General features: G+C 38.0%; 1 pseudogene; it reads right to left on the reverse strand.

Annotated features, from left to right (window-relative positions):
• Window positions 1–13,119: 13,119 nt before the first annotated feature.
• LOC119522284 lies at window positions 13,120–40,371 on the reverse strand (annotated as a pseudogene).
• Window positions 40,372–72,089: the final 31,718 nt, after the last annotated feature.

Consider the following 72,089-nt stretch of genomic DNA (forward strand, 5'->3'; position numbering starts at 1 on the left):
ATATCTGTGGTCTGGGAAATAGAATGTACTGTGGCAGGAGTGGGGGCCATGGGCATTTGGGTCACTTCCTCACGTAACTTACTTGTGCCATCAGGACCTGCTTGTGCTCTCTCATATATACCATTTCCATTTTATGATGGAGTGCTGCTGCACATGCCTAAATTTATGGCTTGGTGGGCCAGACCACACCAATGTCACGATAATGATTCAGATCTCATGGTACCTTGGTGGCACATGGTTAAGCATTCTGTCCCTACTAAGGCCCAGTGGCAGGCCAAGAGCTGTTTCTCAAATGGAGAGTAGTTATCTGCAGAGGATGGTAAAGCTTTACTCCAAAATCCGAAGGCCCTGCATTGTGATTCTCCTATAGGAGCCTGTCAAAGTCTCCAAACAGCATCTCTATTTGCCACTGACACTTGCAGCACCATTGGGTCAGCTGGATCATATGGTCCAAGTGGCAGAGCACCTTGCACAGCAACCTGTACCTGTCACAGAGCCTCATCTTGATCCAGTTCCCACTCAAAACTAGAAGCTTTTCTGGTGACTTGGTAAATGGTCCAGAGTAGCACACCCAAATGAGGAATATATTGTCTCCAAAATACAAAGAGGCCAACTAAGCATTGTGCCTCTTCTTTGGTAATAGGAGGGGCCAGATGAATCAGCTTATCCTTCATCTTAGAATGGATATCTCAACATGTCCCATACCACTGGACACCTAGAAATTTTACTAGGGTGGAAGGCCCCTGTATTTTTGTTGGATTTATTTCCCATCCTCTGCCATGCAAATACCTTACCAAAAAATATAGAGTAGTTGTTACTTCTTGCTCGCTAGGTCCAATCAATATGATGCCATCAATTAAAAGGGCCAGTGTGATGTCCTGTGGAAGGAAGAAATTTTCAAGTTCCCTGCAGAAAATGTTATGACATAGGGCAGGAGAGTTGATATACCCCTGATGTAGCACAGTGAAAGTAAACTGCTGGCCTTGCCAGCTGAATGCAAACTGTTTCTGGTGGTCCTTACTGACAGCAATTGAGAAAAAAGCATTTGCCAGATCAATAGCTGCATACCAGGTACCAGGGGATGTGTTGATTTGCTCAAGCAATGATACCACATATGGAACAGCAGCTGCAATTGGGGTCATCACCTGATTAAGGTTATGATAATCCACTGTCATCCTCCAAGATCCATCTGTTTTCTCCACAGGCCAAATAGGATAGTTGAATGAGGATGTGGTTGGAATCAACACCCCTGCATCATTCAAGTCCTTAAGAGTGGCATGAATCTCTGCAATCCCTTCAGGAATCCAGTATTGCTTCTGGTTTACTATTTTGGTAAGCAGGGGTGGTTCTAATGGCTTCCACTTGGCCTTTCCCACCATAATAGCCCTCACTCCACAAGGCAGGGAACCAATGTGAGGATTCTGCCAGTTGCTGAGTATGTCTATTCCAATTATGCATTCCTGAACTGGGGAAATAACCACAGAATGGGTCCAGGGACCCACTGGACCCACTGTGAGATGGGCCTGAGATAAAACTCCATCAATCACCAGACCTCCAGAAGCCCCAACTCTGACTGTTGGACCAGAGTGATGTTTTGGGTCTCCTAGAATTAATGTCACTTCTGAACCAGTGTCTAATAATCCCCCAAATGTCTGATCATTTCCTTTCCCCAGTGAAGAGTTACCCTGTTAAAAGTCCCTAGGTTCCCCTTGGGAAGGCTGTCATGAAGAATACAGTATACATTTTTGGCTGTGTAACAGAGTCCTTCCCCAAGGGTATCTGGCCTTCCCCTCAAAGTGCTCTGGATCTGTAAGCTGTCTCAAGTCTGGGGATTGATTAAGGAGTCGTGACTCTGCTTTTGTAACTCAAGGTAGAATTTTGTTCACTTGACCTAGAATTCTCCTGTTTTTCAGCTCAAACAAGAATTTAGTAGACAGCCCCTCAATTTTACTGCTAGGTACTCCATGATCTACTAGCCAATGCCGTAAGTCTCTGTGTGTCAGATTTTTATTGCTGTCTTGAGCCTGTTTTCCATTATGGTAGCCAACTTGGGATCTGATTATCTCCATTGCATTTAAGGATTCCAGCTCAGTGACAGCAGTTCTGATGGTAATATCTGACCTACAGTGAAGGGTGACTGCAGAGCTCTTCAGGGATAATGGAGCTAGTCTCACAAATTTATTCCTTACAATCCTGGTAAAAAGTTTGTCCTCTGAACATTCCATGGGTGTGTGGGCAGGTCTTCCATGATAAATCCACTCTAACATTCCAATCTTTCTAAGCCTTTGAATCCCCTCCTCCACATTATACCAGGGCAGTTCTGGCATCTCGACCTCAAGTAATGCCAGCCACTTTTTTATCCATGTTTCAGCTAACCACCTCAACAAACTGTTAACACCTTTCTTACCCCTCAAGCTACAACATTGAATGCAGAATCTCTGCTTAGTGGACCCATGTCTGTAAATTCAGCCTAATCCAATTTTATATTTCTTCCACCATTATCCCACTCCCTTAATATCCATTCCCAACTATATTCTCCTGATTTCTGTCTGTATAAATTGGAAATCTCATACAGTTCCATTGGATTATAGCATGCTTCCTCATGGGTCATGCTTTGTACCTCATCCTTCATGGCCTGTTGAGACTTTAGTCTAGTTATAAGTCTTGAAGCATATACTGATGGTGGGGGTTGTCATTAAAATAATCAGAAGTATCATTCAAGCCATTTACCTCAGGACATTCTGTTGCAGTTTCATCTCATGAAACAGGATTAATCTCTCCAGACAGGAGTGAGGGCTGCTTCCTCAGGGGAGGTGATTACAGGTTTAACAGACACTGAAGTGTTAGTCTTTTGAGGTGGAGGTTGGTGTCAGGCTCCTTAGGGCAGACTGGTGGTGGGGAAGCTGTTTCCTCAGGGCAGACTGGAGTTGGGGGTATTTTTCCTCAGGACAGACCACTACAGGTATATCTAATGAAGATTCAGCAGGATCTGGTCTCCTGTAACAGTTTTTAATTTAAACTCTATTTCCTGTAATGATAGTATAGCTATCCCAACCCTCTTTTGTTTACTGTTTGCATGGGCTATTTTCTCCAACCTTTCACTTTCTACCTATTTGCGTCTTTGGGTCTAAGGTGAGTTTCTTGAAAAAATGTATACATAGATCATGCCTTTTAATTTTATATTTTTATTTTTACTTTTTTCTTTGTTAAGGGAAGTTGAGGGTTTATAGGACAAAAACGCATAAATAACAGGATCCGCATATACCATCCTATTACTAACAACTTACATCAGTGTGGAGTATTTGTTACAATTGATGGTGACACATTTCTATAATTGTATAAACTTTAGTCCATGGTTTAAGTTGAGGTTCAATGTTTTTGTGGGGTAGTTCCATGGATTTATGTTTATGTTTTTATTCTATCACTTTTACAATCTAACATTTCCCTCTTTTAATCACATTCAGATATATATGTCCATCATATTAATTATGTTCAGAATGTTGTGCTACCACCACCACCATTCACTATCAGAATATTTCCATCATTCCAAATAGGAAACTTGTACACTTTAAGCCTTAAGCCCTATTCCCACACCATACCTGTGTAACATATTTTCTGTATTCTGACTCACTGATTTTGCTCATTCTAGTTATTTCAAAAAAGGTTAGATCATACAATATTTGTCCTTTTGCATCTGGCCTATTTCACTCAATATAATGTCTTCAAGTTTTCTCCATGTTGTCACATGTATCAGGATTTCATTACTTTTATGGCTGAATAATATTTGATCATATGTATACCCAGATTTTATAATCCATTCATCAGTTGATGGACATTTGGGGCACTTCCATCTTTTGACAAATGTGAATAATGCTGCTTCAATTGTTAGTGTGCAAATATCTGTTCAAGTCCCTGCTTTCTCTTCTGCCAAGTAGTGAGACTGTGGAGTCATATGGGAGTTCTACATTTAGCATTCTGAGGAACCACCAAACTGTCTTCCACAGTAGCTGCACCATTTTACATGGTGACCAGTAAAGAATGAGTGTTCCTACTTCTATACATGTTCTCTAACACTTGTTATTTTCTGTTCTTTTTTCTTTAATAGCATGCTTTCTAATGTGTGTAAAACAGAGTTTTTATTTGCATTTCCCTGATGGGAAATGATGTTGAATGTCTTCTCATGAGCTCTCTGGCCATTTGCATACCTTCCTTAGAATGATGTCTATTCAAGTTTTTGGCCTATTTTTAAAATTGGGTTTTGTCTTTTTGTTGTTAAGTTGAAGAATTTCTTCATATATTATGGATATGTAACCTTTAACAGATTTGTGGTTTCCAAATATTTTCTCCTATTGTGTCAGTCATTTTATTTTCAAGGTAAAATCCATTAAGGCAGAAAAGTTTTTAATTTTGATGAGGTCTTATTTATCTATTTTTCATTTATTGCTTTTGCTTGGGTTTAAGTCTAATATAACATTGCCTAACACAATGTCCTGAAGATGCTTCCCTATTTTTCTTAAAGTGTTTTTTTTTTTTTTTGCAAATGGAGAGCTAGTTTAGCCTGCACAATTTGTTCATGAGATTATTCTTTCCCAGTTGATTGGCCTTTACCCCCTTGTCAAAAATCAGTTGGCCACAAATGTGACCGTTGATTTCTGAGATCAGAATTCAATTCCATTTGTCTATATGTCTGTCCTTGTGCCTGCACCATGCTACTATGAACATTCTGGTTTTGTGTAAGTTTTAAAATCAGGGAGTGTGACTCTTCTAACTTCATTCTTCTTTTTCAAGATGGCTTTAGGTATGCAGACCATCTTATCCATCCATATACATTTGATGATAGGCTTTTTCATTTCTGCAAAGAAGATTGTTGGAAATTTTATTGGGACTGTTTTGAATCTATAAATTTTGCTTTGGATAAGATTGACATCTTAATGATATTTAGTCTTCCAATTCATGAACACATAATGTCCTTGAATTTATTTAGTTCCTCTTTGATTCCTTTTAGCAATATTTTATAGTTTTGTGTGTATAAATCCTTTATATCCTTGATGGGATTTGGTATTAAACTATCCTACTATAATTTAGAATCATAAATTTCTCTATTCAAATCTGACAGTATTTGCTTCATATATTTTTGAGCTTTGCTGTTAGGTGCATATATATTTAAAATTGTTTCATGTTTATTTTTAATTGTTGCCTTTTCCTGTGGCATTGTCCCCATTGCAAGTATTTAATGATAATCTTTGATGCACATAATTTTTTAATTAAATTCTATTTTATATTATATTAATACAGCCACCCCTGCTCTCATTGTTACTACTTGCATGGTATATTTGTTCACACCCTTTCACCCTCAACCTACTTGTATCTTTGAATTTAAGGTGAGTCCATTGAAGACAGTACATAGTTGAATCATGCTTTTTATCCATTTTGTCAATCTGTGCCCTTATTTTTAATTAAGGTTTATTGAGATATATTCACATACCCTACAATCATGCACAGGGTACAATGAGTTGTTCATAATATCATCATACGGTTGTGCATTCATCACCAAAATGAATTTTTGAACATTTTCATTGCTCCAAAAAAAGAAAATAAAAATAAGAATGAAAATACAAGTAAAGAACAACCAAAAGATCCCACCCTTCATCCAACCTATCACTCATTCAATTTTTGTTCCCATTTTTCTACTCATCTGCCCACACCTTGGATAGAGGGAATGTGAGCCACAAGGTTTTTGCAATCATACAGTCACACCATGTAAGATATATAGTTATAAATCATCTTCAAGAATCAAGGCTGCTGGCTTGCAATTCAACACTTTCAGGTATTTCCTGCTAGCTATTCCAATATGATAAAAACTAAAGTAGACTATCTATATAACACATGAGGATAACCACCAGAATTAACTCTCAACTCTATTTGAAATCTCTCAGCCACTGAAACTTTATTTTCTTTCATTTTTCTTGCCCCATTTGGTCAAGAAGACTTTCTCAATCCCATGATGCTGGGTCCAGGCTCATCACCAGGAGGCATGCCCCACACTGCCAGGGAGATTTACACCCCTGGCAGTCATGTCCCATGTGGGGGCAAGGGAAGTGATTCCACCTGCTGAGTTGGCTTAGAGAGAGAGGCCATTTCTGAGCAAAAAAGGAGGTTCTATGGGGGTGACTCAGGCACAATTATAAGTAGGCTTATCCTCTCCATTGCAGTAACAAGCTTCATAAGGGCAATCCCAAGATCAAGGGCTCAGCCTTCTAAATTGGTATTCCCCAATGCTTGTCAGCATATCAGTAATTCCCCAGGTGAGGAAGTTTAATATTTCCACATGTTTCCCAAGTCCTCCAGGGGGACTTTGAAAATAGATTTTTATTCTTTGCCCAAATTACTTTGGGATGTGTGGGGGTTTCATAGTAACCTGTACAAATCAACCAGATATCTCTTCCTATTCAAAGTTCCATGTAATTATGGTTTTTTAGTAAACTGACCATACAAGTTAAATTATTTAGTGTGCTAGAGAAAATATAGATTTTGCACCAACTAAACATCTCTTCCTTCCATCTTACACAGAAGTTGAAGCTTTAAAACACAGTCAATATTGTCCTTTTCACTTTAGTCTGATTTGCCTTAGTCCTAAACAGATCTACTACATTCATATATCTAATTGAAGCCTGAACAGTTTTTCAGACTTTTTAACAGTTGCTGCATGGGGTAATACTGACATTCATAGCTGATAACTCTAGCTCTGAGTCTAAGGTGTCACACAGATACTCAAAGTACCAGGAATCAACCAGGTTATACATAAAGAGCTAAGCATCTCAGAATTGAGAGATAACCATTACAACTCAGGAATAGGTGTGACTGCTGTAAGATCTTACAATCTAGGGACCTTTAAAATAAGCCTACCCCTAATAACCTGTGCTCTAAGTTTCAATTCTCAGTGTATGCACATTACAGTTAGTCTGTATTAGTAAGGTGTTATAATCTTTGTCTTTTAATTTCTGGATAATTTCCCACAAAATGCTGTCTTCAAGACCCATTCACTTAATTGCATCCCTCACATCATTCCTTCTTGCAGCCAGTCAATATTCTATTGTATGCCTACACCACAATTCACCATTCTGTACATCAGTTGATGTACCATTAGGCCATCTCCATCTCTTGTAAATTGCGAATACTGCCACCATAAACACCAGTGTGCAAATGTCCATTCATATCCCAACTCTCTGTTCTTCCAAGTGTATAGCCAATAATGAGGTTGCAGGAACTTATGGAAATCACATACTTAGCTTCTTGTGGAACCACTATATGGCAGTCCAGATGGGATTCACCATTCTACTCCCCCACCAGCAGTGAATAGGTGCATCCTTCTCTCCTCATTTTCTCCACCACTTGTATACCTCTGTTAAGTTTTCCCCTGCAATTTTATAGACATATTTACATGCCATACAATCATCCATAGTGTACAATCAATTCTTCAGAGTATCATCATATCATCAAAATCAGCCTGTGAACACATTAATTAGTTCAAAAAATTTAGAATAAGAATAAAAGAGATAAAATAAGAAATAAAAACAAAAAAATAAAATAGAATAAAATAAAATTCAAAGTACAGGCATCAACACCACAACCTAGAATCCAATATCCCTCCCTTATATCCCCCATTTATAGATATTTAGCTTTGGTATATTGACTTTGTTACAATCAATGAAAGCATATTACAATGATACTCTTAACTATGTACCCTAGTTTGCATTGATTATATTTTTCCCCAACACTATCTGATTTTCAACACCTTGAAGTTTGACATTCCTTGTTTCCCACTTGTAAAAATATTTTTACATTGACAACTCCAGATTTTGCTAAGTTAAACATTCTCAGTCTTTATCTTCTATCTTTCCTACTGGTTTCATAAATGCCCCTAGCACTCCTCTTTCAAATTTACTCAGTCATCTTTGTTCAATGTACTTACAATATTCTGCTACTATTACACAGCATTGTGTTATCCATTTCTGTATCTATACAATCAATCCTGTTGAATACTCTATACCCCTTTCAGCATCAAATGCCCATCTCTACCCTCTTTCTATTTCCTGATTAACTTTTTTTCTCAGCTTTAACTCTCAAAGTGTGCTCATTAATGAGACAATACAGTATTTGCTCTTTTATTTCTGGCCAATTTTGCTCTGCATAATGTCCTCAAGATTCATCCACATTGCTTTGTGCTCCATGACTCTATTCTATATTACAGCTAAATAATATTCCATTGTATTTACATACCACAGTTTGTTCATCCACCGAGCCTCTGTTTGGATATTTGGTCTGTTTCCATCTCTTGATAATCATGAATAATGCCGCTTGTGCCACTTTGAATGTACTGTGTCCCCCAATGCCATTATCTTTGATGTAATCTTGTGTGGGCAGACCTTATCAGTTTTGATTAGATTTCCTTGAGTGTTTCTTTGGAGATGTGCCCCACCCAGGTGTGGGTGATGATTCTGATTGGATATTTCCATGGAGGCATGGCTCCACCCATTTAGGCTGGGCCTTGATCAGTGGAGCCATATAAATGAGCTGCCAGGCAGAGGGAACTCAGTGCAGCTGTGAGTGATGTTTTGAAGAGGAGCTACAGCCAAGAGGGACACACTGAAGAAAGCACAGGATCTGCAGATGAGAGACAGTTTGAAGACAGCCATTGAAAGCAGACTCTTGCTCCGGAGAAGCTAAGAGAGGACAGATACCCCAAGTGCAACTAAGAGTGACATTCTTGAGGAACTTCAGCCTAGAGAGGAACGTCCTGGGAGAAAGCCATTTTGAAACCAGAACTTTGGAGCAGACACCAGCCACATGCCTTCCCAGCTAACAGAGGTTTTCTGAACACCATTGGCCATCCTCCAGTGAAGGTACCCAATTGTTGATTCATTACCTTGGACACTTTATGGCCTTGGGACTGTAACTGTGTAACCAAATAAACCCCCTTTTATAAAAGCCAATCCATCTCTGGTGTTTTGCATAATGGCAGCATTAGCAAACTAGAACACCACTATAAACATTGGCTTACAAAAGTCTGTTTGTGTCTTAGCTTCTAGTTACTCTGTATATATAACAAGAACTGTCACTGCTGGATCATATGGCAATTCTGTACTTAGCTTTCTTAGGAACCACCATCCAGAGTGGCTGCACCTTTCTACATTCCCACTTTCCCAACAGTGAATAAGTGTGCCTCTTTCTCCATGTCCTCTCCTGAATTTGTAGTTTTCTGGTTTTTTGATAATGGCCATTCTAGTAAGTGTGTGATGATATCTGATTGTGGTTTTGTTTTGTATTTTGCTAATAGCCAGTGAAGTTGAGAATCTTTTCATTTGTTTCTGAGCCATTTGTATTCCTTCTTCAGAAAAGAGTCTGTCCATGTCTTTTCCCAATTTTTAAATTGGGCTGTTTGTTTTTTTTTTTTTTGTTGCTGAGTTGCAGAATCTCTTATATATTCTGGATATTAAACCCTTATATGATATGTGGTTTCCAAATGTTGTCTCCCATTGCATAGGCTGACATTTTACTTTTCTGACAAAGTCCTTTGATGCATGAAAGTTTTTAGTTTTGAGGAGATACAATCCTTCTATTTCTTCTTTTATTGTTTGCACTTTGGGTGTAAGTTCTAGGAAACCACTTCTATCAAAAGATTAAGATATTTCCCTACATCTTCTTCTATAAGTTTTATGGTGTTAGCTCTAATTTTTAGGTCTTTGATCCATTCCATTTCAAGTTAATTTTTGTGTAGGGTGAGAGATAGGAGTCCTCTTTCTTTCTTTTGGATATGGATATCCAGTTCTCCAAACACCATTTGTTGAAGAAGCTTCTCTCTCCCAATAGTGTGGTCTTGATCACCATATCAAAGATCAATTAACTGTAGATTATAGGGTCTTCTTCTGAACATTCAACTCCATTCCATTCTTTGATATATCATTATGCTGTTTTGACCACTATAGCTTTGTAATATGTTTCAAAGTCAGGTAGCATGAGACCTCCCAATTCATTCCCCTTTCAGAAGATAATTTTGGCTCTTTAGGGCCCCCTGCTCTTCAAAATACATTTGTTATTTTATTGTTTTTTCTATTGCTGCAAAATAAGATGTTGGGATTTTACTTGGTATTGCATTGACTCAATCAATAAATTTTTGTAGAATTCACACCTTAACTATATTTAGTCTTCCAATCCAATAACACAATATGTTCTTCCACTTTAAAGGTCCTGTTTGATTTCTTTCATCAATTTCTTGTAGTTTACTTTGTATACATCTTTTGTGCTCTTGGTAAAGTTTATTCCTTAATACTTGCTTCTATTTTTGCTATGGTAAATGGAATTATTTTCTTGATTACCTGCCCATGTTGATCATTACTGGTGTATATGATTACTACTGATTTTGTACATGTTGATTTGTACTTGCCACTTTGCTGTATTCATTTATTAGTTCTAGTATTTTTGTTGTAGATATTTCTGGATTTTCTACATATACAATCATGTCATCTGCAAACAGTTAAAGTTTTACTTTTTCCCCTCCAATTTGGATTCCTTTTATTTTTTTCTTGCCTAATTGCTCTAGCTAGAACTTCCAGCACAATGTTGAATAACAATTGTGAGAGTGGGCGTTCTTGTCATTTTCCTGATCTTGGAGGTAAAGCTTTCTCTCTCTCCCCATTGAGTATGATGTTAGCTGTGGATTTTTCATATATCACTTTTATAATATTGTAAAGTTCCCTTCTACTGCTCATACTTTTCAAAGTTTTTATCAAGAAAGGTACAGAATTTTTTCAAATGCACTTTCTGCATTGATCAAGATGATCATGTGGTTTCCCCATTTTGCTTTATTGATGTGGTATATTACATTAATTGATTTTCTTGTGCTGAACCAACCCCACATACCTGGAATAAATCCACTCGGTCATGGCATATAATTTTTTTAATGTGCTACTGGATTAGATTTGTGAGTATTTTATTGAGGATTTTTGCATCTATATTCATTAAAGAGATCGGTCAATAATTTTCTTTCTTGTAGTGTCTTTGTCTGACTTTGGTGTTAGAGTGATATCGGCTTCATAGAATGAGTTAGGTAGCTTTCCCTCCACTTCAATTTTTTGAAGAGTTTGAGCAGGATTGGTATTAATTCTTTCTTGAATGCTTGGTAGAGTTCACACTTGAAACCATCTGGTCCTGGACTTTTCTTTTTTGGGAACTTTTTGATGACTGACTCAATCACTTCCCTTGTTAAGTTTGTCTATTTTTTCTCAAGTCAATTTTGGATGTTCATGCTTTTCTAAGAAGTCCATTTCTTCTAAGTTGTCTAGTTTATTACCATAGAGTTGCTCACTATAGCCTCTCGTTATCTCTTTTATTTCTGCTGGGTCAGTAGTTATGTCCCCTTTCCCATTTCTGATTTTATTTATGTGCATCTGCTCTCTCTCTTTTTTTCTGTTGTTTGCCTAGCTAAGGGTCCATTGATTTTATTGCTTTTCTCAAAGAACCAATATCTGGTTTTGTTGATCTCTCTATTCTTTTCATGTTCTCAAATTTATTTATTTATGCTCTAATCTTTGTTATTTCTTTCCCCCTGTTTGCTTTTTGGTTAGTTTTCTATTCTTTCTCTAGTTCCCCAGGTGAACAGCTAATTCCTTGATTTATGCTCTGTCTTCTCCTTTAATATTGACATTAAGGGCAATAAATTTCCTTTCAGCACCACCTTTGCTGTATCCCATAATATTTTTTGAGCATTCAGAACACATATGACATTTATTGATTAAGTTTTCTATCTTATATGGGTGCAGTTTGTGGTACCTCAAAACAATTACAACAGTAACATCAAATATCTCAGATTACAGATCACTAACAGATATAATAATAATGAAAAAGCTTGAAACTTTGAGAGAATTACCAATATGTGACAGAGACTTGAGCCAATCACTTGCAGCTGGAAAAAATGGTGCCAATAGACTTGCTCAACACAGGGTTGCCACAAGCCTTCAGTTTGCAAAAAATACATTATCTGTAATGTACAATAAAGCAAAGTGCAATAAAATGAAGTACACTTGTGTTTGCAATTAGTGTTAGAAGCTTCAAGAATTTGCTGTGGATGTTGGAGTTACTGATTGAGGTTTTGATGGCAACATACTACAACAGCTACATTTTTCCTTTTTTAATGTTATTTAAAACAGTGGTTTATCCCACAATAGCTGACATCTTAGAGGCAATGGAATGTGTCTTAGTTTGCTAATGCTGCAGAATGCAAAACACCAGAGATGGATAGGCTTTTATAAAACGGGGCTTTATTTCACTACACAGTTACAGTCTCAAGGCCACAAAACGTCCAAGCTAACACATCAGCAATCAGGTACCTTCACCGGAGGATGGCCAATGGCATCCGGAAAACCTCTGCTAGCTAGGAAGGCAGCTGGCATCTGCTCCAAAGCTCCGGCCTCAAAACGGCTTTCTCCCAGGACGTTCCTCTCTAGCAAGCTTGCTCCTCTTCAAAACATCACTCCCAGCTGCACTCAGTTTCCTCTCTCTGAGTCAGCTCATTTATATAGCTCCACTGATCAAGGCCCACCCCGAATGGGTGGGGCCATGCCTCCATGGGAACATCTCATCAAAATGATCATTACCCACAGCTGAGTGGGGCACATTCCAAGCAAATCTAACCAGCACCAAAAACGTCTGCCCCACACAAGACCATAAAGATAATGGCATTTGGGGGACACAATACACTCAAACCGGCACATTCCACCCCCTAGACCCCAAAATGACACTATATTTCCAAATACAAAATACATTCATTTCATCACAATATCACAAAAACTTAAATCATTTTAGTAACAAAAGTTAAGCACAAAATCCCATCAAACTCAATTATAGGCATGGCCAGTCCTAAGGCATAATTTCTCTTTAGCTGTGGATCTGTGAACTTAGAACAAGTTATATGCTCCCAATATACAAAGGAGAGACATTCATAGGATAAACATTTCCATTGCCATGAGGAGAAACAGTAAGGAAAACAGGGTTAACAGGAGCAAAACAGTTCCTAAAACCCGCAGGACAAACTCCATTAGATTTCAAAGTCCGAGAGTCATTTTTATACAAAATAGTAGGGTGTTAAAGAGTGCTTACAGAACCTTTCTACTAGAAGACAGAGAAGAGACACTAAAGCTCCATTTTTAAACAATGACAACATAACAGAATATAACATGGTGTAACAAAGTGTTTGAACAGTACTAAATAGCACAATTTAAATACCTGTCATACACTGTAATTAGTTTGCCTCTTTAAAAATTCAGTTCCTGGGCTTTTAGATACGTTTTCTTTTTAAAAATAAGCATCCTTCTCACTGCCATACATTTGGTCCACATCCACGCCATTTGGTAATAATCCTAGTAAACATCTACAGCTCTCGGTTGGGTCCCTCCACGGCCAGCCTGAGGTCTGTGAGACGTCCACGCTCCCCAGCGACGGAGGCCTCTGCCCTCCTGCTGAGTGGAAGAAGTCCACCCAGCCCGGAGCCAAGGCCTAGAGCAGGACAACCTGGGCCACCTCCTTGATGGTGGATGCAGCTTTCTCCAGTTCTTCTTCCGTTTGTTCAACTGTGACCACAACCCTAATGCTCGGAGGAGGGAGGCACTTCTCTTCTTTCTCCAAGTAGCGCGCTTGAGTTAATGCAATACTTCTGTTCATGCATTGATCTACAATTTCCTGTAATAGTTTAACATCTTTTTCTCGAGACTCAGTGCTCTCTTCTAGTTGTAGGTGAAATGCTGGAGAAAATGACTCCCCCACCACCTTTAATCCAGAAATGCCTTGTAAAGCTTTATGAATTTGTTTGCACTTTTCCTGCAACATTGCAAAAATACCTGGATTCTCTTCCATAATATTGAGGTCTTCAATTGCAGCGGCAGCTAGCAGAGGAGGTAACGAAGCCGAAAAGCAGTATCCCTGGCCAGAAAGTCGCTGATGGTCAATTACGAAAGACCTGCCACAGCAGAAGCCCCCAATAGAAGCAAGTGAATTCTCCATGTTTGCGCTGATAAGATCAATATCGTCAATACTGATTCCATAATGTTCGGTGACTCCTCTGCCGTGCTCTCCTAGAACGCCAAAAGAAAGGCTTTCTTCCAGAAAGATTCTTGCCTTGTATTTATACTTTAACTTAACCAATTCTGGAAGAGGACAAATACTTCCAGTGTTCATATACAATCCTTCCACTACTATGAAACATCACATTACATGAGCCTTGCGAGGATTCTTTTGATCAAACGTCTGCCCCACACAAGACCACAAAGATAATGGCATTTGGGGGACACAATACACTCAAACCAGCAAAGAATGCAATAATATATATTATAGCATAAGATAACTCATTCTATAGGCATGATATTTTCATGAGCTTCTTTCTCCCTTCCCCCCACTTGGATATTTTTAATGCAATTTTATTGAGATATATTCAAATGCCATATAATCATCCAAAGTGTACAATCAGTTGATCATAGTATCATCATAGAGTTGTGCATTCATCTCCAAAATCAATTTTTGAACATTTTCATTACTCCAAAAAACAAAAATATAAATAAGAATAAAAATTAAAATAGAAGTAAACAAAAGAACACACAAAACATCTCATACCCCTCAAACCCCCTATTATTCATTATTCATTTACTTTTTGTCCCTGTATTTCTACTCTTCTGTCCACACACTGGATAAAGGGAGTGTGAGCCACAGGGTTTTCAAAACAACACAGTTACACTGTGTAAGCTATATAGTAATATGATAGACTTTGAAAACCAAGGATACCGGGTTGCAGTGCAACAATTTCATGCATTTACTTCTAGCTGTTCTAATACATTAAAACTAAAAAGAGATATCTATATAATGCATAAGAATAACCTCACAATGACCTCATAAATCCATTTGAAATCTCTCAGCCACTGAAACTTTATTTTGTGTCATTTATCTTCCCCTTTTGGTTAAAAAGACTCTCTCATTCCCACAATGCTGGGAACATGCTCATCCCCAGGAGTCATGTCTCATACTGCCAAGGAGATTTACACCCCTGGGTGTCATGACCCAAGTAGTGGGGACATGCAGAGTTGGCTTAGAGAGGCAACATCTGAGCAACAAAAAGGTTCTCTGTAGGTGATTCTCATATACAGTTATAAATAGGATTACTCTCTCCTTTGCAGCAAGAAGCTTTATGAGGGCAAGCCCAAGATCAATGGGTCAGCCTACTAAACTGGTAGTTCCCAATGCTTGCCAGAATATCAGGAATTCCCCATGTGGGGAAGTTTAAAATTACCACATTTCCCCCCAATCTCTCAAGGGGGCTTTGCAAATACTTTTTATTCTGTGCACAAATTGCACTGGGATGTATCAGGGCTTCACACTAATCTGTAAAAACCAACCAGATCTCACACCCTATTCAAGGGTGCATGCAATTATAGTGTTTCAGTAAACAGGCCATACAAGTTAAATTATATAGTGTACTACATAAAATATAGACTGTGTACCAAATCTTCATTTGGTCTCACATAGAAGTCAAAGTTTTAAAACCGTCAATATCATCCTTTACCCTTTAGTCTGATTTACCTTAATCCCAACCAAGTCCATTACATTCATATCTCTAATTGCAGTCTGATCTCTTTTTCTGCTTTTTACATAAATGCTCTATGGCATAATGCAGACATTCATAGCTGCCAAATCCTGGCCCTGAGTCTCAGGTGTCACACAGATACCTGAAGTTACAGGGACTGACTATACACAAACAGGTCAGCATCTCAGAATTTAGAAATAACCAATACAACTCATGAATGGATGTGACTGCTGTAAAAGCTCATATTCTATGGACCCTTACAGTAAACCTTCCCCTGATAACCTATGCTCTCAGATTCAATTCTCAGAGTTTGCAAACTATAGTTAGTCCAGATAAGTGAGGCATTACAATTTTTGTCTTTTCAATTCTGGTTTATTAATTCAACATACTGTCCTCAAGTTCCATTCACCTGGTGGCATATCTCACAACTTCATTCCTTCTTGCTGCCACTCAACATTCCATTGTGTGTAAATACCACAGTTCACAATTCCAATTATCAGTTGTACACTTAGGTGACCACTATCCTTTGAAAATCATGAGTACTGCTGCCATAAACACTGGTGTGCAAATGTTCATTTGTGTTCCTGCTCTCAGTTCATACAACTATTTACTCAATAACATGGTTGCAGGACCATATCGCAACCCCATTCTTAGCTTCCTGTGGAAACACCACACTGCCTTCCAGATGGGCTGTGCTGTTCTTCTTCTCCTTCAACCAGGAATACTTAATTGCCCCTCCCCACATTTACTCCAGCATTTGTGTCACTCTGTTTATTTTATAACAGTTTATTCACACATCATACAATCCATCCTAAGTAGAAAGTCAATGATTCCTGGTATAAACAGATATTTATACACTTGCCACCACAATCTATATGAGGATATTTCCATTTCTTCCACAAAGAAAAAGGAAGAGGGTAAAATAAATGAAGAATAAAAAGTAAAATAGAAGGAAAATAAAAATAAAATAAAATAAAGTACAAGGAAATGGTCAGACAACAACAACACCAAGAATCCCATATGACTCCTTTCTTTATATCCCCCTTTTATACATACTTAGTTTTGGTATATTGCCTTTGTTACAATTAATGGAAGCATACTTTTACGTTACTGCTAACTATATACTCTATTTTCATTGACTGTATTTTCCCCTGTACTGACTGATTTTCAACACCTTGCAATGTTGGCATTCATTTGTTCTCCCTCATGTCAAAACATCCTTAGTTTTGTACATTTAATCACAATCATTGACCACTCTAGGTTTCACTAAGTTATACAATCCAGTCTTTATTTTTATCTTTCCTTCTGGTGTTATACATGCCCCCAGCCTTCCTCTTTCCATCACACTCATACTCATTTTTTTTATTAAATTCAGTTGTATTGAAATACATTCACACACCATACAATCATCCATGGTATACAATCCACTGTCCACAGTATGATAACACAGTTATGCATTCATCACCACAATCTATCTCTGAACATTTTCCTTACATCAGAAAGAACCAGAACAAGAATAAAAAATAAAAGTGAAAAAAGAACACCCAAATCATCCCCCCATCCCACTCCATTTGTCCTTTAATTTTTATCCCCATTCCTCCACTCATCCATACACTAGATAAAGGGGGTGTGATCCACAAGGTCTTCACAATCACACTGTCACCCCTTGTAATCTACATTATTATATAATTGTCTTCAGAAGTCCAGACTGCTGGGCTGGAGTTTGGTAGTTTCAGGTATTTACTTCTAGCTATTCCAATACATTAAAACCTAAGAGGTGTTATCTATATAGTGCATAAGAATGTCCAGCAGAGTGATCTCTAGACTCCATTTGAAATCTCTCAGCCACTGAAACTATTTCGTCTCATTTTGCATCCCCCTTTTGGTCAAGAAGATACTCTCAGTCCCACAATGCCGGGTCCGCATTCATCCCCAGGAGTCATACTCTGCATTGCCAGGGAGATTTACACCCCTGGGAGTCGGGTCCCACGTAGGGGGAAGGGCAGCGAGTTCGCCTGTCGAGATGGCTCAGTTAGAGAGAGAGAGGGCCACATCTGAGCAACAAAGAGGTACTCAGGGGGAGACTCTTAGGCACCATTACATGCAAGTTTAGACTCTCCTTTGTGGTAATGAGCTTCATAAGGGCAAGTCCCATGCTCAAGGGCTCAGCACATCAAACCGCCAGTCCCAATGTTTGTGACAACATCAACACCAGTCCAGGTGAGGATGTCCAACACATCCGCACCTTCCCCCAGATCCTCGTGGCTGGGGAGGGGGAGGCTGTAAATATATTTTTTATTATCTGCCCAAATTACTTTAGGATGTGTCACTATTTCACTCCAGCCTATACTAACCTACCGTATCTCACTTCCTATTCAAAGTTCCATGCAATTGTGGTGTTTGAACAAATCGACTGTAGAGTTGTACCATTTAGAAAATTTAGATCCTGTACCAAATAGATATCTATTCCTTTGGTCTCATATGGAAGTTGAAGTTGTAAAACACAATCAGTTTCAACCTTTACCCTTTGGCCTGGCTTGCCCTGGTCTTAACCAGATCTGTTTCATTCATATCACTAATTTAAGTCTGGGCTCTTTTTCAGCTTTTTTTTTTTTTTTTTTTGACAGTGGCTGTATGCACTAATACTGACATTCATATCTGCCGAGCTCTAGCTCTGAGTTTCAGGTGTCTCAGAGATATGCATTGTTCCAGAGACCAAGCAGGTTATACGCTAGGGGATCAGCATCTCAAAGTTTAGAGATAGGCCTTACAATTCAGGGATAGAGTTAACTGCTGTAAGAGCTTACAATCGAGGGACTATTACAATTATTGTGTCCATGTTAGGCTATGTTCTAAGATTCAATTCTGAGTTTACACATTGTAGTTAGTCCATAATGGTGAGGCATCATCCCTCTCACCATGTTCTCTCCAACACTTTTACTCCTATATATATATTTTCCTACAATTTTATAGAGTTATATTCACATACGATACATTTATCCACAGTGTACAATCAGTTTTTCATGGTATCATCATACAGTTGTACATTTATCACCACAATCAGCACTTGAACATACTGATTACTGCAAGAAAAAATGTTTTTTTTTTAGCAATAAGAAAAAAAAGATAAAAAAAAAATAACATGTCATACAATGCAATATACTAGTAAGGACAGCAAATAACACCATTACCAAGAATCCCATATTCCTCCCCTATATCCCCCTCTCATATACATTTAGCATTGGCATATTGCCTTTTTTACATTTAATGGAGATATATTACAATGTTACTGTTGACCATAGACTCCAGTTTGCTTTGATTATGTTTTTTTCCTGAATACCATCCCCTTTTCAACTCTCTACATGGTTGACATTCATCTGCTTTCCCACATGCAAAAACATTTTTATATTTGTATATTTAGTAACAGTCATTGGCCACTCCAGTTTTTGCCACGTTATACAGTCCCAGTCTTTATCATCTATCTTTACCTCTGGTGTCATACATTCTCCTATCCCACCTCTTTCAGCTTTACTCACAGACATCTTTGTTCAGTGTACTTACAATACTGTGCTACCATCACACAGTATTATGCTATCTATTTCTGGATCTATGCAATCAGTCCTAAACATTCTGTAGTCCTTCAGCATCAAATGGCTGATCTCTGCCCTCTTTCTATCTCCTGGTCACCTGTGTTGTCAGCTTTTAACTCCCAAAGTTTGTTCATTAATGTCTGTTCATATTAGTGAGACCATACAGAATCTGTCCTTTTGTTTCTGTCTAACTTCACTCAACATAATTTCCTCAAGATTCATCCACATTATTACATGATCCATGTCTTTGTTCTGTCTTACAGCTGCATAATATTCCATCATGTGTATATACCACAGTTTGTTTATCCACTCGTCCTTTGATGGACATTTGGGCTGTTTCCATCTCTTGGCAATTGTGAACAATGCTGCAATAAACATCGGTTTACAAATGTCTGTTTGTGTCTTAAGTTTCAGTTCCTCTGAGTATATACCTAGCAATGGAATAGCTGGGTCATATGGCAAATCTATATTTAGCTTCCTGAGGAACCTCCATACTGTCTTCCAGAGTGGTTGCACCATTCTACATTCCCACCAACAATGAATAAGTGTGCCTCTTTCTCCATATCCTCTCCAGCACTTGTCGTTTTCTGTTTTTTGGATAATGGCCATTCTGGTAGGTGTGAGATGATATCTCATTGTGGTTTTGATTTGCATTTCCTTAATAGCCAGTGAAGTTGAGCATTTTTTCACGTTTTTGAGCCATTTGTATTTCCTCTTCAGAACAATGTCTGTTCATGTCTTTTGCCCATTTTTTAATTGGATTGTTTGTCTTTCTGTTATTGAGATGCAGGATTCCTTTATATTTTCGGGATATTAAACCCTTATCTGATAGGTGGTTTCCAAATATCATCTCCCATTGTGTAGGTTGCCTTTTTACTTTTCTGACAAAGTCCTTTGATGTACAAAAGTGTTTAATTTTGAGGAGATCCCATTTGTCTATTTGTTCTTTGGTTGCTCGTGCCTTGGGTGTGAGGTCTACGAAACCACCTCCTATTACAAGATCTTTAAGATACTGCCCTACATTTTCTTCTAAGAGTTTTATGGTCTTGGTGCTAATGTTTAGGTCTTTGATCCACTTTGAGTTAATTTTGGTATAAGGTGTGAGATGGGCATCCTCTTTCATTCTTTTGGAAATGGATATCCAGTTCTCCAAACACCATTTATTGAACAGGCTGCTCTTTCCCAGTTACTTCGGCTTCACTGCCTTATCAAAGATCAGTTGTCCATAGATGTGAGGGTCTACTTCTGAACACTCAGTTTGATTCCATTGATCAGTATATCTGTCCTTATGCCAGTACCATGCTGTTTTTAGCACTGTAGCTTTGTAATATGCTTCCAAGTCAGGTAGTGTGAGACCTCCCACTTCATTCCTCTTTCTCAAGATATTTTTGGCTATTCGGGGCACCTTACCCTTCCAAATAAATTTACTTATTGGTTTTTCTATTTCTGTAAAGTAAGTTGTTGGGATTTAATTGGTATTGCATTGAATCTGTAAATCAGTTTAGGTAAAATTGCCATCTTAACTATATTTAGTCTTCCAATCCATGAACATGGTATGTTCTTCCATTTTTTCAGGTCTTGTTCAATTTCTTTCAGCAGTTTCTTATAGTTTTCTATGTAAAGGTCTTTTGTGTCCTTGGTTAAGTTTATTCCTAAATACTTGATTCTTTTGGTTGCTGTTGTAAATGGGATTTTTTTTCTTGATTTCCTCCTCTTGTTGCACATTACTTGTGTATAAGAACACTACAGATTTTTGCGTGTTGATCTTGTAGCCTGCTACTTTGCTGTATTCATTGACTAGTTCTAGTAGCTTTGCTGTAGATTTTTCTGGATTTCCTACATATAGAATCATGTCATCTGTAAATAGTGAAAGTTTTACTTCTTCCTCTCCAATTTGGATAGCTTTTATTTTTTTTCTTGCCTAATTGCTCTAGCTAGAACTTCCAGCACAATGTTGAATAACAATGGTGATAGTGGGCATCCCTGTCTTGTTCCTGATCTTAGAGGAAAAGCTTTCAGGCTCTCCCCATTGAGTGTTATGTTAGCTGTGGGTTTTTCATATATTGCCTTTATCATATTGAAAAAGTTCCCTTCTATTCCTATCCTTTGAAGTGTTTTCATCAGGAAAGGATGTTGAATTTTGTCAAATGCCTTTTCTGCATCAATTGAGATGATCATGTGGTTCTTCTGCTTTGATTTATTGATGTGGTGTATTACATTAATTGATTTTCTTGTGTTGAACCAGCCTTGCATACCTGGAATAAATCCCACCTGGTCGTGGTGTATAACTCTTTTAATGTGCTACTGGATTTGATTTGCGAGTATTTTGTTGAGGATTTTTGCGTCTATATTCATTAAAGAAATTGGTCTATAATTTTCTTTTTTTTGTAGTATCTTTGTCTGGTTTTGGTATTAGGGTGATGTTGGCTTCATAGAAAGAGTTAGGTAGCTTTCCCTCTTCTTCAATTTTTTTTGAAGTGATTGAGCAGGATTGGTAGTAATTTGTTCTTGAATGCTTGGTAAAATTCACATGTGAAACCATCTGGTCCTGGGGTTTTCCTTTTTGGGAGCTTTTTGATGACTTAATCTCTTTGCTTGTGATTGGTTTGTTGAGGTCATCTATTTCTTCTTGAGTTTACATTGGTTGTTTATACTTTTCTAGGAAGTTGTCCATTTCATCTAAGTTGTCTAGTTTATTAGCATATAGTTGCTCATAGTATCTTCTCATTATCTCCTTAATTTCTGCAGGATCGGTAGGTATATTTCCTTTCCCATTTCTGATTGCATTTATTTGCATCTGCTCTCTCTCTTTTTTTTTTTTGTTAGCATAGCCAGTGGTCCATCGATTTTATTTATTTTCTCAAAGAACCAACTTCTGGTTTGGTTTATTCTCTCTATTGTTTTCCTGTTCTCAATTGCATTTACTTCTGCTCTAATCTTTGTTATTTCTTCCCTTCTGCTTGCTTTGGGGTTAGTTTGCTGTTCTTTCTCTAATTCCTCCAGGTGAGCAGTTAACTCTTCAATTTTTGCTCTCTCTTCTCTTTTAACATGGGCATTTAGGGCAATAAATTTCCCTCTCAGCACCGCCTTTGCTGCATCCCATAAGTTTTGATAAGTTGTGTTTTCATTGCCATTTGCCTCGAGGTATTTACTAATTTCTCTTGTAATTTCTTCCTTTACCCACTGGTTTTCTAAGAGGGTGTTGTTTAGCCTCCATAAGTTTGTGAATTTTATGACCTTCTGCCTTTTATTTATTTCCAACTTCATTCCACTGTGGTCTGAGAAAGTGTTTTGTATAATATAAATATTTTTAAATTTGTTGAGACTTGCTTTGTGACCCAACATGTGGTCTATCCTAGAGAATGTTCCATGAGCACATGAGAAAAAAGTGTATCCTGCTGTTGTTGGATGTAGTGCTCTATAAATGTCTGTCAAGTCTAGTTCATTTATCATACAATTCAACATCTCTGTTTCTTTAGTGATCCTCTGTCTAGATGTTCTATCCATTGATGAGAGTGGTGTATTGAAGTCTCCAACTATTATTGTAGAGGTATCTATTTCATCTTTCAGTGATCGCAGTGTTTGCCTCATGAATTTTGGGGCATTCTGGCTTGGTGCATAAATCTTTACGATTGTTATGTTTTCTTGATGAAATGACCCTTTTATTAATATATAGTGTCCTTCTTTGTCTCTTTTAATTGTTTCGCTTTTGAAGTCTAACTTGTCTGGTATTAATATAGCTACTCCTGCTTTTTTCTGGTTGTTGTTTGCATGAAATACCTTTTTCCAACCTTTCACTTTCAGTCTATGTTTGTCCTTGTGTCTAAAGTGAGTTTCTTGTAGACAGCATATAGATGGGTCCTGTTTTTTAATCCATTCTGCCAGTCTGTGTCTTTTTATTGGGGAGTTTAATCCATTTACGTTTAGTGTTATTACTGTAAGGGCAGTACTTTCTACTACCATTTTGTTTTTTGGAATTTATATGTCATATCTTATGTTTTCCTCTCCTTTTACCTTTCCTGATAATCTTCATTTCTGCACTCTTCTCCAACTCTCTCTCTCCTGTCTTTTCCTATCAGCCTGTAGCACTCCCTTTAGTATTTCTTGTAGTGCCGGTCTCTTATTCACAAACTCTCTCAGTGTCTGTTTGTCTGAAAATGTTTTAATCTCTCCCCCATTTTTGACGGAAAGTTTTGCTGGATAAAGAATTCTTGGCTGGCAGTTTTTCTCTTTCAGTATCTTAAATATACCATGCCACTGTCTTCTTGCCTCCATGGTTTCTGCAGAGAAATCTGTACATAGTCTTATCAACCTTCCCTTGTATGTGATGGATTGCTTTTCTCTTGCTGCTTTCAGAATCCTCTCTTTGTCTTTGACATTGGACAATCTGAGCAGTAAGTGTCTTGGTGCAGGTCTATTGGGATCTATTTTATTTGGGGTATGTTGTACTTCTTGAATCTCTAATTTTCTGTCTTTTATTAGATTTGGGAAATTTTCAGTGATTATGTCTTCTATTACTCTTTCTGCCCCTTTTCCCCTCTCTTCTCCTTCTGGGATACCCATAACACGTATATTTGTGCGTTTCATGTTGTCACTCAGCTCCCTAAGACCCTGCTCATATTTTTCCATTTTTTTCACCATCTGTTCTTTTGTGTGTATGAATTCGAATGACCTGTCTTCCAGTTCACTGATCCTTTCTTCTGCCTGTTCAAATCTACTGTTGTGTCCCTCCATTGTGTTTTTCATCTCCTCCATTGTGGCCTTCATTCCCATGAGTTCTGCCATTTGTTTTTTTAAGTTTATGAATTCTTCTTTATGGTCATCCAGTGTCTTCTTTATATCCTTCAGCTCTTTTGCTATATCTTCCTTCATTTCATTGAATTTACTTAGCATTAGTTGCCTCCACTCCTGTGTCTCAGCTGAGCTATTAGTTTGTTCCTTTGGCTGGTCCATGTTTTCGTGTTTCCTGGTATGGCTTGTTATCTTCAGTTGTCTAGGCATCTGATTTTCTTGATTAGTTTATTCTGGAGCTTGTTTTCTATCTTTTACCTCGTGGTTTTCTTGTTGGTTGGCTTTGTTCTCTGTCCTCTGTTATTCAGTTCAACTTATTCTAGACCTCTAACTTAGGTTCTATTTAGTTGATCAGAATTTTTCCCCTCTTGTTTTTTCTGTTTCTTGCTCTGCCTCTATGTAACTTTTTTGTGAGTGGGTCTCCTCAGATATGGTCGACCCTAGTCAGATTTTCCCAGTCTAGTGAGGCCCAGGTCTCATTGGGAGGGTATGGAAATTTCCTGAGAATGAGACCCTCCTATGAGGCCTTTAGAATTGGTGCTTTTCCTCTCCTGTCCAGCAGGTGGTGCTTGCCAGCCCGCAGATCCCCCACCAGTGTAAGGAGGTATGTAGACTTTAGTTCTCCTGGTGAGTCTGATCCTGTCGGGGGCATGGCTGACTGATGCCGGAATCTGAATTCCAGCCCCTGGGGTCTGAATTCCCAGAAGGAGGACTGCCAGTTGAGCTGGACCTCCCTCCACTCTCCCAATCCTCAGCTCTCCAGTTGTCTCTCAGGGGCACTATTCCCTTCTCCCCTCTCCTCTTTGGGGCCTCTCCAGGTAGATTCCTTGGTCAGCCTGAGTTGCCAATTAAAGATGCGGGTGGAGGCCTTCAGTAGTGAATATGGAACTCAAAGTCACTGTGGGTACTCTGTCTCCCCCCAATCCCAGCCTAGTCCCTCAACCTGGGCTTTCCGATAGAAAATAACCACATATATTACATCTAGATTAAAAAAAAAAAATAGACAAGGAAAAGAAGAAAAAAAAAAGGAAAAAAATAGAGTCTCTTTTAAAAGTCTTTCCCCAACCTGGAAGTTTTGTCAGTGTCAGAATAGAGCATTTAAAGATATGCTTTGGGCTATTGTCTGATAATTACTCTCCAACAGCTTCAGTTCCACCCCTGCCAGGGGCTATTGAAATGCAAAAAGATAAGGGATCAGTGAGAAGCCAGAAGGAACAAAATGTAGGGGAAAAAATGGCTTTTTTAGAGTCTGGGAACGGGTGCCCGCTTTTACGTGCCCCCACTTCTCGGAGCCCAGCCCTTCTTTAGCACCCCAGCTCCCAAAGTTAGTTAATTAATTTGTTAATTAATTCTGCAGTTGAGGCTGGGTTGAGCCTCCCTTCTTGCCCTCAGCAGATTGCTGTTTTTTTTTTCCCCCTTTCAGGGAGCCGGCAGCAAGACAGTCTGTGAGGTCTGGGTGGGGAGGGGTGCCAGAACCCTGGTCTGGGGAACTTACAATGTTCGCTGCGATCTCAGCTTTTACTCCAATTCCAAACTTGCGTCCGTTCTGTGACTGGTTCCTGGAGACCCCGAAAACACTGTTTCATATAGTTCTTGGGTAATTGCCAGCTACTCTAGGGGAGAGACGAAATTCTGCTCCTCACCACTCCGCCATCTTGCCCCACCCCTTCATTTTTTTTCAGAGTACTCATGATTTTTTCTATCAGCACACAGTAGTGTGCTATCCATTTCTGGATCTATATAAACAATCCTGTTTAACCTTCTGTACTCCTTTGGTATCAAATGCCTAGTCTTTGTCTTCTTAGTATCTCCTGATAACCTGTGGTCTCAACTTTAACTCAACATTCTCTCATCAGTGTTAGATCATATTACTGAGACCAGAGAACATTTGTCCTTTTATCTCTGGTTAGCGTCACTCAATGTAATGTCTACTGTCTACCATTCTGTCTTTTTGGTCTTATATATCATATTTTATTTTATTTTTATGTTCCTTTCTCTCTCATTTTACTCTTACTGGTAGTCTTCATTTCTACAATCTTCTCTAAATCACTCTCTCCTTACCTTTCCAATCTGCCTGTATTGCTCCCTTTAGTATTTCTTATAGAGGATATATCTTTTCACAAACTATCCCAATGCCTGTTTGTCTGAAAATATTTTAAAATTTCCCTGATATTTGAAGGAAAAATTTTGCTGGATATAGAATTTTTGGTTGATAGTTTGTCTCATTCATGATCTTAAGTATATCATACCACTGCCTTCTCACCTCCATGGTTTCTACTGGGAAATCTGCACATAGGTTTATTGAGCTTCCCTTGTATGTGGTGGATCACTTTTCTCTTGCTGCCTTTAGAATTCTCTTTTTGTCTTTGACATTTGTTAATCTCATTAAGTATCCTGGAGTAGTTCTATTTGGATGCATTCTTTTTGGGTTATGCTGCATTTCTTGGATCTGTAATTTTATATCTTTCACAAAAGATGGGAAAATTTCAGTGACTATTTCCTCCATTATTCTTTCTGTTCCCTTTCCCTTCTCTTCTCCTTCTGAGACCACCATGATGTGTATATTCATGTGCTTCATGATGTCCTTCAATTCCCTGAGACTCTGCTCATGTTTTTCCTCTTTTCCATCTGTTCATTTGTGTTTAGGACTTCCAATATCCTGTCTTCTAATTCATGTATCCTTTCTTCTGCTTCTTCAAATCTGCTGTTGTACATCTCCATTGTGTTTTACATCTCTTCTATTGTGCCTTTCATTCTCATAGATTCTGCCATTTGACTTTTTAAGCTTACAAATACTTCTTTATGGTCATCCAGTATCTTCTTTTTTTAATTTTTTGTTTATTTTTTTTCTTTTTTGTAGTGTTTTCTTTATATCCTTCATCTCTTTTGCCAAATTTCCTTCAGCTTGCTGATCTGATTTAGAAGATTTGATCGAACATCTTTAATTACATTTTCCACCTCCTTTATCTCACTAGAAGTGTAAATTTGTTCTTTTTACTTAGCCATAACTTCATTTTCCTTGTGTGAATCATAACTTTTTGTTGTCTAGGCATCTGCTTTCCTTGATTACTCCAATCAAATTTTCCCAGACCAGATGTACCCAGTTCCCAGGAGGAGTATGTAATCAGTATCCTGTTTCCCTGAGGATGATACTCTGAAGATTGTCAGACTTTCCTTTGAGGTCCCCAAACTCTGTGCTTTTCCTATTCTGCTCAGCAGGTGATGTTTGCTACCCTGCAGCTCCCAACTGGTGTAAAGCTGTAAGGTGCCTTTTATTCTCAGTAGAACCTGTCCCTGCCAGGAGACTTATGTGAATCAGAAGCCAAGCTTAAGTTGTTTCTGATTTTTTTTTTCCCCAGGCTATGGGGTCCCAATTTTCTGAGGGATTGCAGCCACTTGAGATGGGCATCACACCCCTTTTCTAGGGAAGATAAGACCTTTAGAGAATTATCTCCTTCACTTCACTTCTTTTTTTCTCTCTCTATCTTTACTCCACTCTGAACTGTTGGGTCAGCACTGACAATTCTAAGTATCTGAGGCCTTGTCAAATGATCTACTTAGAATGAGAGCAGAAAAAAAGAAAAAAAAGGATGAAACCCCCTTTCCAGAGCCAGTCCCCAGTCCCCAGTTTCACTGGTTGACCAGAATTGGTACCCAGTTCTATGTTCCCTTTTTCTTGGGACATAGTCCTTTTCCAGTATTCTGAGCTCAGCTGATTCCAAAAGCCTCTGATTTTTTTATTTTTTATTACTCTTTATCATTAAGCCCAACTCCTCTCTGCTGGGATAGACCTCAGGATTCCTTTCCTGCTTGCTCCAGATTTATCTGTGCTCATAGATTGTATTCAAAATTCCAAATTTGTTCATTAAAACTATAACTGGAGATTCCATGAACTACCTTCCTTCACTCCCAGAAGTTATTACTTCTTTTTCCCACAAGGATGTGTTCCAACTCAGCCTGCCATGCTGGTGGGGGAGGACTGCCTCCTTCACAGTTTGAGCAACTTAACTTACAGTTCTATGTTGCAATCTAAGGTATTCTACCCATTCCAAACTCGTGTACAATGTATGTATGGTCTCAGATGTCTCCCCAACAGTTCCAGATTATTTTGTTATTCCTGGCTGTTCACCAGTTGCTCTTCAGGATTAACTAAATTTCATACTTCCTTACACTGCCATCTTGCTCTGCCTCTGACCATAAGTTTTGATTTGTTGTGCTTTCATTTTCATTTGCCTCAAGGTATTTTCCAATTTCTCTTGTAATTTCTTCCTTTATTCACTGATTGTTTAAGAGTGTGTTGTTTAGTCTCCATATATTTGTGAATTTTCTGACATTCTGTCTGTTATTGATTTCCAAATTAATTCTATTATGATCTAAGAAAGTGTTTTTTTATAATATCAATATGTTTAATTTTGTTGAGACTTGCTTTGTGGCCCAACATGTGGTCTATCTTAGGGAATGATCCATGAGCACTTGAGAAAAATGTGTATCCTGCTTTTGGGGCTGTTGTGCTCTATAAATGTCTATCAAGTCTAGCTCATTTATCATGCAATTTAATATGTCTGTTTCCTTATTGATCCTCTGTCTAGATGATCTAAACATTGATAACAGTGGTGTATTGAAGTCTACCACTATTACTGTAGATGTATCTACTTCTCCCTTCAATGTTGTCATTGCTTGCCTCATGTATTTTGGGGCACTCTGGCTCAGTGTATAATTATTTATGATTTTTATGTCTTCTTGATGAATTGTCCCTTTTATTAACATATAGTGTCCTTCTGCCTCTTTTAATTCTTTTACATTTATGTTTAATTTGTCTGATATTAATATGGATACTTCCACTTTTTTCTGGTTGTTGTTTGTGTGAAATATCTTTTCCAACCTAAACCTTTCAAACTATTTTTGTCCTTGTGTCTAAAGTGAGTCTCTTGTAGAGAGCACATAGATATGACCTTTTTTTTAATTGATTCTGCCAGTCTATGTCTTATTTGGGAGTTAATCTATTAAAATTTAGTGTTATCACTGTAAGGGCTGTACTTTCTTCTACCATTTTGTATTTTGCATTTTATATGCCATATCTTATTTTATTCTCTCTCTCCTTTTACCCTTCCTGATAGTCTTCATTTCTATACTTTTTTACAAACTTTTCTTGCATCTTTTCCTATGACCTTTGACATTTCCTATATTATTTCTTGTAGAGCAGGTCTCTTATTCACAATTTCTGTCAACTTCTGTTTGTCTGAAAATATTTTAGTCTCTCCTTCAATTTTCAAGGACAGTTTTGCCAGATATAGAGTTGTAGGCTGTCAGTTTTTTTCTTTCAGTATCTTCAATATATCATACCATTGCTTTCTCACCTCCATGGTTTCTGAAGAGAAATCCATACATAGTCTTATTGATCTTCCCTTGTATGTGTTGGATCACTTTTCTTTGGCCACTTTCAGAATATTCACTTTGTCTTTGCCATTGGACAATCTGATCAGTAAGTGTCTTGGAGTATGTCTATTCAGATCTATTCTATTTGGGTTGTGCTGTGCTTCAATCTGTGATTTTATGTGTTCATAAGAGTTGTGAAATTTTCAGTGATTAATTCTTCAATTAGTCTTTCTGCCCATTTTCATTTCTCTTCTCCTTCTGGGACACCCATAACGTGTATATTCATGCACTTCATGTTGTAATTGTGTTCCTTCAGATCCTGCTCATTTTTTCCCATTATTTTCCCTATCTGTTCTTTTGTGTGTATGTTTTCATATATCCTGTCTTCTGTTCACTGATTTTTCTTCTGCCTCTTCAAATCTACTGTTGTATGTTTCCATTGTGTTTTTCATCTTCTATTTTGATTTTGATTCCCTTAATTTCTGCCATTTGTTTCTTCAAATTAATGAGTTCTTTACTATCATGCAATGTCTTTTTTATATCTTTCATTTCTTTTGCCACATTTTCCTTCAGCTTGTTTGATTTAGAAGATTTCTTTGAACATCTTTAATTAGTTGTTTCAATTTCTGTATCTCAATTGAAGTGTTAGTTTGTTACTTTGGTTGGTACTTATTTTCATGTTTCCTAGTAAGACTCATTATTTTTAGCTCACTAGGCTTCTGATTTTCTTGATTAGTTTATTCTGGAGATTGTTTTTACTCTTTACCTAGGGTTTTCTTGTTAGTGGGCTTTGTTCACTATTTGTTCTTTGGCATTCAGTTACACTTTTTCTAGACATCTAACATAGCCTCTGTTTAGACTATCAGGATTTTTCAGCTCTTGTTTTTCTGGTCTTGCCCTGCCTCTATGTAATTTTTTTGTGAGGGATTTTCCACAGATATTACTGACCCCTATCAGATTTTTCTAGTGTAGATAGGTCCAAGTCTCATGGGGAGGGTGTAATCTGTATCATTTTTCCCTGAGAATGAGACCCTGCATTTTTTCAGACCCTCCTTTGAAGCCTCTAGGATCTGTGCTTTTCTTTCCTGCCCAGGAGGTGGTGCTTGTCAGCCCACAGCTCCCCACCAGTGTAAAGTGATGCAGTGCCTCTAATTTTCAGCAGCCCCTGTCCCTGCCATGAGTGTGGCTGAACCAAGCTGTTCCTATTTTCCAGCCCCTGGTGTCTGAGTTAACTAAAGAAGGGCCACCAATTGAGCTGGGGCCCCCTCCTTTTCTTGGGGAAGATATGCACATTAGGGAATTATCCTTCCCACTAGACTCATTCCTTTGTCTCTCAGACCTGTCTTAGACCCTTGCTTGGGTCTAGCTGCCAATTGCAAATTTCTGAGGCTTCCTTTATTGAGCTATTTAGAATAGTTTTTTAATAAAGAAATTCCTTTTAGAGTCTTTCCCCAGCCCCCAAGTTTTGCCAGTCTAGAGCCAGAGCTGGTACCTGGCTCCATGTACCCCCTTTCTTAGGATAGTCCCTTTGCAGCACTCTGAGCTTGGCTGACTCCAAAAGCCTCCATCTTCATCCTTTTTTATTTTATTTCATTTTATTTTTTTTCTGTCAGACCAACCTCCTCTCTGCTCAGATTAAAGACACAGTTGTAGCTTTGCCTAGCTACTTTCTGTCACTCCCTGCATAGGGTATTTAAAGATATACCCTTTAGGAAATTGTCTCCACTGATGAGTTTCTCTCAGATAACTTTAATTCCACCCTTGCCTGTGGCAGTGCTGATACCTCAGAATTCCAGCAGCTCTAATGGGCTATTGAAAAGTAAAATAAAACAAAATAAAATAAAATAAAGAATCAGAGATAAAGAAAAGAAAAGAAAAAGCCCTTTGCAGAGCTGGACCCAAGCTCCCTGGGTTTTCCAACCAGGAACCAGAGTTTTCTCCCATTCTTATGTGCCCCTTTTTTCTTAGGGCCTAGCACTTTTCCAGTATTCTGTGTTCCTCCAGCTAAAAGTTCTCTGTTTTGTTGTTATTGTTGTTAGCTGTGCCTACTCTCCACTGGGCCAAAACTTGTTTCCTTTCATGTTTGCTCTTGAGTTATCTGTGCTTGGAGCTTTTATTCAGCAGTCAGAATTTGTTAATTAATTCTGCAATTGGATCCTGGTCTAGACCCTCCCCCACCTTCTTCCCAGCAGAGACTTTTTCTTTTTCTCTTGGGGAACCAGCTCCAAGACAGTCTGCTGTTTCATGGGGGATGGTGCACCAGCCCCCTGGCCAGGGAAACTTATAGTTCTTTGCTGTGATCTCAGCCATTCCACCCATTCCAGACTTGTGTATGATGTGTGTCTTGTCACAGAAGTTCTCATCCCCAAAACCATTGTTCCAGACAGTTCCTGGCTGTTTACCCACTGCCCTAGTGGAGAAACTAAATTTCACACTTCACCACTTTACCATCTTGCCCAATTTGGGCATATTGACTGGAGAACTTAATCCATTTTCATTTAAAGTCCTTACTGATAATAAAGGACTTTGTTCTGCCATTTTGCTTTTTAGCTTTTGTAAGTCTTATACATTTTCATTCTTCAACTTTTCCTTTAATTCCTACCTCCAGCCTTAGTTTTTTATTTTGTTCCATATTGAGTGGCTTCTCTTTTATATTTGGATATATTTTTCATATTTGTTCCTTGTGAGTAGCATAGGGTTAAGATTTAACATCCTATATATATACAGCAATCTTATTTATTTTGATGCCAAATTGATCTCAATTGCATACACATAAACTTTCCCTATACCCCACAGTCCCCATAGCATTTTTTGTACTTATCACTTATACCTTTTTACACTGTGTGTCCAAATCCATAGAATTATCATTATTTATATGCATTTATATTTTAGTACCTGTAGGAAGAAGAGGAGTTATATAACAAGAAATACAATGCAATTATGTTTGCATTTATAATTACTCAAAAAGTGAACTTTCCTGGATTTCTTTATTTTTTATGCCAGTTTAAACCACTGTCTGTTGTCCGTTTCTTTCAAACTGAAGAACTCACTTTAGCATTGCTTTTAGGGCAGATATAATGGTGATGAACTCCCTCACCTTTTGTTTTTCTGGGAATGCCTTACTGTCTCCCTCATTTTTTATGGAAAGTACTGCTGGTTATAGAAATCCTGGTTGGCATTTGTTTTCTTCCAACACTTTAAATATTTTAACTCAGTGCCTTCTTTCCTCCATGGTTTCTGTTGAAATTGACACTCAATCTAATTGAGAATCCTTTTTACATAACATGTTGCTTTGCTCTTGCAGCTTTCAGAACTATCTCCTTGTCTTTTGCATTAGATAGTGTGGTCAATATATGATGGTAGGCATTTTTCTTCATGTTTATCTTCTTTGGGTTCTCTGGGCTTCTTCAATATGCATATTCATGTCTTTTGCCAAATTTTGGAAGCTCTCTGTCTTTATTTCTTTGAATATTCCTTCTATCCTTTTTTTCTTATCTTTCTGGGACTCTGGTAATGCATATATTGGTATGCTTGATGGTGTCCCAGAGGAGTCTTAGGATATTTTTGCTTTTTAAAATTCATTTTCCATCTCTTCCTCTGCCTTTCTCATTCAATTCTCTTTTCTTTGAATTTATTCATTCTTTTTTCTGCCAGCTCCATTTGGCTGTGGAAACCCTCCTTGGAACTTTTCCTTAAGTTATTGTGGACTTTAACTCCTGTAGTTCTCTTTGGTTCCTTTTTAAAATTTCTATCTCTTTACTGAGATTCTCATATTGCTCATTAATTTTTTCCCTGATATCCTTTAGCTCTTCCTCTGTATTTTCCTTCATATACTTGAGCATTTTTAAGATTTTTTTTAAGTCTTTATTGTTTATGTCCACATTCTGCTCTTCTCCATTGGTGTTTTCTGTATTTTTATACTCTTTCTTTGGACAGACCATCATTCTGTTTTGTTTTGTTTTGTTTTGTTTTGTCTTGTACTCTTGTTGCATACTGTACATTTTTTTAATTTAGAAAAAAAAATGTTTGATTTTAAAATTGGAGTACTAACCAGCATATGAAAACTGCAGAACAGAAGTTCAAGGTGTGAAGGGACAGTCCACTGATAACTTTTTTCTTAATTCAGTTTTATTGAGATATATTCAGATACCATACAATCATCCATGGTGTTCAATCAATTGTTCACATTACCATCATATAGTTGTGTAGTCATAATCCCAATCTATTTTTGAACATTTTCCTTATATCAGAAAGAATCAGAATAGGAATAAAAAATAATGAAAAAGAACACCCAAATCATCCCCCCATCCCACTCTATTTTTCATTTATTTTTTGTCCCCACTTATCTACTCATCCATCCATACACTGGATAAAGGGAGTGCGATCCACAAGGTTTTCACAGTCACACTGTTACCACTTGTAAGCTAAATTGTTATACAATCATCTTCAAAAGTCAAGGCTACTGGGTTGGAGTTTGGTAGTTTCAGTTATTTACTTCTAACTATTCCAATATATTAAAACCTAAAACTGTTACCTATATAGTGCATGAGAATGTCCACCAGAGCAACTTCTTGTCTCCATTTGAAATCTCTCAGCCACTGAAGCTTTATTTCATTTCATTTTGCATCCCCCTTTTGGTCATGAAGATGATCTCAATCCCATGGTGCCAGGTCCAGATTCATCCCCAGGAGACATATCCTGTATTGACAGGGAGATTTACACCCCTGGGAGTCAGGTCATACTGTAAATTTTAATATTTAAATTGTTATTTCTGGGATTTATTTTCTGATATTACTATATCTTGCTTTTGTATTCAGGTGGTGATAAGACAGAGATTTTCTTTGGCTTCTGCTCTCCTATCAAGAAGGTCTGCAAAAGGCCAATGCAGTAGCATGTTGCTTCCTGACCATTTGGGCCTGTGTCCTGTCCATGGCTTGTATTTGTTAGGTTTTTAGTGCTTCCCTATTTACAGGAGTTTAAATGCCCCATATGTTTCCCTGAATGAAAACCTCTTTCTCCTGATTGTTTAAAGCAGGCAAGCCATTGCCCCTGACTGCCTGTCTTTGTAAGTTTTGTATACTCCTTTCCTTGTTTCAAGCTGCTTTTGCCTGCAGGGCAAATTTTGAGGGTTGAAGGAGGCATACCATAGAACACTCCCAAGTCAGTCTTTCCCCACCAAAACAGAGCCATGGACCAACAAAAGGGGTACATTCTGGCTCCAAATTTCCCTGGAGAGCAGATTAGGAATGGCACAAGGAAACTTTTCCAAAGATCCCCAAACTTGACCTGTCCAGCAAATACAGCCCTTCAACAAACTGTCCTCCACAGCCCTGAGGAAGCATTATGACTGTAAGTCTCCTCTACCAGAGCCTTTTCCCCCAGTGGGTTGCAAATATGGCTACCCTCCAATCTGGGTCCCCAACATTCCAAATTCACTAATCAAAAGCCCTGTTCTTGGGGCTGAGAACTTTTTTTCCTGCAATTTTATTGAGATATAGTCAAATACCATACAATCATCCAAAGTGTACAATCAGTTGTTCACAGTATCTTCATATAGTTGTGCATTCATCACTACACTCAAATCTCAACATTTTCATTACTCCAAAAAAAGGAAAATGAATATAAAAGTAAATATGAGCACCCAGAACAACCTATCTCCCCAATTTCTCACTTTTATTTATTACTTTTTGGTCCCCATTTTTCTACTCATCTGTCCATACACTGGATAAACAGAGTGTGAGAACCAAGGTTTTATATAATTACATGGTAACACCATGTAAGTTATATATACCTATAAACTCACCTTCAAGAAACAAGGCTAATGAGATGCAGTTCAACAGTTTCAGGTATTTCCTTCTAACCATTCTAATACACTAAAAGCCCAAAAGGGGTATCCATATAATGCATAAGAGTAACCTCCAGAATGACCTCTTGACTCCATTTGAAATCTCTTAACCCCTGAAGCTTTCTTTCATTTCTCTTCCATCTTTTTGTCAAGAAGACTTTCTTTATCCCATGATGCTGGTTTCAGACTCATTCCGTGGAATCATGTCCCATGCTTCCAGGGAGACTTATACTCCTGGGAGTCATGTTCCACCTACAGGGAAGAGCACTGAGTCCACCTGCCAAGTTGGCCTAGAGAGAGAAGCCACTTTTGAGCAATAAAAGTGGTTCTCTGGGGATGACTCTTGGATAAAATTATAAGTAGGCTTAGCCTCTCCTTTGTAGTAGCAGGCTTCATAAGGGCATGCCCCAAGATCATGGGCTCAGCCTACACAACTGGTAGTTCCCAATATTTGTGAGAATATATGGAATTCCTCAGGTGGGTAAACTTAATATTTCCATATTTCCCCAGTCCCTCCTATACTTCTCTGCCCAAATTACTCTGCAATGTATTGGGGCTTCAAACTAACATATACAAACAAACCAGATCTCACTCCTTATTCAAGATTCCATGTAATTATGCTGTTGGCATACACTGATCATACAAATTAAATTATACAGTGTGCTACAGAAAATAAAAATTTTCCACCAAATAAGCATCTCTACTTTTGGTCTCACACAGAAGTTGAAGTTTTAAGATATAGTAGATATCATCCTCTGTCCTTTATTCTGATTTACCTTAGTACTAACCATGGCCATTTCATTGATATCTCTAATTGAAGTCCAACCCCTTTTTCAGCTTCTTTAACAGTTGCTGTGTGGGGTAATAGTGACATTCCTAGCTACCAAACTCCAGCTCTGATTCTCAGGATTGACCAAGATACCTGAAGTTCCAGGGACTGAACAGGTTATACACAAGAGCTCCTCATCTCAGAATCTAGAAATATCATTACAACTCAACAATATAGGTAACTGCTGTAAGAGCTTACAATCTACAAACTCTTGCAAGAAGCCATCCCCTGATAACCTCTGCTCTCATATTCAATTCTCAGAGTTTGCCCATTATACTTAGTCCATATTAGTGAGGTGTTATAGTGGTTGTCTTTTCATTTCTGGCTGATTTCATGGAACATACTGCCCTCAAGGTCCACTTACCTCATTGCATACTTCACAATTTCATTTCTTCTTGCAGCCACTCAATACTCCATTGTATGTATATGCCACAGTTCACCATTCTGTTCCTTAGTTGATGTACCCTTAGGCCACCTCCATCCATCAAGAATCATGAATACTGCAGCTGTAAACACCAGTGTGCAGATGTCCATTCTTGTCCCTGCTCTCAGTTCTTCCAAGTATATACACAATAATAGGGTTGCAGGACCATATGGCAACCCCATACTTAGCTTCCTGTGGAACCACAACACTGTCCTTCAGATGTGTTGACACAACACTGTCATTCTACTTCCCCACCAGCAGTAATTAGGTACTTCCCTCTTTCCAGCTCTGGTAACACTCTGTTTATTTTTTAAACATTCAATCTTAATTAAACAATTATTGTTTCATGGTATAACCACATAGTTATGCATTCAACACCACAATCTATATGTGGATATTTGCATTTCTTCTGCAAAAAAAAAGAGGAAAAAAAGACAAAAGAAATAAAATAAAATAAAATGAATAAAAAGAAAAAAGAAATTAAAGTGCATTAAAAATCTGACAACAGCCACCAACAACAATCACATACCCCTCCCTTATATCCCCCTCTTACAGACATTTAGCTTTGTTATATCGCCCTTGTTACAATTAGTGAAGGTGTATTACAATGTTGCTTTTAACTATAGAATCTAGTTTGCATTGACTGCATTTTTCCCTCAGTACCATCCCATTCTCCAGCCCTTGTAGAGTTGACATTCGTTTTCCCTCTTTTAAAAACATTCTTATATTTGTACATTTAATTACCGTAATTTAGTTTTCTTTTTTAATTAAGCTATACGGTCCCAGTCTTTATCTTCTCTCTCTCCTTCTGATGTCATACATGTCCCTAGCCTTCCTCTTTCCACTGAACTCAGTCATCTTTGTTCAGTGTGCTTACAGTATTGTGCGCCCATCACACAACATCATGCTATCCATTTCTGGATCTATACAACAAATCCTGTTGAACATTCTACACTCCTTTAGCATCAAATGCCTGATCTCTAACTTTTTTCTATCTCTGAATAACCTGTGTTTGCACATTAACTCTCAAAATTTGCTCATTAATTTTGGTTCATATTAGTGAGACCATACAGTATTTGTCCTTTTGTTTCTGGATAATATGGCTCAACATAAAGTATTCAAGGTTCATCCACATTGTTACATGCTTTGTGACTTTATTCTGTCTTATAGATGCATAATATTTCATTGCATATATATATACCACGTTTGTTCACCCAATCATCCATTGATGGACATTTGGGTTGATTCCATCTCTTGGCAAACATGAACAATGTTGCCATAAACATTGGTGTGCAAATTTCTTTCATGTTCTTGCCTTCAATTCTTCCAAATATATACCTAGTAAAGGGATTAATGGATCATAAGGTGATTCTATGCTTAGCTTCTGGATGAACCACCACACTGACTTCAGAGTGATTGCACCATTCTGCAATCACACTTAAAGTGAATAAGTCTGCCTCTTTCTCCACATCCTCTTTAGCACTTGTAATTTTCTGGGTTTTTTGTTTGTTTGTTTCTTAATAATGTCCATTCTAGTAGGTGTGAGATGATATCTCAATGTGGTTTGGATTTGCATTTCCCTAATAGCCAGTGAAGTTGAGCATCATTTCATGTTTTTGAGCCATTTGTATTTCTTTTTCAGAAGAGTGTCTGTCCATGTCTTTTGCCCGTTTTTTTTTTAAATTGGGTTGTTTGTCTTTCTGCTGTTGAGTTTTATGATCTCTTTATATATTCTAGATATTAAACCCTTATCTGATATGTGGTTCCAATTATTGTTTCCCACTGTCTAAACTGCCTTTTTACTTTTCTGTCAAAGTCCTTTGATGCACAAAAGTTTTCAATTTTGAGATCCCATTTATCTATTTTTCCATTCACTCCTTGTGCTTTGTGTGTAAGGTATACAAAACCATTGCCAATCACAAGCTCTTTAAGGTATTTCCCTACATTTTCTTCTAAAAGTGTTATGGTCTTAGCTCTAATGTTTAGGTCTTTGATCCATTTCTAGTTAATTTTTGTATGATTTATGAGATAGGAATTCTCTTTCATTCATTTGGATATGGCTATCCATTCTCCAACCTTCATTTGTTGTAGAGGCTGCTCTGTTCCAGTTGCATTGGCTTGACTGCCTTATCAAATATCATTTTTCTGTAGATGAAAGGGTCAATTTCTGAGCACTCAATTTGATTATTTTTGTCAGTATATCTATCTTTTGCCAGTACCAGGCTGTTTTGACCACTGTAGCATCATAATATTACTCAAAGTCAGGTAGTGTTAGACCTCCTACTTCATTCCTCATTCACAAGATAATTTTGACTATTCAGGGCACCCTGCCGTTCCAAATAAAGTTGGTTATTGGTTTTCCTATTTCTGCAAAATAAGTAGTTGGGATTTTAATTAGTATTGCATTGAATCTATAAATCAATTTTGGTAGAACTGACATCTTAACTACATTTAGTCTTCCAATCCATGAACCCTGCATGTCCTTCCATTTATTTGGGTCTTCTGATTTCTTTTGGCAATTTCTTGTAGTTTCCTGTGTATAGGATTTTTGGGTACTTGGTTAAATTTATTCTTACATATTTGATTTTTTGGTTGCTATTTAACTGGAATTTTTTTCTTGATTTTCTCCTCTGATTGCTCTTTACTACTAGTGTAAAGAAACACTACTGATTTTTGAGTGTTGATCTTGTATGCTGACTTTTTGCTGAATTAATTTATTAGTTCTAGTAGACTTGCTACAGATTCTCAGGATTTTCTACATATAGGTTCATGTCATCTACAAACTGAAAGTTTTATTCTTCCTCTCCAATTTGAATCCCTTTCATTTCTTTTTCTTGCCTAATTTTTCTAGCTAGAACTCCTAGCATAATGTTGAAGAACAATGGTGACAGTGGGCATCCTTGTCTTGTTCCTGATCTTAGAGGGAAAGCTTTCAGTCTTTCCACATTGAGTATATTAGATGTCAATTTTTCATATATTGCCTTTATCATATTGAGGAAGGTCACTTATATTCCTGTCCTTATGGCTGTTTTTATCATGATAGGATTTTGAATTTTGTCAAATGCACTTTATGCATCAATCAAGATGATTATGCAGTTTTCCCCCTTTATTTATTGATGTGGTGTATTACATTAATTGATTTTCTTGTGTTGAACCAGCCTTGTATATCTGGAGTAAGTCCTACTTGGCCATGGTATGTAATTCTTTTAATGTGATCCTGGATTCAATTTGTTAGTATTTTGTTGAGGATTTTGTGTCTTTATTGATTAAAGATTTCGGTCTATATTTTTTTTCTTGTAGTATCTTGCCTGGTTTTCCAATTTGGTTGATGTTGGCTTCATAGAATGAGTTAGGTAGCATCTCTCCTCTTCAATTTTTTGAATTGTTTGACCAGAATTGGTACTAATTCTTTCTTGAGTGCTTGGTAAACTTCACATGTGAAGCAATCTGGTACTGGTCTTTTCTTTTTTGGGAGTTTTTGATAACTGATTCAATCTTCTTACTTATGATTTGTTTGTTGAGGTCATCTATTTCTTCTCATGTTGATGCCTGCTGCTCATGATTTTCTAGGAAGTAGTCTATTTTTTATAAGTTGTCTACTTTATTAGCATGTAGTTGCTCATAGCATCCTCTCATTATCTCTTTTATTTCTTTGGTTCCAGTGGATATGCCCCTTTCCCATGTCTGATATTTATTTGATCCTCTCTCTTTTTTCTAGTCTAGCTAAGGTTCCATTGATTTTATTTATTTTCTCAAAGAACCAGCTTCTGGTTTTGTTGATTGTACTGTTTTCATGCTCTCAGTTTTAGTTAGCTCTGCTCTTACCCTTGTTCTCTCTTTCCTTCTATTTGCTTCATGGTTGGTTTGCTGTTCCTCTTCTACTTCCTCCATGTGAACAGCTAATTCCTCAATTTTTGCTCTTTCTTCTTTCTTAATATAGTCATTTAGGGCAATAAATTTTCCTCTTAGCACTGCCTTTGTTGCATCTCATAAGGTTTGAAATGTTTTGTTTTCATTGTCTTTTGCCTCAAGGTATCTATTAATTTCTCTTGTAATTTCTTTCTTGACCACTCACTGTTTAAGGGTGTGTTGTTTAGCCTCTCTATATTTGTGAATATTCATGCCTTCTGCATGTTATTGATTATCAACTTCATTCCATTATGATTGAAAATGTGTTTTATATATCATCAATATTTTTAAATTTAATGAGACTTGATTTTTGACCAACATATGGGCTATCCTGGAGAAGAATCCATGAGCACTTGAGAAAAATGTTTATCTTTCTGTGTGGAATAGTGTTTTATAAATGTATGTTAAATCTAGTTCATTTATCATACAATTCAACACTTCTGTTTCCTTATTGATCCCCTGTGAAGATGCTCTATCCATTTATGAGAGTGGAATATTGAAAACTCCAACTGTTATTATAGAAGTGTCTACTTCTCCCTTCAGTTTTGTCAGTGTTTGCCTCAGTTATTCTGGAGCACTCTGGCTCAGTGTATAAATATTTATCATGTTTATGTCTTCTTGAAGAATTTTCTCTTTTATTGATGTATATTATTCTGTTTAGTCCCTTTAATTTTTTACATTTGAAGTCTAATATTTATATTAATATAGCTATCCCAGTTCTTTTCTGTTTGTTGTTTGCATGAAACATCTTTTCCCAACCTTTTGCTTTCAACATTTTTTTGTGTTTCTGCCTAAAATGAGTTTCTTTTAGATGGTATATGGATGAGTCCTGTTTTCTAATCCATTCTGCTAGTCAATGACTTTTTATTGGGGAGTTTAATGCATTAATTAACATTTAATGTTATTACTGTAAATGCGGTACTTTCTTCTACCATTTTATCTTTTGGATTCTATATGACATATCTTTTTGTTCTCTCTATTGACTTTTATCATTCCTGATGTCTTCATTTCTAAACTCTACTCCAAGCCCCTCTCTCCTGTGTTTTCCTATCAGTCTATAGCACTCCTTTTAGTATTTCTTGAAGAGCAGGTCTCTTGTTCACAAACTCTCTCAGTGTCTGTTTATCTGTAAATATTTTAAACTCTCCCTCATTTCTGAGTGACATTTTTGCAGGATATAAAATTATTGATTGTCAGTTTTTCTCCTTCAGTATCTTAAATATATCATACCATGGACTTCCAGCCTCAATGGTTTCTGTGGAGAAATCCATACATAGTCTTATCGAGCTTCCCTTGTATGTAATGTATTGCTATTCTCTTGTTGCTTTCAGGATTCTCTCTTTGTCTTTGACACTGGAAAATCTGATCAGTAAGTGTCTTTGTGTAGGTCCACACAGATCTATTTTCTTTGGGGTATGCTCTTCTTCTTGAATCTTTAATTTTATATCTTTCATAAGAGTTGGGAAATTTTCAGTGACTATTTCCTCCATGATTCTTTCTACCCCTTTTCCCTTCTTATCTCCTTCTGGGACATCCATTATATGTATATTTGTGTGATTCATGTTGTCATTCAGTTCCTTAAGATCTTGTTCATATTTTTCCATTCTTTTCCAAATCTGCTCTCTTGTGTGTATAATTTCAGATATCCTGTCTCCCAGTTCTCTGATCTTTTCTTCTGTCTCTTCAAATCTGCTGTTGCATTTCTCCATTGTGTTTTTAATGTCTTCTATCATGCCTTTCATCCCCATAAGTTCTGCCATGTTTTTTTTTCAAGTTTGCAAATTCTTCTGCATGGTCACCCAGTGTCTTCTTTTTTTGTTATTCTTTCTTTTCCCAGTGTCTTCTTTATATCCTTCATCTCTTTTCACCCATTTTCCTTCAGATCATTGACTTGATTTAAAAAGTTTGTTTGAAAATTGTTAATCAGTTTTCTTAACTACTGTATCTCAGTTGAAGTGTTAGCTTGTTCCTTTAGCTTGTCCATATCTTTGTGCTTCCCAGTATAACTCATTATTTCTTGCTGCCAAGTCTTCTGATTTTCTTGATTAGTTTATTCTGGAGGTCATTTTTGCTCTTTTGCCTAAGATTTTCTTGTTTGTTGCCTCTGTTCTATATCTGTTCTTTGGATTTCAGTTCAACTTACTCTAAAACTCTAGTATAGATTCTCTTTAATTGATCAGAATTTTTAACTCTTGTTTTTCTGTTTCTTTCCTTGTTATACTGAAACATTTTTTGAGGGTGCCTCCCCAGATATGACTGTCCCCAGTCAGATGTTCCCTGCCTAGACAGTCCCAGGTCTCAAAAAGAGGGTTTAATCCATATCAAGAGAACCAGCAGGTTTTCAGACACTCCTGTGAAGCCACTATGTTCTGTGATTTTCCTATCATGTCCAGCAGGTGCTTCTTGTCAGTCGGCAGCTCCCCACTGCCATTTAGAGCTGTGGTGCCTCTATTATCAGCAGCTCCTGTCCCTGCCAGGGGAATGGTTGTCTCAAGATCTTTGTTTTCCATCCCCATATATTTGTGTTCTGTCATGGAGGGCTGCCACTTGAGCTGGGCTCTAACCCCTTTCTTGGGGAAGATATGTCCTTTAGGGAATTATTTCCTTCACATGGCCCACTGTTTTGTCTCTCAGACCTATCTTAGCTCCACTCTTGCCTGGGTCCAGCTGTCAATTGAAAATATCTGATGCTTTCTCTAATGAGCTACTTAGAATAGTTTTTAAAAAGGAGAAAGACTAAAAAAAGAAAAAAAAAGTCAAAAAAAGACAAAAAGAAGGAAAAAAAGAAATGCCTTTTCACAGTCTTTCCCTAGCCCCCAAGTTTCACCAGTCAAGAGCCAAAGTTGGTATCCAGCTCTTTGCACCCACCTCTTGGGGCACAGCCCCTTTCTAGTACTCTGAGCTCAGCCTACTCCAAAACCCTCTGTCTTTATTATTTCTTATGTTGTTTCATTTTATTTTTTTCCATCAACACCTCTTCCTCTCTTCCAGGGTTAAAGCTGCAGTTGTAACTTGGCTGAGATACTTTCCCTTGCTCCCAGAAGAGACTCCTTAAGTATAAGTCAAAGAACACAAAAAGAGACAAAGAAGGATACTATATGTTAATAAAAGTGACAATTCCCAAAGAAGAAATAAAAATCCTAAATATTTATGTGCCCAATAAAAGAGCTCCAAAGTACTTGCGACAAACATTGGCTAAACTGAAGGGAGAAATACACATGTCAACAATAAGATTGGGAGACTTCAATACACCATTCTTTTCTACAGATAGAACAAGTAGACAGAAGGCCAATAAGGAAATTGAGAAATTAGAAAATATGATAAATGAATTAGACTTAAAAGATATATATATTTATATAATTACATCCTAACATACCAGAATATACATTCTTCTCTAGTTCCAAGGATCATTCTCCAGGATAGATCATATGCTGGGGCACAAAATGAAGTCTTATTTTTTTTAAAAAATTAAAATTATTCAAAGCCCATTCCCTGAACATAATGGAATGCAAATAGAAATCAATATGGTTGATATTTCACAAATATATGGAGGTTAAACAACACACTGCTAAACAACCAGTGGGTCAAGGAAGAAATTGCAAGATTAATTGGTAAATATTTAAAGACAAATGAAAACAAAGGCCCAACATATCAATACCTCTGGGATGCAGCATAGGTGGTACTGAGAGGCAAATTTATAGCTCAAAATGCATATATCAAAAAGCAGAAAAGAGCTAAAACCAAAGACTGAACTAAACAACTGAAGAGCCTAGAGAATGATCAGCAAACTAACCCTAAAACAAGTAGAAGACAAGAAATAACAAAGATTAAAACAGAAATAAATGAGCTGGGAACAAAAAACAATGTAGAGAATAATTAAAACCAAGAGTTTGTTCTTTGAGAAGATCAATAAGTTTGATAGACCCTTAGCTAGACTGACAAAGTCAAAAAGAGAGAAAACTCAAACAGAATCAGGAATGAGAAGGGGATAATTACTATGGATCCTGAAGAAATTAAAAAAAAAACACAAAAAACATAGTGGGATACTATAAACAACTGTATGACAAAAAGCTAGACAATTTAGAGGTAATGGGCAATTTCTTGGAAATAATACATAAGCAACCTAGACTGACCCGTGAAGAAACAGAAGACCTCAACAAACCAATCACTAGTAAAGAGATCCAATCAGTTCTCAAAAAATCTACTTAAAAATAAAAACCCAGGGCTACATGGCTTCAGAGGAGAATTTACTGAATTTTCCAAAAAGAATTGACACCACTACTGCTCGAATTCTTTCAAAAATTGAAGAGAAAGGAGCACTGCCTAATTCATTCTATGAAGCTCATATCATTCTGATACCAAAACAAGATAAAAATACTACAAAAAGGAAAATTATGGGCTCTAATGAATATAGATGCAAAAATCCTAACTAAATTACTTGCAAATTGAATCTAAAGGCACATTAAAATAATTATACCACATGACAAAGTGGGGTTCATCCCTGGTATGCAAAGGTGGTTCAACATAAGAAAATCAATTAATGCAATCCAACGCATCAACAAATTGAAAGGGAAAAATTAAACAATCATTTTGATAGATGCTGAAAAACATTTGACAAAATTCAACAATCTTTTTTGATAAAAATATTTCAAAAGGTAGGATTTGAGGGAGCCTTCCTCAATATGATAAAGGGCATACAGTCAGCATAGTACTCAACATTGAGAGGCTGAAAGCCTTCCATCTAAGATTGGGAGGAAAACCAGGATGCTCACTATCACCTCTATTATTCAATATTGTGTTAGAAGTTCTAGCCAGAGCAATTTGCTAAGACAAAGAAATAAAAAGTATCCAAATTGGAAAGGAAGAAGTAAAACTGTCATTTTTAGCAGATGATATGATCTTATATTTAGAAAATCTGGATAATTCAACAACAAAACTACTTGAGCTAATAAAAATTCAGGAGAGTGGTGGGATATAAGATTAATGCAAATATGTCAGTAATGTTCCTATATACTAGTTATTACCTAACTGAAGAGGCAATAAAAAATTCCATTCACAATAGCAACTAATAAAATCAAGTACCTGGAATAAACTTGACCAAGGACAACAAAGACCTCTAAACAGAAAATTACAAAATTTTGCTAAAAGGAATTTAAAAAGACCTAGATAGGTGGAAAATATTCCATGATCATGGATAAGAAGACTAATCATTGTTAAGATGTCAATGCTATACAAATTGCTCTACAGATTCAACACAATTCCAATCAAAATTACAGCAACCTACCTTGAAGACTTGTAAAAGTTAGTTACCAAATTTATTTGGAAGGGAAATGGTCCTAAAATTTCCAGAAACATCCTTAAAAAGGTGTACAAAGTAGGAGTACTTACACTTCCAGAATTTGACATCCACTATAAAGCCACAGTGGTCAAAACAACAGGGTATTGACACAAAGATAGACATATTGATCAATAAAATTGAACTGAGAATTCAGAAATAGACCCCAAGTTATATGGCTGACTAATTTTTGATAAGGACACAAAATCCACAGAACTGTGACAGAACAGTCTCATCAACAAATGGGGCTGGGAAAACTGAATAACCATAACAAAAAGGATGAAAGGGGAACACTAGTTCATACCCTATACAAAAACTAACACAAAGTGGATCAAAGACCTTACTATAAGAGACAGTACAATAAAAGTATTAGAAGATAATATAGGGAAACATCTTCAAGACCCATTAATAAGGGATAGCTTCTTAGACCTTAAACCCAAAGCACAAGCACAAACAACAAAAGGAAAAATCAAAATCAAAAGCTTCTGTACCTTAAAGAAATTTGTTAAAATGGTGAACAGGCAGAAATTGCAATGGTAGAAAATATTTGCAAAGCATGTACCTGATAAGAGACTGAAATCATGCATATGTAAAGAAATCCTTCAACTCAATGACAATAGTATGAACAGCCCAATTATAAAATTATACAATGGCCAAAAGATATGAAAAGACATTTCTCCAAAAAGGAAATACAACTGGCTAAGAAACAAATGAGAAAAGTTCATCTTCACTTGCTATTAGACTAGTGTAAATCAAAACCACAATGAGATACCATCTGTGATTTTTATGTTCATGTGTAAATTAGGCCAGGTGATGGTGTCCAGCTGTCTGGTCAAGCAAGCACTGGACTAACCATTACTTCAAGGACATTTGTGGCAAGTTAATAAACCAGAAGGCTGGTTTATTAAATCATCAGTCAGTTGGCTACAGCTATGACTGATTGCATCAGTGAAGGGCCTGTCTTCCACAATGAGAGAATTCAATCAGCTGAAGACTTTTAAGTGAGACAGATGGAGAACCTTCACTTCTACATTGGCTAGCCAGCAAAGCATTTCATGAGGAGTTCATCAAAGTTGCCAGTTCATTTCCTAAGGAATTCATCAAACACCTTCATTGAAGTTGCCAGTCTGCTGCCTGAGGGGTTCATCAAACATCTTCATCAGAGTTGCCAGTTTGCTGCCTGCCCTACAAAATTTGGACACAGGCATACCCACAGTTGTGTAAGACACTTTTAGGAAATCTTATTTTTATAGATATCTCTTGTTTATTCTGTTTCCCTAGAGAGCCCTAACTAATACAACTTGGTACCAGGAGTGGTTCTTGAGAAACAGAAACTTAAAATGGGCTTTTACACTTGGTTTTCAACTTTGATTAGATTCAAAGGCACTAATGACTCCATTTCCAATAATCAAGATGGCACTGACAGTCCAAGACATGAATTGGCAGTAGAGATAAGCAAAATATCAACATATGATTCTCCTAATCATACTCTTGTACAAAGAAAGGATTTGGGTGACAGTGTTTTTGACACCTTACCAGAGATTTGAAGAGTTAAGAGTTACAATGGTGTTGGCTGGTTGCTCTTAGATATGCTGGATAAAGTAATGAGAGAAAGATATGAGCTAAAGGATTCAAATTTAAAACTTAAGCACTGTATGACAGATATAAATGTTTCTATGTGTGCCCTGAAAGAAAATCTTATTTCCTATGGTCACAGACTTGAGATTTCTGAAAACCACACCCAGAGTCTCATTCTGCAAATAACACATTACAACCTAAATTAAAATTTCAACCTCACAGAGTGTCTGTTGTTAAAGTAAAGGCATCAATTGGAAATGAATGGGTTCCTGAAACTTGGGATGGGGACATATGGATTGATAATAATGGCATTTAGGACACTGGGACCCTGGATTCTGCTGAGACTTTTTAGATATGCCTGTAGTGGTCTGTCCTGAGGAAACAGTCACCCCACCTCCAGTCTGCCCTGAGAAGGCAGCTACCTAACCTCCAGCCTGCTTTGAGGAAGCAGCTTCCTGATCTCCAGTCTGCCCTGAGGAGCCTGTCATCCAGCCTCCACCCAAAGAGATTAACCCTTCAGTGCCTGCTAAAACTGTAATCATCTCCCTTGAGGAAGTAGCCCTCTCTCCTCTGTCTGGAGAGATTAGTCATATTTCATGAAATGAAACTGCAACTGAATGCCCTGAGGTAAATGGCTTGAGGGATACATCTAATTGTTTCATTACCCACCCCCAACCACCAGTCTTTTCTTCAAGACCTATAACTAGACTAAATTCCCAACAGGCCCTGAAGGGTGAGGTACAAAGTGTGACCCATGAGGAAGTACACTATACTTAAAAAGAACTGTATGAGTTTTCCAATTTATTCAGGCATAAATCAGGGGAATATATGTGGGAATGGACATTAAGGGTGGGGGAAAATGGTGGAAGAAATATTAAGTTGGATGAGGCAGTATTTACTGATATGGACCCACTAAGCCAGGATTCTGCATACAATGTTGTAGCTTGAGGGGTTAGAAAGGGTGCTAACTGTTTGGGTAGTGGGCAGAAACATGGATCAAAAGGTGGCTGACATTACCTGAGGTCAAAATGCCAGAACTACCCTGGTACAATGTGGAGGAGGGGACTGAAAGTCTTAGAGAGATTGAAATGTTAGAGTGGATTTACCATGGAAGACCTGCTCACACATCCTTGGAATGTCCAGAGGACACACCTTTTACCAGGACTGTGAGGAATAAATTTGTAAGACTAGCTTCATCATCCCTGAAGAGCTCTGTGGTCATTCTTCTTGGTTGGTCAGATATTACTGTAGGAACTGCTGTCACTGAGATGGAATCTTTAAACATGATGGGGATAATCAGATCCTGAGTCAGCAGAAGCCACATGACAGCAGTTAACTGCCAACAACTAGGTGGGCATGGCTACAAAAATGGAAAACAGACTCAAAGCAGCAGTCAAAACAATCTGATTCACAGAGACTTATGGTGTTGGCTAGTAGATCATGAAGTACCTAGTAGTAAAATAAATGGGCAGTCTACTAAATTCCTGTTTGATCTGTATAAGCAGAAGAGCTCTTGGTCAAGTGCACAAAAGTCTACCTTGAATTACCAAAACATGGAGTCATGGCCCCTTAATCAATTCCTGGACTTGAGACAGTTTACAGATCCATAGCCCCTTGAATGAGGGGAAGGCTAAGTACCCTTGGGGAAGGACCCTGTTTCATTTCCAAAAATTTATACTGTTAGCCTTCCTATCAGCCTTCCCCAGTGATCCTACAGCCTTCAACCGAGGTTACTGTTCATTGGAGGAAAGGAAAAGATCAGATATTTCAGGGATTATCAGACACTGGTTCATAAGTGACATTAATTCTGGGAGACCCCCAAAATGTCACTCTGGTCCACCAGTCAGAGTTGGAGCCCATAGAGGTCAGGTGATTGATGGAATTTTATCTCAGATTCATCTCACAGTGGGTTCAGTGGGTCCCTGGACCATTCTCTGGTCATTTCTCCAATTCCAGGATGCAAAATTGGAATAGACAAACTCAGCAACTGGCAGAATCTTCATATTGGTCTCCTGAATCATAGAGTAATGGCTATTGTGATGGGAAAGGACAAGTGGAAGCTGCTAGAACTGCCCCTGCCTAGCAAAGGAGAAAACCAGTAGCAATACCATCTACCTGGAGGGATTGCAGAGACTAATGCCATTCTTAAGGACTTGAAGGATTTAGGGGTGATGATTCCCAACAAATCCCTATTCAACTCTCCTATTTGGCCTTTTCAGAAAACAGATGGGTCTTGAAGGATGACAGTGGATACTCATATGCTTAACCAGGTGGTGACTCAAATTGTGGTTGCTGTTCCAGAGGTAGTATCTTTGCTTGAGCAAATCAACATATCCCCTGGTACCTGGTATGCAGCTATTGATCTGGCAAATGTTTTTTCTCAATGGCTGTTAGTAAGGACCACCAGAAAGAGTTTGCATTCAGCTGGCAAGGCCAGAAGTTTAAATTCACTGTGCTACCTCAGGGTTATATCAACTCTTCTGCCTTATGTCCACAGGGATCTTGATCATTTCTCCCTCCCAAAAGACTTCACAATGTTTCATTATATTGATGGTATCATGTTGATTGGACCTAGTGAGCAAGAAGTAGCAACTATTCTAGGTTTGTTGGTAAGGTATTTGTGTGGCAGAGGATGGGAGATTAATCCAAAAAAAAATACAAGGGCCTCCCACCTCAAGTAAAATTTCTAGGTGTCCAGTGCTGTGGAGCATGTCAAGATTTTCCTTCTAAGGTGAATGATAAGCTGTTGCATCTGGCCCCTGCTATGAACAAAAAGAGGCACAATGCTTAGTTGGTCTCTTTGTATTTTGGAGACAACATATTCCTCATTTAGGTGTGCTACTCTGGACCATTTACTGAGTGACCTAAAAAGCTTCCAGTTTTGAGTGGGGACCAGAAAAAGATGAGGCTCTGCAGGAGGTCCAGGCTGCTGTGCAAGCTGCTTTCCCACTTGGACTATATAATCCAGCTGATCTAATGGTGCTGAAGTGTCAGTTGCAAATAGAAGTGCTGTTTGGAGACTTTGGCAAGCTCCTGTGGGAGATTCACAATGAAGTCCCTTAGGATTTTTGAGTAAAGGCTTATCACTTTCTGCAGATAACTACTCATTTGAGAAGCAGCTTTTGGCCTGCTATTTTACCTTAGTAGAGACTGAATGCTTAACCATGGCCCACCAAGTTTCCATAAGACCTGAGCTACTTATCACAAGCTGGCTGTTGTCCAACCCACCAATCCATAAATTTGGGCATGCACAGCAGCACTCCATCATAAAATGGAAATGGTACATACAAGATAGAGCTCGAGCAGAACCTGAAGGCACAAGTTACATGATGAAGTGGCCCAAATGCCCATGACCCCCACTACTGCCACATTACCTTCTCTTTCCCAGAACATAGATATGGCATCTTGGGAAGTTCCTTACAACTGCAGCCCCATTCTGTGATGTCCCTGAAGGAGAGTGGTGAGGGGAAATCTTCCCAGTGTGTGGAACTTTGAGCAGTGCACCTGGTTGTTCATATTGCTTGGAAGGAGAACCAGCCAGAGGTGAATTTGTATTCTGATTCATGGGCTGTTTTTCATGATTTGGCTGGATGATCAGGGACTTGGAAAGAACATGCTTAGAAAATTGCTGACAAGGAAGTCTAGCGAAGAGCTAAGTGGACAGACCTTTCTAAGTGGGCAAAAAACATGAAGATATTTGTGTCCCATGTGAATGCTCACCATAGGGTGACTTCAGTAGAGGAAAATTTTAATAATTAAGTGGATAAGATGACCCATTTGGTGGATACCAATCAGTCTCTTTCCCCAGCCACCCCTGGCATTCCCCAATGGGCTCAGGAACAAAGTGGTCATGGTGGTGCAGATGGAGGTTAGTCATGGGCCCAACAACATGGATTTCCACTCACCAAGGCTGACCTGGCCACAGTCACTGCTGAGTGCCCAATCCAGCAGCAGAAAACCACACTCAGTCCCAGATATGGCACCATTCCCCATGGTGATCAGCCTGCTACCTAGTGGTAGGTTGATTGCATTGGACCACTTCATTCATGGAAGGGGCAGTGATTTATTCTTATTGGAATAGACACATACTCTAAATATGGGTTTGCCTTCCCTGCATGCAATGTTTCTGCCAAAACTACCCTACCTAGACTTACATAATGCCTTATCCACCATCATGGTATTCCACACAGCATTGTTTATGATCAAGGAACCCAGTTGACAGCAAATAATGTAAGGGAATTGGCATTTGCTCATGGAATTCTCTGGTCTTACCATGTTCCCCATTACCCAGGGGCAGCAGGGTTGGTAGAATGGTGGAATTGCCTGATGAAGACTCAATTATGCTGCCAACTAGGTGTCAATACCTTGCAGGGCTTGTCCAGTGTTTTCCAGGAGACTGTGTATGCTCTGCAACAGTGACCACTCTTTGGTGCTGTTTCTTCCATAGCCAGGATTCACGGGTCCAGGAATCACAGGGTAGAAACAGGAGTGGCACTACTCACTATAACTCCTAGTGATCTACTAGAAAAACTTTTGCTTCCTGTCCCTACAAGCTTAACCTCTGTTGGTCTACAAGTCTTAGTTCCAAAAGGAGGAGTGCTTCCACCAGGAAACACAGCAATAGTTCCATTGAACTGGAAGTTAAGACTGCCACCTGGCCACTTTGGGCTACTTATGCCTCTGAATCAATAGGCGAGGAAGGAGATTTCTGTCCTGGCTGGGGTGATTGATCCTGAATATCAAGGGGAAATAGAACTGCAAGTACACAATGGAGGTAAAGAAGAGTTTTCCTGGAATACAGGAGATCCCCTAGGGCATCTCTTAGTACTACCATGCCCTGTGATAAAAGTCAATGGATGAGACCATAGTACGGGAGATAAAGGAAATCAAGAAGACCCTAGAAGAGCATAAAGAAGACATTGCAGGAGGCGGGGCAAGATGGCAGACTGGTGAGCTGTATGTTTTAGTTACTCCTCCAGGAAAGTAGGTAAAAAGCCAGGAACTGCGTGGACTGGACACCACAGAGCAATCTGTCTTTGGGCATACTTCATACAACACTCATGAAAACGTGGAACTGCTGAGATCAGCGAAATCTGTAAGTTTTTGCGGCCAGGGGACCCGCGCCCCTCCCTGCCAGGCTCAGTCCCGGGGGAGGAGGGGCTGTCAGCTCCAGGAAGGAGAAGGGAGAATTGCAGTGGCTGCTCTCAACGGAAACTCATTCTACTGATTCAAACTCCAACCATAGATAGACTGAGGCCAGACACCAGAGACTCTGAGAGCAGCCAGCCCAGCAGAGAGGAGACGGGCATAGAAGGAAAACAACACGAGAAGCTCCAAAGTAAAAGCAGAGGATTTTTGGAGTTCTGGTGAACACAGAAAGGGGAAGGGCGGAGATCAGGCCTTGAGGCGCATATGCAAATCCCGAAGCAAGGCTGATCTCTCTGCCCAGGGCACCTTTCCTTAATGGCCCTGGTTGCTTTGTCTATTAGCATTTCAATAACCCATTAGATCTCTGAGGAGGGCCGTTTTTTTTTTTTTTTGTTTTTTTTTTTTAAATCCTTTTTGCTTTTTCTAAAACAATTACTCTAAGAAGCTCAATACAGAAAGCTTCAAAGAATTGAAATTTGGGCACGTCAAGTCAAGAGCAGAAATAAGAGAGCTCTGAGACAAAAGGCAATAATCCAGTGGCTGAGAAAATTCACTAAACAACACAACTTCCCAAGAAAAGGGGGGTGTCCGCTCACAGCCACCATCCTGGTGGACAGGAAACACTCCTGCCCATCGCCAGCCCCATAGCCCAGAGCTGCCCCAGACAACCCAGTGTAACGGAAGTGCTTCAAATAACAGGCACACACCACAAAACTGGGCGTGGACATTAGCCTTCCCTGCAACCTCAGCTGAATGTCCCAGAGCTGGGAAGGGGGAGCAGTGTGAATTAACAGAGCCCCATTCAGCCATCATTTGAGCAGACTGGGAGCCTCCCAACACAGCCCAGCAGCCCAGAACTGCCCTGGGGGGACGGCACTCACCTGTGACATAGCACAGTCATCCCTCAACAGAGGACCCGGGGTGCACAGCCTGGAAGAGGGGCCCACTTGCAAGTCTCAGGAGCCATACGCCAATACCAAAGACTTGTGGGTCAGTGGCAGAGACAAACTGTGGCAGGACTGAACTGAAGGATTAGACTATTGCAGTAGCTTTAAAACTCTAGGATCATCAGGGAGATTTGATTGTTAGGGCCACCCCCCCCTCCCCGACTGCCCAGAAACACGCCCCCACATACAGGGCAGGCAACACCAACTACACACGCAAGCTTGGGACACCAATTGGGCCCCACAAGACTCACTCCCCCACCCACCAAAAAGGCTAAGCAGGGGAGATCTGGCTTGTGGAGAACAGGTGGCTCGTGGACGCCACCTGCTGGTTAGTTAGAGAAAGTGTACTCCACGAAGCTGTAGATCTGATAAATTAGAGATAAGGACTTCAACTGGTCTACAAACCCTAAAAGAACCCTATCAAGGACAGCAAATGCCACGAGGCCAAAAACAACAGAAAATTATAAAGCATATGAAAAAACCAGACGATATGGATAACCCAAGCCCAAGCACCCAAATCAAAAGACCAGAAGAGACACACCTAGAGCAGCTACTCAAAGAACTAAAGATGAACAATGAGACCCTAGTACGGGATATGAAGGAAATCAAGAAGACCCTAGAAGAGCATAAAGAAGACATTGCAAGACTAAATAAAAAAATGGATGATCTTATGGAAATTAAAGAAACTGTTGACCAAATTAAAAAGATTCTGGACACTCATAGTACAAGACTAGAGGAAGTTGAACAACGAATCAGTGACCTGGAAGATGACAGAATGGAAAATGAAAGCATAAAAGAAAGAATGGGGAAAAAAATTGAAAAACTCGAAATGGACCTCAGGGATATGATAGATAATATGAAGCGTCCGAATATAAGACTCATTGGTGTCCCAGAAGGGGAAGAAAAGGGTAAAGGTCTAGGAAGAGTATTCAAAGAAATTGTTGGGGAAAACTTCCCAAATCTTCTAAACAACATAAATACACAAATCATAAATGCTCAGCGAACTCCAAATAGAATAAATCCAAAAAAACCCACTCCGAGACATATACTGATCACACTGTCAAACATAGAAGAGAAGGAGCAAGTTCTGAAAGCAGCAAGAGAAAAGCAATTCACCACATACAAAGGAAACAGCATAAGACTAAGTAGTGACTACTCAGCAGCCACCATGGAGGCGAGAAGGCAATGGCACGATATATTTAAAATTCTGAGAGAGAGGAATTTCCAGCCAAGAATACTTTATCCAGCAAAGCTCTCCTTCAAATTTGAGGGAGAGCTTAAATTTTTCACAGACAAAGAAATGCTGAGAGAATTTGCTAACAAGAGACCTGCCCTACTGGAGATACTAAAGGGAGCCCTACAGACAGAGAAACAAAGACAGGACAGAGAGACTTGGAGAAAGGTTCAGTACTAAAGAGATTCGGTATGGGTACAATAAAGGATATTAATAGAGAGAGGGAAAAATATGGCAAACATAATCCAAAGGATAAGATGGCCGATTCAAGAAATGCCTTCACGGTTTTAACGTTGAATGTAAATGGATTAAACTCCCCAATTAAAAGATATAGATTCGCAGAATGGATCAAAAAAAATGAACCATCAATATGTTGCATACAAGAGACTCATCTTAGACACAGGGACACAAAGAAATTGAAAGTGAAAGGATGGAAAAAAATATTTCATGCAAGCTACAGCCAAAAGAAAGCAGGTGTAGCAATATTAATCTCAGATAAAATAGACTTCAAATGCAGGGATGTTTTGAGAGACAAAGAAGGCCACTACATACTAATAAAAGGGGCAATTCAGCAAGAAGAAATAACAATCGTAAATGTCTATGCACCCAATCAAGGTGCCACAAAGTACATGAGAGAAACATTGGCAAAACTAAAGGAAGCAATTGATGTTTCCACAATAATTGTGGGAGACTTCAACACATCACTCTCTCCTATAGATAGATCAACCAGACAGAAGACCAATAAGGAAATTGAAAACCTAAACAATCTGATAAATGAATTAGATTTAACAGACATCTACAGGACATTACATCCCAAATCACCCGGATACACATACTTTTCTAGTGCTCACGGAACTGTCTCCAGAATAGATCATATGCTGGGACATAAAACAAGCCTCAATAAATTTAAAAAGATTGAAATTATTCAAAGCACATTCTCTGACCACAATGGAATACAATTAGAAGTCAATAACCATCAGAGACTTAGAAAATTCACAAATACCTGGAGGTTAAACAACACACTCCTAAACAATCAGTGGGTTAAAGAAGAAATAGCAAGAGAAACTGCTAAATATATAGAGACGAATGAAAATGAGAACACAACATACCAAAACCTATGGGATGCAGCAAAAGCAGTGCTAAGGGGGAAATTTATAGCACTAAACGCATATATTAAAAAGGAAGAAAGAGCCAAAATCAAAGAACTAATGGATCAACTGAAGAAGCTGGAAAATGAACAGCAAACCAATCCTAAACCAAGTAGAAGAAAAGAAATAACAAGGATTAAAGCAGAAATAAATGACATAGAGAACAAAAAAACAATAGAAAGGATAAATATCACCAAAAGTTGGTTCTTTGAGAAGATCAACAAGATTGACAAGCCCCTAGCTAGACTGACAAAATCAAAAAGAGAGAAGACCCATATAAACAAAATAATGAATGAAAAAGGTGACATAACTGCAGATCCTGAAGAAATTAAAAAAATTATAAGAGGATATTATGAACAACTGTATGGCAACAAACTGGATAATGTAGAAGAAATGGACAATTTCCTGGAAACATATGAACAACCTAGACTGACCAGAGAAGAAATAGAAGACCTCAACCAACCCATCACAAGCAAAGAGATCCAATCAGTCATCAAAAATCTTCCCACAAATAAATGCCCAGGGCCAGATGGCTTCACAGGGGAATTCTACCAAACTTTCCAGAAAGAACTGACACCAATCTTACTCAAACTCTTTCAAAACATTGAAAAAAATGGAACACTACCTAACTCATTTTATGAAGCTAACATCAATCTAATACCAAAACCAGGCAAAGATGCTACAAAAAAGGAAAACTACCGGCCAATCTCCCTAATGAATATAGATGCAAAAATCCTCAACAAAATACTTGCAAATCGAATCCAAAGACACATTAAAAAAATCATACACCATGACCAAGTGGGGTTCATTCCAGGCATGCAAGGATGGTTCAACATCAGAAAAACAATCAATGTATTACAACACATTAAAAACTCGAAAGGAAAAAATCAATTGATCATCTCAATAGATGCTGAAAAAGCATTTGACAAAATCCAACATCCCTTTTTGATAAAAACACTTCAAAAGGTAGGAATTGAAGGAAACTTCCTCAACATGATAAAGAGCATATATGAAAAACCCACAGCCAGCATAGTACTCAATGGTGAGAGACTGAAAGCCCTCCCTCTAAGATCAGGAACAAGACAAGGATGCCCGCTGTCACCACTGTTATTCAACATTGTGCTGGAAGTGCTAGCCAGGGCAATCCGGCAAGACAAAGAAATAAAAGGCATCCAAATTGGAAAAGAAGAAGTAAAACTGTCATTGTTTGCAGATGATATGATCTTATATCTAGAAAACCCTGAGAAATCAACGATACACCTACTAGAGCTAATAAACAAATTTAGCAAAGTAGCGGGATACAAGATTAATGCACATAAGTCAGTAATGTTTCTATATGCTAGAAATGAACAAACTGAAGAGACACTCAAGAAAAAGATACCATTTTCAATAGCAACTAAAAAAATCAAGTACCTAGGAATCAACTTAACCAAAGATGTAAAAGACCTATACAAAGAAAACTACATAACTCTACTAAAAGAAATAGAAGGGGACCTTAAAAGATGGAAAAATATTCCATGTTCATGGATAGGAAGGCTAAATGTCATTAAGATGTCAATTCTACCCAAACTCATCTACAGATTCAATGCAATCCCAATCAAAATTCCAACAACCTACTTTGCAGACTTGGAAAAGCTAGTTATCAAATTTATTTGGAAAGGGAAGATGCCTCGAATTGCTAAAGACACTCTAAAAAAGAAAAACGAAGTGGGAGGACTTACACTCCCTGACTTTGAAGCTTATTATAAAGCCACAGTTGCCAAGACAGCATGGTACTGGCACAAAGATAGACATATAGATCAATGGAATCGAATTGAGAATTCAGAGATAGACCCTCAGATCTATGGCCGACTGATCTTTGATAAGGCCCCCCAAAGTCACCGAACTGAGCCATAATGGTCTTTTCAACAAATGGGGCTGGGAGAGTTGGATATCCATATCCAAAAGAATGAAAGAGGACCCCTACCTCACCCCCTACACAAAAATTAACTCAAAATGGACCAAAGATCTCAATATAAAGAAAGTACCATAAAACTCCTAGAAGATAATGTAGGAAAACATCTTCAAGACCTTGTATTAGGAGGCCACTTCCTAGACTTTACACCCAAAGCACAAGCAACAAAAGAGAAAATAGATAAATGGGAACTCCTCAAGCTTAGAAGTTTCTGCACCTCAAAGGAATTTCTCAAAAAGGTAAAGAGGCAGCCAACTCAATGGGAAAAAATTTTTGGAAACCATGTATCTGACAAAAGACTGATATCTTGCATATACAAAGAAATCCTACAACTCAATGACAATAGTACAGACAGCCCAATTATAAAATGGGCAAAAGATATGAAAAGACAGTTCTCTGAAGAGGAAATACAAATGACCAAGAAACACATGAAAAAATGTTCAGCTTCACTAGCTATTAGAGAGATGCAAATTAAGACCACAATGAGATACCATCTAACACCGGTTAGAATGGCTGCCATTAAACAAACAGGAAACTACAAATGCTGGAGGGGATGTGGAGAAATTGGAACTCTTATTCATTGTTGGTGGGACTGTATAATGGTTCAGCCACTCTGGAAGTCAGTCTGGCAGTTCCTTAGAAAACTAGATATAGAGCTACCATTCGATCCAGCGATTGCACTCCTCGGTATATACCCGGAAGATCGGAAAGCAGTGACACGAACAGATATCTGCACGCCAATGTTCATAGCAGCATTATTCACAATTGCCAAGAGATGGAAACAACCCAAATGTCCTTCAACAGATGAGTGGATAAATAAAATGTGGTATATACACACGATGGAATACTACGCGGCAGTAAGAAGGAACGATCTGGTGAAACATATGACAACATGGATGAACCTTGAAGACATAATGCTGAGCGAAATAAGCCAGGCACAAAAAGAGAAATATTATATGCTACCACTAATGTGAACTTTGAAAAATGTAAAACAAATGGTTTATAATGTAGAATGTAGGGGAACTAGCAGTAGAGAGCAATTAAGGAAGGGGGAACAATAATCCAGGAAGAACAGATAAGCTATTTAACGTTCTGGGGATGCCCAGAAATGAATATTGTCTGTTAATTTCTGATGGTTGTAGTAGGAACAAGTTCACTGAAATGTTGCTATATTATGTAACTTTCTTGGGGTAAAGTAGGAACATGTTGGAAGTTAAGCAGTTATCTTAGGTTAGTTGTCTTTTTCTTACTCCCTTGCTATGGTCTCTTTGAAATGCTCTTTTATTGTATGTTTGTTTTCTTTTTAACTTTTTTTTTCATACAGGTGATTTGAAAAAAGAAGGGAAAGTTAAAATAAAAAAAAAAAAAAAAAAAAAAGATGTAGTGCCCCCTTGAGGAGCCTGTGGAGAATGCAGGGGCATTCGCCTACCCCACCTCCATGATTGCTAACATGACCACAGACATGGGGGACTGGTGGTTTGATGGGTTGAGCCCTCTACCATAAGTTTTACCCTTGGGAAGACGGTTGCTGCAAAGGAGAGGCTAGGCCTCCCTGTATTTGTGCCTAAGAGTCTCCTCCTGAATGCCTCTTTGTTGCTCAGATGTGGCCCTCTCTCTCTGGCTAAGCCAACTTGAAAGGTGAAATCACTGCCCTCCCCCCTACGTGGGATCAGACACCCAGGGAAGTGAATCTCCCCGGCAACGTGGAATATGACTCCCAGGGAGGAATGTAGACCTGGCACCGTGGGACGGAGAACATCTTCTTGACCAAAAGGGGGATGTGAAAGGAAATGAAATAAGCTTCAGTGGCAGAGAGATTCCAAAAGGAGCCGAGAGGTCACTCTGGTGGGCACTCTTATGCACACTTTAGACAACCCTTTTTAGGTTCTAAAGAATTGGGGTAGCTGGTGGTGGATACCTGAAACTATCAAACTACAACCCAGAACCCATGAATCTCGAAGACAGTTGTATAAAATGTAGCTTATGAGGGGTGACAATGGGATTGGGAAAGCCATAAGGACCAAACACCACTTTGTCTAGTTTATGGATGGATGTGTAGAAAAGTAGGGGAAGGAAACAAACAGACAAAGGTACCCAGTGTTCTTTTTTACTTCAATTGCTCTTTTTCACTCTAATTATTATTCTTGTTATTTTTGTGTGTATGCTAATGAAGGTGTCAGGGATTGATTTAGGTGATGAATGTACAACTATGTAATGGTACTGTAAACAATCGAAACTACAATTTGTTTTGTATGACTGCGTGGTATGTGAATATATCTCAATAAAATGATGATTAAAAAAAAAAATAAAATAAAAAGATGCTTAACCTTTAAAAAAAAAAAAAAAAAAAAAAAAAAAAGAAGACATTGCAAGACTAAATAAAAAAATGGATGATCTTATGGAAATTAAAGAAACTGTTGACCAAATTAAAAAGATTCTGGACACTCATAGTACAAGACTAGAGGAAGTTGAACAACGAATCAGTGACCTCGAAGATGACAGAATGGAAAATGAAAGCATAAAAGAAAGAATGGGGAAAAAAATTGAAAAAATCGAAATGGACCTCAGGGATATGATAGATAATATGAAACGTCCAAATATAAGACTCATTGGTGTCCCAGAAGGGGAAGAAAAGGGTGAAGGTCTAGGAAGAGTATTCAAAGAAATTGCTGGGGAAAACTTCCCAAATCTTCTAAACAACATAAATACACAAATCATAAATGCTCAGCGAACTCCAAATAGAATAAATCCAAATAAACCCACTCCGAGACATATACTGATCACACTATCAAACACAGAAGAGAAGGAGCAAGTTCTGAAAGCAGCAAGAGAAAAGCAATTCGCCACATACAAAGGAAACAGCATAAGTCTAAGTAGTGACTACTCAGCAGCCACCATGGAGGCAAGAAGGCAGTGGCACGACATATTTAAAATTCTGAGTGAGAAACATTTCCAGCCAAGAATACTTTATCCAGCAAAGCTCTCCTTCAAATTTGAGGGAGAGCTTAAATTTTTCACAGACAAACAAATGCTGAGAGAATTTGCTAACAAGAGACCTGCCCTACTGGAGATACTCAAGGGTGCCCTACAGACAGAGAAACAAAGAAAGGACAGAGAGACTTGGAGAAAGGTTCAGTACTAAAGAGATTCGGTATGGGTACAATAAAGGATATTAATAGACAGAGGGGAAAAAATATGACAAACATAAACCAAAGGATAAGATGGCTGATTCAACAAATGCCTTCACAGTTATAACGTTGAATGTAAATGGATTAAACTCCCCAATTAAAAGATATAGATTCGCAGAATGGATCAAAAAAAATGAACCATCAATATGTTGCATACAAGAGACTCATCTTAGACACAGGGACACAAAGAAACTGAAAGTGAAAGGATGGAAAAAAATATTTCATGCAAGCTACAGCCAAAAGAAAGCAGGGGTAGCAATATTAATCTCAGATAAAATAGACTTCAAATGCAGGGATGTTTTGAGAGACAAAGAAGGCCACTACGTACTAATAAAAGGGGCAATTCAGCAAGAAAAATTACAACCGTAAATGTCTATGCACCCAACCAAGGTGCCACATAATACATGAGAGAAACACTGGCAAAACTAAAGGAAGCAATTGATGTTTCCACAATAATTGTGGGAGACTTCAACACATCACTCTCTCCTATAGATAGATCAACCACACAGAAGACCAATAAGGAAATTGAAAACCTAAACAATCTGATAAATGAATTAGATTTAACAGACATATACAGGACATTACATCCCAAATCACCAGGATACACATACTTTTCTAGTGCTCATGGAACTTTCTCCAGAATAGATCATATGCTGGGACATAAAACAAGCCTCAATAAATTTAAAAAGATTGAAATTATTCAAAGCACATTCTCTGACCACAATGGAATACAATTAGAAGTCAATAACCATCAGAGACTTAGAAAATTCACAAATACCTGGAGGTTAAACAACACACTCCTAAACAATCAGTGGGTTAAAGAAGAAATAGCAAGAGAAATTGCTAAATATATAGAGACGAATGAAAATGAGAACACAACATACCAAAACCTATGGGAAGCAGCAAAAGCAGTGCTAAGGGGGAAATTTATAGCACTAAACACATATATTAAAAACGAAGAAAGAGCCAAAATCAAAGAACTAATGGATCAACTGAAGAAGCTAGAAAATCAACAGCAAACCAACCCTAAACCAAGTACAAGAAAAGAAATAACAAGGATTAAAGCAGAAATAAATGACATAGAGAACAAAAAAACAATAGAGAGGATAAATATCACCAAAAGTTGGTTCTTTGAGAAGATCAACAAGATTGACAAGCCCCTAGCTACACTGACAAAATCAAAAAGAGAGAAGACCCATATAAACAAAATAATGAATGAAAAAGGTGACATAACTGCAGATCCTGAAGAAATTAAAAAAATTATAAGAGGATACTATGAACAACTGTATGGCAACAAACTGGATAATGTAGAGGAAATGGACAATTTACTGGAAACATATGAACAACCTAGACTGACCAGAGAAGAAAGAGAAGACCTCAACCAACCCATCACAAGCAAAGAGATCCAATCAGTCATCAAAAATCTTCCCACAAATGAATGCCTAGGGCCAGATGGCTTCACAGGGGAATTCTACCAAAGTTTCCAGAAAGAACTGACACCAATCTTACTCAAACTCACCAAAAAGGCTAAGCAGGGGAGAACTGGCTTGTGGAGAACAGGTGGCTCATGGACGCCACCCGCTGGTTAGTTAGAGAAAGTGTACTCCACGAAGCTGTAGATCTGATAAATTAGAGATAAGGACTTCAATAGGTCTACAAACCCTAAAAGAACCCTATCAAGTTCAGCAAATGCCACGAGGCCAAAAACAACAGAAAATTATAAAGCATATGAAAAAACCAGACGATATGGATAACCCAAGCCCAAGCACCCAAATCAAAAAACCAGAAGAGGCAGAGCACCTAGAGCAGCTACTCAAAGAACTAAAGATGAACAATGAGACCATAGTACAGGATATGAAGGAAATCAAGAAGACTCTAGAAGAGCATAAAGAAGACATTGCAAGACTAAATAAAAAATGGATGATCTTATGGAAATTAAAGAAACTGTTGACCAAATTAAAAAGATTCTGGACACTCATAGTACGAGACTAGAGGAAGTTGAACAACGAATCAGTGACCTGGAAGATGACAGAATGGAAAATGAAAGCATAAAAGAAAGAATGGGGAAAAAAATTGAAAAAATCGAAATGGACCTCAGGGATGTGATAGATAATATGAAACATCCAAATATAAGACTCATTGGTGTCCCAGAAGGGGAAGAAAAGGGTAAAGGTCTAGGAAGAGTATTCAAAGAAATTGTTGGGGAAAACTTCCCAAATCTTCTACACAACATAAATACACAAATCATAAATGTTCAGCGAACTCCAAATAGAATAAAGCCAAATAAACCCACTCCGAGACATATACTGATCACACTGTCAAACACAGAAGAGAAGGAGCAAGTTCTGAAAGCAGCAAGAGAAAAGCAATTCACCACATACAAAGGAAACAGCATAAGACTAAGTAGTGACTACTCAGCAGCCACCATGGAGGCGAGAAGGCAGTGGCACGATATATTTAAAATTCTGAGTGGGAAAAATTTCCAGCCAAGAATACTTTATCCAGCAAAGCTCTCCTTCAAATTTGAGGGAGAGCTTAAATTTTTCACAGACAAACAAATGCTGAGAGAATTTGCTAACAAGAGACCTGCCCTACTGGAGATACTCAAGGGAGCCCTACAGACAGAGAAACAAAGACAGGACAGAGAGATTCGGTATGGGTACAATAAAGGATATTAATAGAGAGAGGGGAAAAATATGGCAAACATAAATCAAAGGATAAGATGGCCGATTCAAGAAATGCCTTCACGGTTATAACGTTGAATGTAAATGGATTAAACTCCCCAATTAAAAGATATAGATTCGCAGAATGGATCAAAAAAAATGAACCATCAATATGTTGCATACAAGAGACTCATTTAGACACAGGGACACAAAGAAACTGAAAGTGAAAGGATGGAAAAAATATTTCATGCAAGCTACAGCCAAAAGAAAGCAGGTGTAGCAATATTAATCTCAGATAAAATAGACTTCAAATGCAGGGATGTTTTGAGAGACAAAGAAGGCCACTACATACTAATAAAAGGGGCAATTCAGCAAGAAGAAATAACAATCGTAAATGTCTATGCACCCAATCAAGGTGCCACAAAATACATGAGAGAAACACTGGCAAAACTAAAGGAAGCAGTTGATGTTTCCACAATAATTGTGGGAGACTTCAACACATCACTCTCTCCTATAGATAGATCAACCAGACAGAAGACCAATAAGGAAATTGAAAACCTAAACAATCTGATAAATGAATTAGATTTAACAGACATATACAGAACATTACAACCCTAATCACCAGGTACACATACTTTTCTAGTGCTCACGGAACTTTCTCCAGAATAGATCATATGCTGGGACATAAAACAAGCCTCAATAAATTTAAAAAGATTGAAATTATTCAAAGCACATTCTCTGACCACAATGGAATACAATTAGAAGTCAATAACCATCAGAGACTTAGAAAATTCACAAATACCTGGAAGTTAAACAACACACTCCTAAACAATCAGTGGGTTAAAGAAGAAATAGAAAGAGAAATTGCTAAATATATAGAGACAAATGGAAATGAGAACACAACATACCAAAACCTATGGGATGCAGCAAAAGCAGTGCTAAGGGGGAAATTTATAGCACTAAACGCATATATTAAAAAGGAAGAAAGAGCCAAAATCAAAGAACTAATGGATCAACTGAAGAAGCTAGAAAATGAACAGAAAACCAATCCTAAACCAAGTAGAAGAAAAGAAATCACAAGGATTAAAGCAGAAATAAATGACATAGAGAACAAAAAAACAATAGAGAGGATAAATATCACCAAAAGTTGTTTCTTTGAGAAGATCAACAAGATTGACAAGCCCCTAGCTAGGCTGACAAAATCAAAAAGAGAGAAGACCCATATAAACAAAATAATGAATGAAAAAGGTGACATAACTGCAGATCCTGAAGAAATTAAAAAAATTATAAGAGGATACTATGAACAACTGTATGGCAACAAACTGGATAATGTAGAAGAAATGGACAATTTCCTGGAAACATATGAACAACCTAGACTGACCAGAGAAGAAATAGAAGACCTCAACCAACCCATCACAAGCAAAGAGATCCAATCAGTCATCAAAAATCTTCCCACAAATAAATGCCCAGGGCCAGATGGCTTCACAGGGGAATTCTATCAAACTTTCCAGAAAGAACTGACACCAATCTTACTCAAACTCTTTCAAAACATTGAAGAAAAGGGAACACTACCTATCTCATTTTATGAAGCTAACATCAATCTAATACCAAAACCAGGCAAAGAAGCTACAAAAAAGGAAAACTACCGGCCAATCTCCCTAATGAATATAGATGCAAAAATCCTCAACAAAATGCTTGCAAATCGAATCCAAAGACACATTAAAAATATCATACACCATGACCAAGTGGGGTTCATTCCAGGCATGCAAGGATGGTTCAACATAAGAAAAACAATCAATGTATTACAACACATTAACAAGTCAAAAGGGAAAAATCAATTGATCATCTCAATAGATGCTGAAAAAGCATTTGACAAAATCCAACATCCCTTTTTGATAAAAACACTTCAAAAGGTAGGAATTGAAGGAAACTTCCTCAACATGATAAAGAGCATATATGAAAAACCCACAGCCAGCATAGTACTCAATGGAGAGAGACTGAAAGCCTTCCCTCTAAGATCAGGAACAAGACAAGGATGCCCGCTGTCACCACTGTTATTCAACATTGTGCTGGAAGTGCTAGCCAGGGCAATCCGGCAAGACAAAGAAATAAAAGGCATCCAAATAGGAAAAGAAGAAGTAAAACTGTCATTGTTTGCAGATGATATGATCTTCTATCTAGAAAACCCTGAGAAATCGACGATACAGCTACTAGAGATAATAAACAAATTTAGCAAAGTAGCGGGATACAAGATTAATGCACATAAGTCAGTAATGTTTCTATATGCTAGAAATGAACAAACTGAACTGACACTCAAGAAAAAGATACCATTTTCAATAGCAACTAAAAAAATCAAGTACCTAGGAATAAACTTAACCAAAGATGTAAAAGACCTATACAAAGAAAACTACATAACTCTACTAAGAGAAATAGAAGGGGACCTTAAAAGATGGAAAAATATTCCATGTTCATGGATAGGAAGGCTAAATGTCATTAAGATGTCAATTCTACCCAAACTCATCTACAGATTCAATGCAATCCCAATCAAAATTCCAACAACCTAGTTTGCAGACTTGGAAAAGCTAGTTATCAAATTTATTTGGAAAGGGAAGATGCCTCGAATTGCTAAAGAAACTCTAAAAAAGAAAAACGAAGTGGGAGGACTTACACTCCCTGACTTTGAAGCTTATTATAAAGCCACAGTTGCCAAAACAGCATGGTACTGGCACAAAGATAGACATATAGATCAATGGAATCGAATTGAGAATTCAGAGATAGACCCTCAGGTCTATGGCCGACTGATCTTTGATAAGGCTCCCAAAGTCACTGAACTGAGTCATAATGGTCTTTTCAACAAATGGGGCTGGGAGAGTTGGATATCCATATCCAAAAGAATGAAAGAGGACCCCTACCTCACACCCTACACAAAAATTAACTCAAAATGGACCAAAGATCTCAATATAAAAGAAAGTACCATAAAACTCCTTGAAGATAATGTAGGAAAACATCTTCAAGACCTTGTATTAGGCGGCCACTTCCTAGACTTTACACCCAAAGCACAAGCAACAAAAGAAAAAATAGATAAATGGGAACTCCTCAAGCTTAGAAATTTCTGCACCTCAAAGGAATTTCTCAAAAAGGTAAAGAGGCAGCCAACTCAATGGGAAAAAATTTTTGGAAACCATGTATCTGACAAAAGACTGATATCTTGCATATACAAAGAAATCCTACAACTCAATGACAATAGTACAGACAGCCCAATTATAAAATGGGCAAAAGATATGAAAAGACAGTTCTCTGAAGAGGAAATACAAATGGCCAAGAAACACATGAAAAATTGTTCAGCTTCACTAGCTATTAGAGAGATGCAAATTAAGACCACAATGAGATACCATCTAACACCGGTTAGAATGGCTGCCATTAAACAAACAGGAAACTACAAATGCTGGAGTGGATGTGGAGAAATTGGAACTCTTATTCCTTTTTGGTGGGACTGTATAATGGTTCAGCCACTCTGGAAGTCAGTCTGGCAGTTCCTTAGAAAACTAGATATAGAGTTACCATTCGATCCAGCGATTGCACTTCTCGGTATATACCCGGAAGATCGGAAAGCAGTGACACGAACAGATATCTGCACGCCAATGTTCATAGCAGCATTATTCCCAATTGCCAAGAGATGGAAACAACCCAAATGTCCTTCAACAGATGAGTGGATAAATAAAATGTGGTATATACACACGATGGAATACTACGCGGCAGTAAGAAGGAACGATCTCGTGAAACATATGACAACATGGATGAACCTTGAAGACATAATGCTGAGCGAAATAAGCCAGGCACAAAAAGAGAAATATTATATGCTACCACTAATGTGAACTTTGAAAAAATGTAAAACAAATGGTTTATAATGTAGAATGTAGGGGAACTAGCAGTAGAGAGCAATTAAGGAAGGGGGAACAATATTCCAAGAAGAACAGATAAGCTATTTAACGTTCTGGGGATGCCCAGAAATGACTATGGTCTGTTAATTTCTGATGGATATAGTAGGAACAAGTTCACAGAAAGGTTGCTATATTATGTAACTTTCTTGGGGTAAAGTAGGAACATGTTGGAAGTTAAGCAGTTATCTTAGGTTAGTTGTCTTTTTCTTACTCCCTTGTTATGGTCTCTTTGAAATGTTCTTTTATTGTATGTTTGTTTTCTTTTTAACTTTTTTTTCATACAGTTGATTTAAAAAAGAAGTGAAAGTTAAAAAAAAAAAAAGAAAGAAAGAAAAACAAGGAAAAAAAAATGATGTAGTGCCCCCTTGAGGAGCCTGTGGAGAATGCAGGGGTATTGGCCTACCCCACCTCCATGGTTGCTAACATGACCACAGACATAGGGGACTGGTGGTTTGATGGGTTGAGCCCTCTATCATAAGTTTTACCCTTGGGAAGACGGTTGCTGCAAAGGAGAGGCTAGGCCTCCCTATATTTGTGCCTAAGAGTCTCCTCCTGAATGCCTCTTTGTTGCTCAGATGTGGCCCTCTCTCTCTGGCTAAGCCAACTTGAAAGGTGAAATCACTGCCCTCCCCCCTACGTGGGATCAGACACCCAGGGAAGTGAATCTCCCTGGCAACGTGGAATATGACTCCCGGGGAGGAATGTAGACCCGGCATCGTGGGACGGAGAACATCTTCTTGACCAAAAGGGGGATGTGAAAGGAAATGAAATAAGCTTCAGTGGCAGAGAGATTCCAAAAGGAGCCGAGAGGTCACTCTGGTGGGCACTCTTATGCACACTTTAGACAACCCTTTTTAGGTTCTAAAGAATTGGGGTAGCTGGTGGTGGATACCTGAAACTATCAAACTACAACCCAGAACCCATGAATCTCGAAGACAGTTGTATAAAAATGTAGCTTATGAGGGGTGTCAATGGATTGGGAAAGCCATAAGGACCACACTCCACTTTGTCTAGTTTATGGATGGATGAGTAGAAAAATAGGGGAAGGAAACAAACAGACAAAGGTACCCAGTGTTCTTTTTTACTTCAATTGCTCTTTTTCACTCTAATTATTATTCTTGTTATTTTTGTGTGTGTGCTAATGAAGGTGTCAGGGATTGATTTAGGTGATGAATGTACAACTATGTAATGGTACTGTAAACAATCGAAAGTACGATTTGTTTTGTATGACTGCGTGGTATGTGAGTATATCTCAATAAAATGATGATTAAAAAGAAAAAAAAAGAATGTATGGGGTGACTATTGTTTGTTAATGGGATTATAAGTATTGGAGCTGTATTGAAGGTGAATAGGATTGAAAGGGGTTGTTTAAAGGGTTGTTTAGGGAATCATCTCCTTCACCTGTCTAGTTACTTTCAGGTATTCATTAATTCCACCCTTGCCCAGGGCAGTGCTGAAACCTGTGTGTTCCCACAGCTCAATGGGCTATTGAAAAGTAAAAAGAAAAAAAGAAAGAAATGAAGTGAAAGAAAAGAAAACAAATAAAACCCCTTTCAGAGCCAGACTCCAGCTCCCTGGATTTGTCAATGAAGAGCCAGAGTTGCTACCCATTTCTATGTGCCCATTTTATTGGGGCCCAGCCCTTTTTCAGAAATCTGAGCTCCTCCAACTCCAAAAGTCTCTATTATTTTTTATGCCTGCCTCCTATCTACTGGGGTGAAATCTCCTGGTTCCTTTCATGCTTGCTCTTGATTTATCTATGCTTGGAACATTTATTTGGCAGTCCCAATTTGCTAATTATTTCTGCAATTGAAGCCTTTTTGATCACTCCTCCTTGCTCCCAGCAGGGATTGTTTCTTTTTCCTTCATGTAACCAGCTCCAAGACAGTCTGCTCTGCCTGTGGGGGAGGGTTGCCAGCTGTTCCACCCATTTCCGACTGGTGTATGATTGCGTGTCTGGTAACAGAAGTTCCAAAACCATTGTTCCAGATATTTCCTGGCTATTTACCTGCTGTCCAAGAAGAGTAACTAAATTCCACACATCACTGAACCACCATCTTTCCCTGCCATCTAAGCATAAATTTTTGATGCATGAATATTTGGAAGTTTTAAATATATAAAAATTTAACATCTGATTTTGTTTCCTTTTTATCTACTGAATACATTTTGATTCCACAGTTGTTTTTTGTTGTTGTTTTCTGTATATAAGTTATCCACCTACTCATAGACATTTTTTATTTGATTCTTTGATTTCAATTAAGTCATAGTTGTGATCCTTAATAATCTACTGTTAAGACCAAACTCATGAATTCTTGGGAATAAGAGAAATATCTTTTAATTTAGTAAGGGTTAACTGCTACAAAGTTTTATGATTGCTAGTACAATGGAGCTAAAACTCAAAGAAGTACTATGAAAATGAGTTATTTTAGGAATTCTTTATTTTTATCAATTCATGTTCATGACATATAACCAATCCTATACTTCCATTTTTTTCTCAGCTCTCTCACACCCATGATTTCTTTCACTTAATTATTGAAGGAGTTCCTTGGAAGAAAACCACATTGTTCCTAAGTTCATAACTAGCAGTTACCAGGAAAGATAAGCTTTAAATTAAAACTGGATAAAATTGATAATGCTTTTTCTAAAATGACAGCATATGCTGTTTTTTCTCTCCTTCATCTCTAATGAATGCATCAGGCATGAATGTTGACTTCATGGAGTTCACAGTGTCATAGGAAATATAAATATGAATTACTCCTGGTGCCTGTCCTTAGAGAGCTCATAGTAAAATTAAAGGAGATAAGAATTATAGATAGATAATTATAATATGAGGGATAAACTGATTGATTCCAGAAAGGAGATAGGGAGTCTGAGCCACAGGATGTCAGAGAGAGGAGAGGTCTATTCATAGAGGAAATGGATTCCTTGTGCATTTGGCACTTGAGCAGACTGTGGAACAATCAAGTTTAGACATATGGGTTACCAGGAAAAGGAGTTTTAAGAGGCAATAAAGGGACAATTAAGTAACACAGGAAATCTCTAATGTGTGCTGGTGAAAATCAAATAGTTCAGTTTCATCTGGGTAAATGTGTGATACAGAGTTGTTGGAGAGAAATTTTATAGATTAGATTTGGGTCTCAGATGCCAAGAAGAGGAGCTCTGTTATTATTTAAAATTTTGGGGCTGGGGAGTCATAACTGTTCCTTAGGAAGTTTATTTTGTCAGCAGTATCAATAAAGAGACTTTCCTAATATGCTTAACTATATTTCTAACCACTGCCACAAAAGATATACCAACAGTGGTTTGCTTGAGATGGTTTAGACAGGTTTTTGGGAGCTGATTGTGTGAATCTGCTTCCAAATTCATACAGTGACATCACATTACTTTGAAATTGAATACGGTAGGAGTATTTACACCACAGATTGGCAAATGCTACAAATCAGTGCATATTTCCCCACTTTCTGAGAGGTGGTTGTTAAATTTTGACCAGCACATCCCTGAATGTACACCTTGCTTTTATTGGTGATTTTTACATGTGTAGGCTTAATTTTCATTAGGCCTTTAAAATTGCCAAGACATTTGGGAGAAAATAAGGATGCTGTAAATGGTATTTTATTTTAGAAAGGAAATGTTAATTTACCAAATGCAGAGTTTTATAAAGTGTTTCACTCTGAGAAATTAACTCCCTGAGAAATTTAAGCTTTGGAAAGTACCACCTTCTTTGAAGGAAGTTCACTAAAAATACTATGTTGTGTGTTTGATATTGTTATTTGTACTTGTATTAGAGTTCTCTAGGAGCCAACAGGAGATATCTGTAAATATGAAATTTTATAAAATGTCTCATGCAGCTGTGGGAATGCATGAGTCCAAATTCCATAGTTGCAAGCTGGCAACTCTGATGAAGATTTTCCATTAATTCCCCATGAGAGGCTAACTGGGTGAAGTAGAGATGAAAATTCTCTCTTCTGGCTGCTGAAATCATCATTACTCTTTTTAAAGCCTTCAATTGATTGGATTAAGTGTCTCTAATTGCTGAAGACACTCCCCTCAGTTGATTGTAGATATAATCAGTTATAAATGCCATCAATTTTCTGATGATTTAAGACCACAAAATGTCCTCACAGTAGCAGTTTAGCTAGTTCTTGTTTGAACAGAAAACTTGGCACCATTAGTTGGCCAAGTTGACACATGAAAATATCCATCATGGTACTATTTGTAGATTTTTTGTTTGTTGTGGCAGACAGCCCATGTTGTTTGATTGACATAAAATAAGCACCACAGATGTGCCAGGGGAAATGAGGAATATTTCTTTCCTGATAGAATCAAAGGAACATCATAAATGTCTAGATCATTATGAGAAAGAAATGCAAATACTTTGTTAAATGATTTTTCTTAAAGCATCATATTTATAGAAGACATTTTACAGACAATTTTAGCAAAATATATCTGCTGCTATTAGAAATGCAGAAAGCTTTCCTCTTTTTTTCTTGAATCAAGATTCTGCTCAAAAGTAGTGGTCTCCAGTGTACTTTCTCATAGGGTTAGCAGTGTTACCCTTACATAT

The sequence above is a fragment of the Choloepus didactylus genome, chromosome X (assembly GCF_015220235.1).
Source record: "Choloepus didactylus isolate mChoDid1 chromosome X, mChoDid1.pri, whole genome shotgun sequence".
Classification (NCBI taxonomy): Eukaryota; Metazoa; Chordata; class Mammalia; order Pilosa; family Megalonychidae; genus Choloepus; species Choloepus didactylus.